Source organism: Scyliorhinus torazame, chromosome 6 (assembly GCF_047496885.1).
Source record: "Scyliorhinus torazame isolate Kashiwa2021f chromosome 6, sScyTor2.1, whole genome shotgun sequence".
NCBI classification, from domain to species: Eukaryota; Metazoa; Chordata; class Chondrichthyes; order Carcharhiniformes; family Scyliorhinidae; genus Scyliorhinus; species Scyliorhinus torazame.
This window is the reverse complement of record NC_092712.1, coordinates 176,249,055-176,321,143: the sequence shown is the minus strand read 5'-3', so window position 1 is coordinate 176,321,143 and position 72,089 is coordinate 176,249,055. Positions and strand designations below refer to the sequence as shown.

The following is a 72,089-nucleotide window of genomic DNA, read 5'->3' as shown; positions in this document are numbered from 1 at the left end:
AAAGCAAGAAGGAGCAATGGTTATTCCCCTGCAGAATCAAAGTCACTACTGACAACGGGGTCCATATAGTCGCCCCACAATGTCCAGATTAATTCAGTTGTGTCAACACCTTCCAGTTCTGGGAGCCCCTTTAGTTTTCAGCCTCTCTTCTCCTCGCTGCTTTCTTTGGCCTGCAATGAGGAGACATGGCTAAATAAACAAGAGCTGGGCAATTGACCGTTGTGCTTTCCTTAACTGGAGTGCAGGACCAGACAACCTACAAAATCATTTGCTCCATTCTATCCTCATCGATCTCCAGCTTCTTCTGCTTCAAATATTTGCCATTTTTTTCTTAAAAGATTCAATCCAAAATCAAATGGTTTTGCCAAGCTTTCTATATGTATGGCAATTTTCCTAAATTCTCTTTTCGCAGGGCAGGACGATGGTGCAGGGTTCGACTGCCGGCCCTGGGTCACTGTCCGTGTGAAGTTTGCACATTCTCCCCGTCTGCGTGGGTTTCATCCCCACAACCCAAAGTAGTGCTGGTTAGGTGGGTTGGCCACACTAAACTGCTCCTTAATTGGAAAAAAATAATAATAAACTCTCTTTTCACTGCGTTAGTTGTGATTTTAAATTAACGGTGGCACAGTTAGTACTGCTGCCTCACAGCTGAAGGGACCCAGGTTCAATTCTCGTCTTGGGTGACACTGTGAAGTTTGCACATTCTCCTGTGTCTACGTGGATTTCGTCCGGGTGCTCCTGTTTCCTCCCACTGTCCAAAGATGTGTAGGTTAGTTGGATTGGGCGTGCTAAATTGCCCCTTAGTATCCAGGGATGTGAAAGTTTGGTGAGGTTATCGGGATAGGACGGGGGAGTGCGCATAGGTGGTGCTCTTTCAGAGGGTCAGTGCAACTCGATAGGCCGGATGGTAGTTTAGGGATTCTATCGTTCTACTGTTCAATGAACCCACTAAAATTGTTGCCCTTGTTATATTGGCTCAGATCATGTGATCCCTGAGACAATATGTGTATTGTAAAAATAATGAAGGGTTAACAATTTACTGTAACTACATCCAAATACTCGATGGTGATCACGCACAAACACGTGGATCATGTGATACTCCTGATTTGCGGAGTAGGTTGTTTGGCGAGATAGTAAACAGTCGTGTTATCAGGGGCTCTGCAGTTAGAATTATAGTTTTTGTTAATCTGTAATCTTTTATATCTCAGAAAGCAAGGCAAATCTATTTAGTTGCAGTGTAAATAAATTAGCTTTGTTCAGAACATAGTTTGATGTTCTCTGTGAGACACTACACTTAGAAACCATCCTCATTCAGAAATCAAAGAGCATCACAGTCCCAATAGCAGTGAACAAGGAGAAATTCAACTCAAGGGAGGGCTGCACCGGCACCACAGTTTCTTAGGGAACCCTCTTCTCTCAAATTATGAAATTGCAGCTTGCCTAAATTGGCAGGAGCCCAGGCTGATGGCCCTACTGGGTCAGTGTGAAAACTTGGGCTGATTTCCCCGAAGTTACACAGGTATTTAGAACTGAATGAATGGCCTTAGCAAAATGATTTGGTGCAAAAATTGAATTGATCCACTGAATCATCCAGAGATACGATACGGAAAAAAACGGAAAAGAGATTTGCATTTGTGTAGCACCTTTCACCTCCAGACATCTCAGATTACTTTACAACCAACAAAGTATTTTTGAAGAGTTTTACTCTTATAATGCAGGAAATATGACAGTCAATTTGCACATAGCGAGCTTCCACAAATAGAAATGACCATCTGTTTTATGTGTTGTTTGAGAGATAATGTTGAGCAGGACATTGGGAGAACTCTTCAGCACCTCTTTGTATGGTTGGATTTTTTTGTCCAACTGAGAGAGCACTTCATCAAGGTGCATCGGAAGAATCGAGTAGCAATTTTCCAGCTCAGTTGTCTTGGAACTGGAAATATATTGCCGTTCCTTCACAGTTACTGGGAGGAAATCCTGGAATTCCCTCCCTAACAGCACCGTGGGTGTATCTACATCTCAGGGACGGCAGCGGTTCAAGAAGGAAGCTCACTACCGCCTTCTCAAGGGTAACTAGTGATGGGCAATAAATGCTGGCCCAGTGTCATGTGAGAGTACGTTTAAGAAATGGGTGTTTATAAATGGGTGTGTATATAAATATCTGTAGTGAGAGTACCTTTAAGAAATGGGTGTTTACTACTGCAGTGATGTCAGAGAGTGGGTGGAGCTGGGCTGTCTGTCAGCTTTTTACTTTTGTTTTAGGCTGTTTGCTGCAGGGTGTGTTTTAGTTTTGTTTTCAGTGTTGGAGCTGAAGTCAGACCAAGCAGGTGTACTGCTGTTCTCTCTGCCATCAGCAGACTATCTCTTGATCATTTAGTGAATTCAGAATTATAAATGTTTTCAGTAGTGACTTTAACCTGATGTGCTTCTGTTCAAGGTTTTGTTTTTAAGTCGTATGGATGTTAAAAGGAAAGCTTAAAGGTTTACTTAGTGTTGTATTCTTTGGGGGTTGTATTTGAATTAATGGTTGCTAAGATGTTCACTGTATGTTTTAAAAAGGTTAACTTGAATTCATAGAATAAACATTGTTTTGCTTAAAAAAATACTTTTCCATTTCTGCTGTACCACACCTGTACAGTGGGCCTTGTGCTCCCCATACCACAATCTAGTAAAAGTTGTGGGTCAGGTGAACTGTGGTTACAGGAATGGTTACAGGAGGGCTTTTTGGAACAGCTTGTGATGGAGCCCACGAGGGGACAGGCCATTCTGGACTTCGTGTTATGTAATGAGCAAGACTTGATTAAAGATCTTAAAGTAAGGGAACACTTAGGATGCAGTGATCATAATATGGTAGAATTCAATCTCCAATTTGAAAGAAAGAAGGTAGAATCAGATGTAAAGGTGTTACAGTTAAATAAAGGTAACTACAGGGGCATGAGGGAGGAACTGACGAAAATATACTGGGAGCAGAGCCTAGTGGGAAAGACAGTAGGACAGCAATGGCAGGAGTTTCTGGGAGTAATTGAGGACACGGTACAGAGGTTCATCCCAAAGAAAAGAAAGGTTATCAGAGGGGGGATTAGGAAGCCATGGCTGACAAAGGAAGTTAGGGAATGCATCAAAGCAAAAGAGAAAGCCTATAATGTGGCAAAGAGTAGTGGGAAGTCAGAAGATTGGGAAGGCTACAAAAACAAACAGAGGATAACAAAGAGAGAAATAAGGAAAGAGAGGATCAATTCTGAAGGTAGGCTAGCCAGTAACATTAGGAATGATAGTAAAAGTTTCTTTAAATACATTAGAAACAAACGGGAGGCAAAAGTAGACATTGGGCCGCTCCAAAATGACGCTGGTAATCTAGTGATGGGAGACAAGGAAATAGCTGAGGAACTAAATAAGTACTTTGCGTCAGTCTTCACAGTAGAAGACATGAGTAATATCCCAACAATTCAGGAGAGTCAGGAGGCAGAGTTGAATATGGTAGCCATCACAAAGGAGAAAGTGCTAGAGAAACTAAGAGGTCTAAAAATTGATAAATCTCCAGGCCCAGATGGGCTACATCCTAGAGTTCTAAAGGAGCTAGCTGACGAAATAGTGGAGACGTTAGTTATGATCTTTCAAAAGTCACTGGAGTCGGGGAAAGTCCTAGAGGATTGGAAAATCGCTGTTGTAACCCCCCTGTTCAAGAAGGGAACAAGGAAAAAGATGGAAAATTATAGGCCAATTAGCCTAACCTCGGTTGTTGGCAAGATTCTAGAATCCATTGTTAAGGATGAGATTTCTAAATTCTTGGAAGTGCAGGGTCGGATTAGGACAAATCAACGTGGATTTAGTAAGGGGAGGTCGTGCCTGACAAACCTGTTAGAGTTCTTTGAAGAGATAACAAATAAGTTAGACCAAGGAGAGCCAATGGATGTTATCTATCTTGACTTCCAAAAGGCCTTTGATAAGGTGCCTCACGGGAGACTGCTGAGTAAAATAAGGGCCCATGGTATTCGAGGCAAGGTACTAACATGGATTGACGATTGGCTGTCAGGCAGAAGGCAGAGAGTTGGGATAAAAGGTTCTTTTTCGGAATGGCAACCGGTGACGAGTGGTGACCCGCAGGGATCAGTGTTAGGACCACAGCTGTTCTCTTTATATATTAACGATCTAGATGACGGGACTGGGGGCATTCTGGCTAAGTTTGCCGATGATACAAAGATAGGTGGAGGGGCAGGTAGTATGGAGGAGGTGGGGAGGCTGCAGAAAGATTTAGACAGTTTAGGAGAGTGGTCCAAGAAATGGCTGATGAAATTCAACGTGGGCAAGTGCGAGGTGTTTCACTTTGGAAAAAAGAATAGAGGCATGGACTATTTTCTAAACGGTGACAAAATTCATAATGCTGAAGTGCAAAGGGACTTGGGGGTCCTAGTCCAGGATTCTCTAAAGGTAAACTTGCAGGTTGAGTCCGTAATTAAGAAAGCAAATGCAATGTTCTCATTTATCTCAAGAGGCTTGGAATATAAAATCAGGGATGTACTTCTGTAGCTTTATAAAGCATTAGCTAGGCCCCATTTAGAATACTGTGAGCAATTTTGGGCCCCACACCTCAGGAAGGACATACTGGCACTGGAGCGGGTCCAGCGGAGATTCACACGGATGATCCCAGGAATGGTAGGCCTAACATACGATGAACGTCTGAGAATCCTGGGATTATATTCATTGGAGTTTAGGAGGTTGAGGGGAGATCTAATAGAAACTTACAAGATAATGAATGGCTTAGATAGGGTGGACGTAGGGAAGTTGTTTCCATTAGCAGGGGAGACTAGGACCCGGGGGCACAGCCTTAGAATAAAAGGGAGTCACTTTAGAACAGAGATGAGGAGAAATTTCTTCAGCCAGAGACTGGTGGGTCTGTGGAATTCATTGCCACAGAGGGCGGTGGAGGCCGGGACGTTGAGCGTCTTTAAGACAGAAGTTGATAAATTCTTGATTTCTCGAGGAATTAAGGGCTATGGAGAGCGAGTGGGTAAATGGAGTTGAAATCAGCCATGATTGAATGGTGGAGTGGACTCGATGGGCCGAATGGCCTTACTTCCGCTCCTATGTCATATGGTCTAACTCCACGATACACTCAGGGTTCTCTAAACCCTGGCCCATAATACTAGCCAGTGATGTCCACACCTTATAAATAAATTTACAAGGTCAATTGGAGAGTTAGTATCCTATGCTTGTACAATATATGTACCAAAATTGTATAATAATCTAGTGATATTTTGCACAAAGACAACACTTCACCGATTTTTCTTAAACTCATTGCAATAATACCCATACTGCTGGAACCACTGTGGAACAGCATCAACAGCCTTAAAACAAGCCCTTATTATGCAATGCAAATTTTGTAGTCAGAGAAATAGTACAACAGCTCCGCCTGGTGGACATGTGAAAGAGCATTATCAACCCTGTATCTGACGAAAAACGCCAAACAAGCATTAATGTTTTAAAGTTTATTTTACTTTTAACATCTCATTTTAGCCTGATTTTCCTTCTACTAAATAGAAAATAATGTTGCAGAGCAATAATCTAATCAATTGGGGGGTATAGTAGCACTGTGTTTATGTTACTGAACTATGATCCAGATAAAAGCTCAAATCCCAACACAATATACAAGGGGCTGGATGGATTTTCCATCGGTGGGATCCTCCACTTCACCAGCAGTGCATTCACGCCCACAGATTTCCTGAAGGCATTGGGGTGCCCACAATAGGATACCCCATTGGTTGGCTGCCGGGATGGAGGATCCCGCTGCCAGCGGGGGCGCGTTGCACCAGAAAACGGGTGCGGCAGGACGGAGAATCCCGCAGAGGGCATTTAAATTAATTAATTCAAACAATAAAACCTACTATCAATAATGATGATAATGGAACTCATGGCTTGTTGTTAATAACCCATTTAGTTTGAAATTTTGCAGCAGTTTTATAGATGTGTATTCTGCTGGAGAAACATCAGAGGCGGAATTCTCCATTCCTAAGACTATGGCCATGATTCTCTGGCCGTGTTGCACTCGAGCGAGAGAATCCCAGAAGAGCCCTCTCGCAGGGTACCCGGCAGCCTCCATGAGAATGTGGACCAGGTGGAACAACACCTAAGGAGTCTTCCGGGCCGGCGGAGACCACTAGGTGACCAGGGTCAGTACAGGGTAGCCCCCTGGCCTCCCGCTGGAACATGGGCACATTGGCACTGCCCAGCTGGCACTTTGGCACTGCCAAGCTGGCTGGAGCACTACCTGCATGCAAGGGTGGCAGTACAAGGGTGCCCGAGTGACACTGCCAAGGGTCAGTGCCTGAGGGGGCCATGCCCATGAAAGGAGGTGGTGGGGGGGGGGGGGGGAGAGGTTTGAAGGGTGGGGGTGTGCAGGGCAGGTAAATAGGGGTCTCCAGGAGGTTGGATGGGTGGGGGTCCTAGAAGGGAGTGGGTCGTGGGGGGGGGCCTGAAGAGTGGGGTGTCCTCACTTGGGAGTGTCGGGAAGGGACCATGTATGTGGGGGGTGATATTACCCATGGGTAGGGGACCCACAAGCTCACTTAGAGATCGGGGCACTCTTTCAAAATGGCAGCCTTGGTCTGGATTCCCCATCAGTGGGATCGTCCGCTTTACCGGCAGCGCACTCATGTATGCGGATTTCCTGACAGCATGGGGGTGCCCACAATAGGAAACCCCAATGGCTGGTTGCTGGGACGGAGGATCCCGCTGCCGGTGGAGGTGCACCGCACTGGAAAACGGGTATGGCGGTACAGAGAATCACACCCCAGATCTCGGAGTTCAGCTCCCCAGTGCAAAAAAAAAAAATTATGGGCCTTTGGCACGGAGAATCGAAGTTTATGTGAGATTCGGGCCGGGCGTCACTTCCACGATTCTACAGTCCCCGGAGAATCGCTCGCGCACGAATTACACGGCGCGGCTGGGGGGCATTGCCAGAAGCCCTCCTAGCGATACTCCGGTCCCGACCGGCCAAATTCCTGACGCTGTGTTTCTAACCACTTCTGGCCGGTCGGGACTCAATCCGTGGCCGCCCTGGCGGGGGGGTGGGGGGGGCCTTATGGGCGGCGATCAGGCGGGTTAGATGGAGCGGCGCGGGGCAGATAGTGTTTGTTGGTCCAGGTCCGCGGCTGAGTCAGCCATCGCGTTTGGCGAGGCCGCCGCTGTGCGCATGCGCAGACTCGGAACCGGATGTGCGGGGGCCCGTATCCGAGCCAAAGCTGCGGGAATCACGACGGATCCCTGCCAGCCCCCTGCAGGTAGGGGAATTGGTCTGTATTTTGTTTCTGGTATTCTGGAGTGAAACGCCGGCGTTTTTACGCCGTGGGGACATAGCCCTGTAAGTGTGGGCTAAACCGGTGAGAAACTTCCTCGGGTCCAAAAAAATGATCAAGGGCTCGATTCTCCGGCTATGTCCGCAGAGCCGTCTCGTCTTACGACCAACAAGTCAGTGCCACCCCCGCACCGATGCTCCGTCCGGTGGGTAGGCCAGCAGCCACGCCACGTAAATCCCCCCCCCCCGGCTTTACCTGCTGATACGGACGCAGAATTACCGGCCGTGCGTTGACCTGGCCCGCCAAAAGCTGCCCCCCTGTAACCCCCGGACCACCCCTCACCAGTCCCCCCCAGCCCCCGTCGAAGCCCTCCCTGCCAGCGGAACAGCTCCCCCCCCCCCAACTGTCTCGGCACTGGACACAGTCTGCAGCTGTCACTCGTGGTCCCCGAAATGTGAGGGTACAAGCGACCGACGCAGTCGAGAAGTCGGCCCTTCAGGGGCGGAGTACCGGGGATGGGCTTCAGGTAACATTCTGAGGCCATCCCGACGGCGTGGGGCATACTCCTCGAGTACGCCGTTTTTGAGGGGGTAGAGCAATGGAAAAAGAGCATCACCACACCCCCCCCCCCCGATTCCGGCATAAAAATGAACTCTCCGGCTGATCGCTGAACAGGATTTCGGCTTCGGCAATCGGAGAATCCCGCCCGAAGTGGCATTGAAATAACGGTGGGGTAGTCGCCGGCAGAATCGGCGGGAAACCCGCCACAAATAAACGTTGAAATTCTTTGCATCGCGCCCTAAGTGTTGATGCCAGGGCAGGATTCGAGGACTTCCACGACAGCAAAACTGGTGGCGCACCTGGACTGATTCAGCAACTGTTATGGGTCTAGCACCGACACCACATGGAACACAATGAGAAATGATGCCGCATTTGCGATTAGCGCTTAGGAGGCTGACAAGTTGCAGCCGAAAATACATAGTCACTCCCCACACACGCCATCCCAGCCAACAAGATGGTACCAAGGAGAGTGGCCACATGATTCGTGAACGTCGAGCTTAAGACCCTCCTGAACGCCTTGGAAGAAAGGCGGGCTACACTGTAGCCCGGCCTGGGGAGGTGGCTGCCAGCCACTGCAGTTCGCTGTACCTGGCCACAGGAGGCAGAGGCGGTCAGCGCCAACAGCAACACCCTCCAGTCTGGCTGGCAGTGTCATAAAAAAACTGCACAACATCCTCAGGATGGCTCGGGTGAGTAAACAACAATGTGCCCCTGGCACCAACTCCCGTCACCCTAACCCACCCCCCTCTGCTCCCCCACTAGGAGGGCAGTAGAACCCCATCCTGCGCCACGTGCCAGCACCCATACCGGCCGCCAGCTACGCAACCCGTGGGCTGTATGCGTTCGACTGTCTAACATTATGCATTTTCTGTTTCCCCTCACCCTCGCCCCAGAAGAAGGCCATTCATAACCGCAGGGAACGGGAGAAAACTGGAGGGGCACCGCCAGGCCTGCGATGTGGTAAGCGTCCAAGGAAAGGGCAGCCACCTGGGTGGAGATCGGTCTTGGACGAGAAATTGAGTATCTGCTGAGTTGCGGTTCCCCATGCCATGTGTGTCAACTCCCCCCCCCCCCCCAAATCTCCTCACCCCCACGCCACCCTCCTAACACTGTGTATTTTCTGTTTCCCCTCACCCCCATCCCAGAAGGCCACTCATAACCACAGGGAACGGGAGAAAACTGGAGGGGGACCACCAGACCTGTGATGTGGTCAGCGGGCCCGAGGAAAGGGCAGCCACCCAGGTGGTCGGTCTTGGACGAGAAATTGAGTACCTGCTGAGTTGCAGTTCCCCATGTCATGTGTGTCAACACCCCCAAACACCTCCTCAGCCCCCCACCCCCAGAGCACTCACCGCCATAACCATAACACCCCCACCACCCCCCAGTCTAATCATGCATCTTTTCTCATGTTTCGCAGGATTCCATCCACTGGTGATGGGGCCAGCCACAGCCCAAACCCGGGGAGCCAAGCAGCCCTGATGAAACCGACACGGAGTTGATCCACATGCCTGAAACCCAGGACACCCCGGAGCTCGAGTCTGGGCTGGCCTGGGGGGGGGGGGGGGGGGGGGGGGGGGGGGGGGGGGGGTGGGAAGAGAGAGAATTGGCCAGATTTGGGAGTTCAGCCAGCTCTCTCCGCTCCAGTGTCCCACCCCCACCCTCACACCCCTCTTGCCGTGCAGCTGAAGGGCTATAGCTGATAGAAATTGGCAACATGGGCACTTCACACAACCCCAGCAGATTCCCGTGGGTGGCTGGGCTATGTACCATGTGGGAGGGCTATGTAGGCATGTGGGAGTCATTGCCTAGCATCCCAATCACACCTTGATGCATGGACACTTGCTTGGAACATTGCGGGAGGCAACATCCAAATACCCAGGGAATGGGACACAGCTCAGGGGACCCATGTCCACAGTCGGATGGTAGGGGGATGCCTTGAGAGATGGGCCAAGGGTTAGCGGAGGAAAGTGACAGAGGCGTCATACTGCTTATGGTCAAGGATTTATGTGTCACAGATGTCCAAGAATGCCACACTCTTCTGATGATGCCTCCCCAACACCCCTCATGTCTCCCTCCTCCGGTGCCCTTCGTGATCCACAACGTGCTTAACCTCCTTGCTCTACCGCTACGCCTATGGGTGGCATGGTAGTAGTGGTTAGTACTGTTGCATCACAGTGGCAGGGACCAGGGTTCAATTACCGGCTTCGTTCACTGTTGTGTGCGGGAGTTTGCACTTTCCTCTACATGTCTGCATAGGTTTCCTCCGGGCAACACAAGGCACACAATGTAAATACATAGACACTGGCATCAGGTGAAGCATACAGGAGTGTAGTGTTTCGGAGTCTGGTAACTGCAGGGAAGAAGCAGTTTTTGAATCTGTTCGTGTGTGTTCTCAGACCTTTGTATCTCCTGCCTGATGGAGGAAGTTGGAAGAGTGAATAAGCTGGGTGGGACGGGTCTTTGAATATGCTGCCCACTTTCCCAAGGCACCGGAGATGGTAAAAGAATCAATTGGATGGGAGGCAGGTTTGTGTGATGGACCTGGGCTGTGTTCACGATCTCTGAAGTTTCTTGCGGCCCTGGCCGAGCAGTTGCCGTACCAGGCTGCAATGCAGCCCGATAGGAAATGCTTTTCTATGATGCATCTATAAAAGTTGTGAAGAGTCAGTGTGGATGCTAAATTTCCTTCTGGGAGGAAGTATAGGCGCTGTACTTTCTTGGTGGCGTGGCAGCATTGGCATGGGTGGACCAGGACAGATCTTTGGTGGTGCACCTCGGAATTTGAAGCTGCCAACCATCTCCACCTCAGCCCCCACTGATGCTGCCTGAAATCAATACCCAGCTCACTATTTTGCTGGCGTTGCACCACTCCACTAGGTTCGCTCCTGTATTCTGACTCGTCGTTGTTCAAGATGCAACACACTACGGTCATGTAGTCAGTAACTTGTAGATGGAGTTGGAACCAAATTATGCCAGTCTATATATAGTAGGCGGGCTAAGTACGCCAATATTTGCTCTCAAATCAATGATTACTAAAGCAGATTTTAATCATTGCTCCATTACTGCCTGCTGCCTGTGGGAGCTTGCTGTGCACCCCTTTTTCAACTAAAGCCTGGGTGACTGCCCTTCCCTTTTTTCATTTCCCATGGCAATGCCTTAACCAGAGTAAACCTGCCTAGTTTGATTTTCAAAACAAAAGTTTGGCAGTTAACTGAGGCCTTTGTGAATTCTCCATGACAACCAGAATCCACTTGCCAAGCACTGTCTTCTCAGTGTTTATTGTTGTCAACAGCACGCCGCTTTTTTCAGCAATACTCTGTAGTACCAAATGACTATTTGATTTAAACTGCAGGGTTTACAAAGTCATTCAAGCTGCTGACGTCGCATAGAAGGCATTTCTAGAAAGCCAGATTTGAAGCCTGTGATTATATAACTTGCAGAGACTGATTTGTCAAATGTGTTTTTGAGTTGTTTTATTTGCCGAGAAGATATGGAATGCTACCCAAAGTAGAACACCCACCATTTTTACTCAGGAGGCTACTCCAAGCCACACTATTTCCAAGCCAATGTTCAATATGCATTGGCTCCCAACAGTGCCTACGACCATAAGGTTGCCAAACATAGGTGAAAATACAAAAATTGCATGTTCATAGCAAAAGGCACCTCACCTCATAAAGACAGGGCACCAGCGGGCTGGCTCCCCAACATGGGCACTGCCAGCCTGGCACCCCAGCAGTGCCACCTGGGAGCCCTGTCAGTGCTATGGTGGCACCATCAAGGTTGCATTGCCACTGCCCAGGTGGCACTAGAGTTCCAGGATTGCGCCCTGACCAAAGCTCAACCATCCAGGGCCCTCCGCTAGGAGACCTCATTTATTGTCCAGAGTCGGCGTGGCATGGCCAATAGATCACTATAGCAATAGAAAGACAGGAGTTGCCATGACAAAAGTGTGGGGCAATAGAAAAAATGTAAAATTTTTCAAAAATACTTGAAACTATTCTAAAACCTCGACAACTGAACTTCATTGAATTAAAGTGAATTACTGTCAAATTAACAAAAGGTGTTAACAGGTTAAAAGTCAGAAAACAGAAGCAGAGAGCCAAGAATGTAGATGTAGTGATGAAATATGTCCCAATGGTGGTGGGGTGGAAAAACGTTAATTGATCTTGTAAAATTAAGGATCTTTGTCACCTCAAGTGATCTTCATCTTTGGAGGGCGAGGGGGGGGGGGGGGGGGGGGGGGGGGAGGTTATTTATGGAGAAACTGAGCAAATTAAAATAGGTAGATGTTAACACAAGGATTTAGGGCTGAACAAGATTGTGCAATTGTTGACAACCTGAACAATGGGTTTGCCATCATGCGACAGAACGCATAAGTAGTAGAGAGGAAAAGATTTTTTTTGATACTACTTTAAAACTTTGTCTAGTTGCTAATATTAAAGTTTGATTTGCCACGTTCATTGGTTTGGGATCAAAATGCAAAAGAAAATACTTGCTAATGTAACGAGAAGTAGTCTTTTGAGCTGATAAAACAAGGTCTACCATTTAATCATTGTTTGTCTTTTCCCTTTTTTCAAGGGGAGGCTACAAAACAAGCCAATACTTATGAACAATGAACAACCGCACGCTGCATTCATTCAGTCCTTTGTTTTATTTAGTTATTTGCCACTCACAGCAGAAATTAATTAAGCGGCCACACTAAAATGGTTCAGTGGAATTAATGCTACAAATCAGAGGTTCATTAGTTTTTGGGTGTTGTGCAAATTAGCTTTTATATGGCATTTTATTGAAGGAATTTCATGAAGTTAGAATCAGTCTCCATCGAGAATAAGAGGAAACAAAAAAAAAAAAAAGGGAAAAAAGGACCCCCCCTCACTCCCCCCGGAACAGTCTCCTGCAAGCCATTGAAATTTCATGGATCCTGATCCTATAGGGCAGCATGAAAACAACATGGAATGATGGAGAAGGAAGCATTGCACATATTTGACAAGTGAGGATGAAGAGTACTACAAAGAGAAATGTATTAAAAATTCACATTAATATTGAGGTGTAAGCCATGGCTTTTCTGCTTCAAAGATGCCATTGATGCCCTGGAATTTAACACTTAACATTGAAGTTAATATGCTCATCCTTTAAAAGTTAGAATTACAACTGTATGGTGGAAAAAATGATTGCAATTCATAACTCTTCCAAGAAGGCACAAGAATTTGTACAACATTAGTTTCATTGATCTAAGTTTAGTAAAATGAAATTTTAATAATGCCATGTCATCAGCCTTAAAATCTTTATGCAGAGACTCCAAGTATCTAGTACAAAAACAATCAGAATACCATAAGCCTCAATATTGCACTTATTTTGTATTTACATCTAAAAGGATGGTCAGTAAAGTTATGAGTCAGCCTTTAAAAAGTTTATTTGGTGTTAGAAAGTAAAATTGCCCCTTTTCTAATTCCGAAAGGTTAAATAAGTCACGATTGTAAAAATTAACAAGTTTACATTAGCATAAATACTTTCAGAGCCAAAGTATTAGACTTGAGGTATTAACAGAAAATGTCAAAGGCTATCTGCAAACATTTGCAATATCAACACAAACCAGCACAAAAAAAACCTGTGCAAAGACTGAAGGTGTCATCAGCAGGGCAATATATATAAGCCAAGTGATTTAATCACAAATCAGACTATAATCAAATTGAATTACAAGAAACCTTCTCTGTAATGAGTTTGTTAATACAGATTGAACATTTTTCCTGCAAACAAGTTTAGACTTTAGTTATCAAAACCAAATATGCAACACTAATGGAGAAGACTGATGGATATCATAATTAACATACAAAGATCACACAAATCTCAATTACAAAGGTCTACTGCAAAACAACTACCAATGAAAAGATTTAGCATAATTAATACTGAAATCCAGCAAAATAAAAATGGGCAATTTTTTGATTTCAATGAAAGACTGGTTTTCATGCACACCTGATATTTTAGTTCCATCGAAATTAGTAGAAAGAAAAGAGGCAGTGTGTATAATAAGTACTTGATCCACTAAGGGCAGTTTGTCTCAAAACCCCCAAATTTGATTGGAGATAACAGTTGGGAGGTGGAAGGACATATTAAACAATGCAGAAAAAAAATGAATTTAACTGTACCTGGATTCATTGACATTTATTTGTCTGCAAGCAAACCAAATTCACCAAGCCACAAAGATGGTTGGTTTTATTTTTTATGTAGTTTAAAACATCAAATACTTGCAAGTTTCATCAGATGTACCACAGATGCTAACTAATCGCTATAATTTCTGCTATTCAGACTTACATTTCAGTTCGTCCCAGAATCTGACAAAGTTCTAAACATTAAAGTGCACAAAGGTGAAGTAATGTCAATGGACATCAGTTACTGTACTTAAGAAATAACAGCAAATGTCATTTAAATAATAAGAGTCAATGATAATTGTACTCAACTTCATGCCCAGTTGTTACAAGTCATGGGAATATGCTTTCATCACATTATTAAAATAGGGCAAGCAACGTCTGTTGACAATTGTTTGAACGGGTTTTATAGAAATTACAAATTTGTCGTCATTTAGTTATACAAGATGACTGCTCAATTAATTGACAGGTAGGTTCAAGCAAAGATGTTAATTATAATAATAGAATGCACTTTTCTGTTTGGTAAATAAATTTAATAGCTGGTTAATTATAAATTAAACTACTGATGCATGAATTTTCTCAATGAACCCTTGAATAACCATTCTAAAAACGATTCAAATTTTCACCTAATATTTAAGATATCAAATCACACTGTCTAATATGACTAGTTAGAAACCAGTGATCCAAAGAGAACAATCTAAAGATATTATGTTGCCTAGAAACCAGGTTTTACCTGTTTAGCGTGAAAATATTCCTCAATCATAACATGACCACATTCCTAAGAACAAGTGACAAATAGTGCTTCCACAATGAATTGTAGGATAATTTGGTTAGAATTAAGAATTAAATATGAAAATATCCATCACAGAAACCGCTCGGACTTCCATTAACCTTTAATGTGCCAATTTAAATAATAGGGAGAATGATCCGGCCATTTTGCCAGTGGGATCTTCCGGTGATGCCAAAGGCAAACCTTCATTGCGGGTTTCCTGCCAGTGGGATTTGGATGCAATAGAAAAACCCATTAACAGCGACAGGACCAAAAGATCCCGCTGCTGGCCAAGATCCAGCTATCTCCTGCCACTGACATACCGCAAGGGGGCATGGAAAATGCTTCCCAATATGTCAATATAGAGAGTTCATTCAACAAAATAAGCACCATACAGAAAAACATAGTTCACCTGTTAAAAACCTGTTTAAATATTTCCTTGAACAGACAACCAGATGATAAATAACTTTAAATGTTGAGAATATAATAATCAGTTTACTTTAACTTAGTTAATATATAGAGACATCGTGCAGCCATTTGTAGTTAGCCATTCGTTTTCGGTTATAAATCAAATTCACTTCACACGCATCATTTAGAACATCTAGTGCACCCGGCTTATTTTACTTGAAGTTTGTTGGTTACTGACAGCTTTTATATTCTAAGCACTCAGAAAAGGTGAATTATGTAGCTGTGCAAGGTTGAGATCTTCTGATCTTTTGTAATGATAGGTAGTGTTTCGTCCACAATCCACATACTGATATCTTTCAAGTGAAACCTGTTCTGTATGTCCAAAGTAGGACGTAGTAACAGTTGCTCTGGAAGGAAGTGAAATCATGGTGAAACAACGTAATCCATAATTTATATAAAACCTAATTTATACCAATTTTAAAGGTAGCAGATTCTAATAACTTAGGAAAACAACTTCTCTTCATTTCTTTGTTTCACTTTTAAAAAAATGCACTGCAAAAGAACACGATTCATTAAAGAACAGGGTGAGAGAGTGCAAATTCAGCCAGTGTTAAAAATAATCTTTCTGGGTTCAATCTTAAGTGGACAAGTTACATATATCTAATTGTTGCAAGTTAGATACTCTGGTTTAATTGAACCATGATGGGAAACAGTATGTTAATTGCCTAAAATGTGTAATGAATGAATATTTCAAGTTGCCAGCTTTGTAGGTCTTTTCATTTGTTTCACAATTACAATCATCTTTACAAATAAGCAGTTAATATGTATCTGCATAAATATGTATCTACAAATCTAGCTTTCAAGGTAGCTAATTAACACTTTACAAATAACAATACACAGGAACAGAACCATCGGCCCAAGCCTGTACCGGTCATGATACCACCCTTGGCCAAAACCCTCAGCACTTCCATTTATTAGCTTCAGATTATCACATCAGCTAGCCTTGGTTTTACCGTCACCATTTTAAACATTGTCCAGGATTGTCAATTTATTTCAGATTCCAGCATCTGCAGTAATTTGCTTTTATCAACTGAATAAAACCTACTTCCTGTAATCCTGGTAAGTTCAATTATTACATCCATTTTATACCTTTCTCCGTAGGAGGCTTGGCATGATGTTTTAATACGAGATTTATTTTGGGATTGTATCTTTAGAATAAATGAAAGTCATGTGGCTGGTTCTGCAGTCTGCTTGAAAAACCCCTGGGTGGTTTAATTGTTGAGATCAAAGGAAGGCTACGAACAGTGGTGCTGTAAATTGTCAATTTACACTCAGGTGAAAGAGGATTCTAGATCAAGGATAGCCAATTAGTCCTTCTACCTGGATACAAGGATTAATATATGTTTCACCTTGCCGTGAAGAAAAGGGCAGAGAAAGCCATTTATGAGATATGGTTACAGGCGTCCCTACAAATCAATGAATACCTCAGACACAAACCCCAAATTTTGTCATTGTTGAGTTAGATAAGATTTTTGAAAGGCAAGGGTGTCAAAGGTTCTTTTAGAGGGGGAAGGGGGGGTGGAGAAAGAGAAAGATAAGTGGAGCCAAGAGCACAACCAGATCTTACTGAATGGCAGAATGGGCTCAAAGAGTCACATGGCCTACTTTACTCTTGTATAACAATGATGGCAATTTGATCGCTGTATCACACAGTTGCGGACAAGTCCCAGTTCAAAACATAACCCAGGCAGTAGACAGTACAAGAAATACAAGACACAGGTAAGGATTTTTAGGCTGGCAGGTTGTCCCTTTCCACGACTTGGAGTCGGTAGCCAATGCATTTCTGCCAATACTGGCTCCCTGGAGCCATTTCACACTCCTTAGTCAGGAGGAAGTCCGACATGAGTGTCGCTGGGGCAATCGGATTGTCTGGCAGCTCGAGTCCCAGCTGTTCAGGGGTGTTGGGGACAGTGGAGGCCTCCACCTCATGCTCCCAAGCGCCCCCCCCCCCCCCCCCCCCCCCCCCCCCCCCCCCCCCCCCCACCCCCCCCCCCCCCCCCCCCCCCCCCCAGCGAGTCACTTTCTGGGTTTTCCCACTGCCACAAATTCCTCTTCCCAAGTGTGAAAATTGACACTGGGGGAGAAATGGCTCTTAAGTGGTCAATAATTAGCTGCTTAAGGGTCTCAATTGGAAAAGCCCCACCCATCCCACCATAAGTGTGCTTCCAATTCACAACTTTTCAATTCTGAATTTATACAGCATGGATTTTGTTTACACATTTGAAAAGGAGTGCAACCACATTCTACATCAAACTCATGCACTTAATATTTAATATGTTATCCAATGTACTTACTGCATCATAATCACAATGTTATGTACTTTGATTGATGTCAGTGTGCAGTAGTCACTGTAATTATCAAATAACAGTTTAAGATAGTAAACAATCTCCATGCAAAGACATTTTCAACTAAAACACAATTTGCATTCTGTTGGAAAATATTGCAATCAAATAATGTACATTTGGTCTGGTTGTTCTCCCTCTTTGGCATTTAAGAGTATTTACATCCATTTGCATCAGAGGGATTAGCTTCATTAGCTTTCAGTTAGAACTATTAATATAGTTTTGCACTTCATCAGTAGTTAGCACTGGAGCTCAAATTCTGTGCATTGATTTGGGGCTGTTGATATTTTATTCACTAGTAATTTGGATACAGTACTGGAGAGGCCAAGAATAATCTTGGAACTATAACCCATCATGAATCATTTCCTCATTAACACATCTCAAACTCCGAGCCCGATTGGGATTGCTGAACATTCTTCAAGATTACCATATGATAGTTATATTCTAACTGACAAACTCAGTACAACAGTAGAATGTAAACAGGTATTAGCTAAACTAGTTCTAAAAATGAAAATATATTGGTTATATATTTTGCCCTAATACAATTCACCTGATCAAGTTAAGATTGTATTCTGTAGCTCCATTTACTGAAAAACAATGGTGTAACACCAAGGCATCCATGTCATGTCTAAACAGACAACCAGATTAAATGAAATGGAGATAAAAGTTTTTGCTGAATTTAAAATTACCACCAAACAAGTTAAATGTTATGGTTATACTACACATAAGCAACATTACCACGTTTATTGCATTTGCCTGCAAGTTTCTAACCTGAATTTATGTGTCCTTTTACTAAGATTATTTGGCTACACACTCAGCAGTAATTAGCTGCTGTCCAGTCTACATGGAGTAGACTAGCTGTCGAAATGCAACCTATTCTTGCATGCAGCAAGATCTGGACAACATCCAGGCTTCGGCTGATTTAAGTACCAAGCATCAAGCAGTAGCAGTACGACGAAAAAGAGATCTTAGTAAAATTAAAGCAATTTGATTAAAGGGCAATGGCTTCAGGGATACAAAATTGGCTGACGGTCAGAATAAATGGTTGTTTTTCAAACTAGAGTCAAGTGTGCGCTGGTAACCCCCCCCCCCCCCCAAAAGAGGTCAGTGTTGTGAAAACAGATCTTTCAAAGACCTGACCTTAAGCATCCTGCACAGCTTGGTAGCACAGTGGTTAGCACAGTTGCTTCACATTCTAGGGTCCCAGGTTCGATTCCCGGCTTGGGTCACTGCCCGTGTGGAGTCTGCACGTTCTCTCCATGGCTGCGTGGGTTTCCTCCCACAATCCAAAGATGTGCAGGTTAGGTGGATTATCCATGATAAATTACCCTTGGTGTCCAAAAAGGTTAGGTGGGGTTACTGGGTTATGAGTGGAGGAACGGTCTTAACTGGGGTGCTCTTTCCAAGGGCCAGTGCAGACTCGATGGGCCAAATGGCCTCCTTCTGCACTGTAAATTCTATTCTATGATAATTTCCAGATGACATGAAACTCTGAAAATGCAGTAAACAGTGATTTGGATAGCAACAAACTTCAGGACAGGGCAGTCTGGTGAAATGAGCAGGCACACAGAATTGAACAAAGAAATCTGAAGTGATTGATTTTGGTAAGATAAATGAGCAGAGCAAACAAGGTAAACGTTACAATTTTAAAAGGGTGTTGGAACAGGGAATCTTGTGCACAGTGGTAATGCCACTGGACTAGTCGTCCATAGGTACAAATCCACCATGGCAATTGGTGGAATTGAAATTCAATTATTTTTTTTTAAATCAGAAATTAAAAGCTAGTCTCAGTAATGGTGACCATGGAACCATCGTCGATCACAGAAACTCAACAGGCTCACTGATACCATTTAGGGAAGGAAATTTGTTATTCTAACCTGGTCTGGTTTATATGCAACTTCAAACCGACAGCAATGTGGCTCCCAATAAACCTTTGAAGTGGCATAGCAAGCCATTCACTTCAAGGAAAGTTAGGATTGGCAAAGACAAATATTGGCCTTGCCAGCGGACACCCACATCTCACCAAAGTAAAAAAAAAGACCAAGGAATATTACATAATATACAGACTTTCGGTGGCGTACTTGGTCACGTATTTGGTAGCTCCCGCTCGTGAAGGACTTTTTCTCCTGAATTTTTCGAGATTTTATTGGAAAAGAATCGGTGAAGAGTGAGACAGTGAGGAGAAATCCCCCACCAGTATGTGGAGACGTGGACCAGAAGTGGTCGAATACGAAGAAATAGTAGAACAAAGAAGGAGAATGCAGACCCTGCAGCACAGGAAAGCATGGCAGAGGGGCATGATCCCAGTTTGGTGGCACAGTGGTCAACGGTACAGCTGGTGGAGTTCATTCAGGAGAGCTTCGGCAAGCAAAAGGAGGAAGGGTTAGACTCGACTAAGGCAACGATCGATCGGGTGGAACAGGTACTGCTGGTGAGGGCATTTAAAGAGGCAAGGGCACGGAGTGCCCTTCCCCCAACAATGTCACAGGCCTCGATCTCACTGATCCTAAAGTGGGAGAAGGAACCAGAGGTATGCAGGTCATACAGGCCAAACTCCCTATTGAATGTTAATGCCAAACTGTTGGTTAAAATCTTGGCCTCAAGGATAGAAGACTGTGTCCCGGAGGTGACAGGGGAAGACCAGACGGGTTTGTTAAGGGCAGGCAGCTAACGGGCAACGTTAGAAGGCTCTTAAATGTTATCATGACGCTCTCAGAGGGGAGTGAGATTGAGGTAGTGGTTACGATGGACACAAAAAAGGCCTTTGACCAGATGGAGTGGAATTATTTGTGGGAGGTGTTAGGACGGATTGGGTTTGGGCAGGTCGTCACTGATTGGGCTCAGCTGCTGTACCAGGCACAGTAGCAAGTGTATGAACGAATCGGCTGATGTCGGGCTATTTTAAGCTGCACCGAGGGACAAGGCAAGGGTGCCCCCTCTCCCCGCTGTTGTTTGCCCTGGCCATAGAGCCACTGGCGATGGCACTAACAGCATCTCGGGACTGGAAGGGGGCGGTCCGGGGAAGAGATGGATCACAGGGTCTCGCTGTACGCCAACGACCTGCTCCTGTATATATTTCTGACCCATTAGGGGGGATGGGGGAGATTATGTGGATCTTAGGGGAATTTGGCCGGTTTTCAGGGTATAAATTGAATATGGGTAAAAGTGAGATGTTCACGATCCAGACAAGGGGCAGGAGAGGAGACTGGGAGAGCTGCCGTTCAGAATGGTGGGAGGGAGCTCCCGCTATTTGGGAATCCAGGTGGCACGGGAATGGGAGACATTACATAAGCTAAATCTGATCTGGCTAGTAGAGCATATGAAGGAGGACTTCAGAAGGTGGGACATGCTCCCACTGTCACTGGCAGGGAGGGTACAGGCAGTGAAAATGATGGTCCTCCCCAGATTTGTTTGTTTTCCAGTGCCTCCCCATCTTTATCCCAAGGGCCTTTTTTAAACGGGTAAACAAGGTGATTTCGGGTTTAGTGTGGGCGGGTAAAACACCGCAAGTGAAGAAAGTGTTGCTGTAGCATAGTCAAGGGGAGGGTGGGCTGGCACTGCCCAACTTTAGCAACTATTACTGGGCGGCAAATATAGCCATGTTTAGGAAGTGGGTGGGTGATGGTGTGGGAGCACATGGAGGCGGCATCTTGTAAGGACACACGTCTGAGGGCATTGATAATGGCACCACTGCCGTTCTCGCTGGCCCGGTACTCCACAAGCCCGGTGGTAGTGGTGGCCCTGAGAATCTGGGGGCAGTGAGTGGAGGGAGCATCGGTTTGGGCTCCAATTTGTAACAATCATCGGTTTGTACTGGGAAGGCTGGATGGAGGGGTTCAGAGGTGGCAGAGAGCAGGGATCGAGAGGATGGTGGATTTATTCATAGATGGGAGCTTCCCCTGTTTGAAGGATTTAGAGGAGAAATTTGAATTCCCAGCAGGAAATGAATTCAGGTATGTGCAGGCATGGGATTTTTTGCGAAGGCAGGTTTCGACCTTTCCGCTCCTACCGCCATGGGGCATACAAGACAGGGTAGTTTCTAGAACGGGGGGGGGGGGTGGGAGAAGGGAAGGTATCGGATACTAGGGTGCGGGCCATCTCTGACCGGCTTGAAAGGATACTGGAGAGGGAGGCGGAGGATCCAGTTGCTGTCGTCCATGTTGGTACCAACAACATAGGCAAGTCTAGGAAAGAGGACCTGTTTAGAGATTATAAAGAGCAGGTAAAGGGAACCAGCACTCAGGAACTCAGGAGCCTCAGCCCTTGACCCTGTCCAACAGGTACGAGGCACTTGCTCCCTGTGTGGATGGCGAACAGGGCTGCAGGAAGGATGAGTCAGCTGACCAAGGCACCATGGTTCAGTAGGCCATTCAAGGGGAGGGAGTAAATAGGCAAGTTGTAGTTGTAGGGGATTCTATTCTAACAACATAGGCAAGTCTAGGAAAGGCAAGTCGAGGAAAGAGGACCTGTTTAGAGATTATAAAGAGCTAGGATTCAAATTAAAAAACAGGTCCTCAAGGGTCATAATCTCCGGGTTACTGCCCGAGCCACGTGCAAATTGGCATAGGGAGGCAAGAATAAGGGAAGTTAACACGTGGCTGAAAGAGTGGTGTTAGAAAGAGGTTCCTTTTCATGGGACAGTGGCATCAGTTTTGGGACAGGGGGGGGGATGGTCTCCACCTGAACCGAGCTGAGATCAGTGTTCTGGTGAAAAGAGTAAATAGGGTGGCCAATAGGACTTTAAACTAGTGATTGTTTGGTGGGGGGGGGGGGGGGGGGGGGGGGGGGGGAGTCAGGGAACCAAGAGGTGAAGTAATCAGTGGGAAGCGTAGCTGCTTAGGAATACAAAAAAAGCACGAAAAGACAGAACTCAGGAGAGGTTACGATAGTCCCCATCTCACAAAATATGACACAGTGTATGGAAAGGCTCAGTGAACCAAGGTCCACCACACTAGGAAAACAAAAAGGGATGGTCAATAGAGAATTAAAGGTGCTATATTTAAATGCGTGCAGTGTACGGAACAAGGTAGATGAGCTTGTGGCCCAGATTATGATTAGCAGGTATGATGTGGTAGGCATCACAGATGTGGTTGCAGGGGGTTCAGGACTGGCATGTAAACATCCAGGGATTCATAACCTATCGAAAAGACAGAGAGGTGGGCAGAGGGGGCGGGGTTGCCTTGTTAATTAGGAATGAAATTAAATCAATAGCACTAAACGACATAGGGTCAGATGATGTGGAGTCTGGGTGGGTAGAGTTGAGGAACCACAAAGGCAAAAAAAACATAAGTGGGAGTTATGTACAGGCCTCCTAACAGTGGTCAGGACCAGGGGCACACAATGCACCACGAAATAGAAAGTGCATGTCAGAAAGGCAAGGTCACAGTGATCATGGGGGACTTCAATATGCAGGTGGACTGGGTAAATAATGTTGCCAGTGGACCCAAAGAAAGGGAATTCATTGAATGTTTACAGGAGGGCTTTTTGGAACAGCTTGTGATGGAGCCCACGAGGGAACAGGCCATTCTGGACTTCGTGTTATGTAATGAGCCTGACTTGATAAAAGATCTTAAAGTAAGGGAGCACTTGGGAGGCAGTGATCATAATATGGTAGAATTCAGTCTGAAATTTGAAAGAAGGTAGAATCAGATGTAAAAGGTGCTACAGTTAAATAAAGGTAACTACAGGGGCATGAGGGAGGAACTGACGAAAATCGACTGGGAGCAGCGCTTAGTGGGAAAGACAGTAGAACAGCAATGGCAGGAGTTTCTGGGAGTAATTGAGGACACGGTACAGAGGTTCATCCCAAAGAAAAGAAAGGTTATCAGAGGGGGGATTAGGAAGCCATGGCTGACAAAGGAAGTTAGGGAATGCATCAAAGCAAAAGAGATAGCCTATAATGTGGCAAAGAGTAGTGGGAAGTCAGAAGATGGGGAAGGCTACAAAAACAAACAGAGGATAACAAAGAGCGAAATATGGAAAGAGAGGATCAAATATGAAGGTAGGCTAGCCTGTAGCATTAGGAATGATAGTAAACGTTTCTTTAAATACATTAAAAACAAATGGGAGGCAAAAGTAGACATTGGGCTGCTCCAAAGTGACGCTGGTAATCTAGTGATGGGAGACAAGGAAATAGCTGAGGAACTAAATAAATACATTGCGTCAGTCTTCACAGTAGAAGACATGAGTAATATCCCAACAATTCAGGAAAGTCAGGGGGCAGAGTTGAATATGGTAGCCATCACAAAGGAGAAAGTGCTAGAGAAACTAAGAGGTCTAAAAATTGATAAATCTCCGGGCCCAGATGGGCTACATCCTAGGAGTTCTAAAGGAGATAGCTAAAGAAATAGTGGAGGCGTTAGTTATGATCTTTCAAAAGTCACTGGAGTCAGGAAAAGTCCCAGAGGATTGGAAAATCGCTGTTGTAACCCCCCTGTTCAAGAAGGGAACAAGAAAAAAGTTGGAAAATTATAGGCCAATTAGCCTAATCTCGGTTGTTGGCAAGATTCTAGAATCCATCGTTAAGGATGAGATTTCTAAATTCTTGGAAGTGCAGGGTCGGATTAGGACAAGTCAGCATGGATTTAGTAAGGGGCGGTCGTGCCTGACAAACCTGTTAGAGTTCTTTGAAGAGATAACAAATAGGTTAGACCAAGGAGAGCCAATGGATGTTATCTATCTTGGCTTCCAAAGGGCCTTTCATAAGGTGCCGCACAGGAGATTGCTGAGTAAAACAAGGACCCATGGTATTCGAGGCAAGGTACTAACAAGGATTGACGATTGGCTGTCAGGCAGAAGGCAGAGAGTTGGGATAAAAGGTTCTTTTTCGGAATGGCAACCGGTGACGAGTGGTGTCCCGCAGGGATCAGTGTTGGAGCCACAGCTGTTCTCTTTATATATTAACGATCTAGATGACGGGACTGGGGGCATTCTGGCTTAGTTTGCCGATGATACAAAGATAGGTGGAGGGGCAGGTAGTATTGAGGAGGTGGGGAGGCTGCAGAAAGATTTAGACGGTTTAGGAGAGTGGTCCAAGAAATGGCTGATGAAATTCAATGTGGGCAAGTGCGAGGTCTTGCACTTTGGAAAAAAGAATAGAGGCATGGACTATTTTCTAAACGGTGACAAAATTCATAATGCTGAAGTGCAAAGGGACTTGGGAGTCCTAGTCCAGGATTCTCTAAAGGTAAACTTGCAGGTTGAGTCCGTAATTAAGAAAGCAAATGCAATGTTCTCATTTATCTCAAGAGGCTTGGAATATAAAAGCAGGGATGTACTTCTGAAGCTTTATAAAGCACTAGTTAGGCCCCATTTAGAATACGGTGAGCAATTTTGGGCCCCACACCTCAGGAAGGGCATACTGGCACTGGAGCGGGTCCAGCGGAATTCACACAGATGATCCCAGGAATGGTCGGCCTAACATACGATGAACGTCTGAGGACCCTGGAATTATATTCATTGGAGTTTAGGAGGTGGAGGGGAGATCTAATAGAAATTTACAAGATAATGAATGGCTTAGATAGGGTGGACGTAGGGAAGTTGTTTCCATTAGCAGGGGAGACTAGGACCCGGGGGCACAGCCTTAGAATAAAAGGGAGTCACTTTAGAACAGAGATGAGGAGAAATTTCTTCAGCCAGAGAGTGGTGGGTCTGTGGAATTCATTGCCACAGAGGGCGGTGGAGGCCGGGACGTTGAGTGTCTTTAAGACAGAAGTTGATAAATTCTTGATTTCTCGAGGAATTAAGTCTATGGAGAGAGAGCGGGTAAATAGAGTTGAAATCAGCCATGATTGAATGGTGGAGTGGACTCGATGGGCTGAATGGCCTTACTTCCGCTTCTATGTCTTATATCTACAAAGAACTCACGGAGTTGGAGGTAACTCAGATAGAGGAGCTAAAGGGTAAATGGGAAGGTGAGCTAGGGTGCGAGATAGAGGCAGGTCTGTGGGCGGATGCCTCGAGTAGAGTCAATGCTTCCTCCTAGTGTGCCAGGCTCAGCCTGATACAATTTAAGGTAGTCCACCAGGGACACATGACGGCAGCCCGGATGAGCAAGTTTTTTTGGGTAGAGGACAGGTGTGCAAGGGGGTCAGCAAATCATGTCCATGTTTTGGGCATGCCCGAAGTTTAAGGGATTCTGGCAGTGTTTTGCAGTCCATTGTGCTAAAACCACAGGTGGTGCCGAGACCAGAGGTGGCGATTTTTGGGGGTGTCGGAAGATCCGGGAGTCCAGGGGGCGAGAGAGGCCGACGTCTTGGCCATGGCCTCCCTGGTAGTCTGGAGGGACTCAAAGCTCGCGAAATTGGAGATCTGGGTTAGCAACATGGCTGGGTCCTCAGTCTTCAGAAAATCAAGTTCGCCCCAAGAGGGTCAATGCTAGGGTTCGCCCTGAGGTGGCAGCCGCTTGTCAACTTCTTCGGGGAAAATTAACCGTCAGCAGAGGCAAAAAATTTAAAGGAGGGGGGTTAGGCTATTTTCGGTTTCGGGTTGGAGAGACCCGTTAGGGATGGAGATGATTTATGCAACATTTTAAATTATGGATATGCATGGTTTACTGTTACTATTATAAAATTACAAATACCTTAATAAAATGTAAAAAAATAATCAAAAAATTACATGATATACTGCACAGGAATAGACTATTTAGAATAATAATCTTTAGTGTCACAAGTAGGCTTCCATTAACACTGCAAAAGAAGTTACTGTGAAAGTTTGGCCCAACTAGTCCATTTCCGCTCCAATCAAGCACGTCTTTCCGGTTAGACCCTGGCTGGAGCATTGCGGAGAATTTTGGATATCACACTTTGGGAAGGATGTCAAGACCTTAGTGTGGGTGCAAAGAAGTTATACTAGAATGATATGAAGACTTCAGTTATGTGGAGGAATTGGGGCTGGTTTAGCACACTGGGCTAAATCGCTGGCTTTTAAAGCAGACCAAGGCAGGCCAGCAGCACTGTTCAATTCCCGTACCAGCCTCCCCGAACAAGCGCTGGAATGTGGCGACTAGGGGCTTTTCACAGTAACTTCATTGAAGCCTACTTGTGACAACAAGCGATTTTCATTTAATTTCAAATGAAAGGTCGGAGAACTGGGTTGCTTCTCCCAAGAGCAGGAAAAAGGTTAGGGGGAGATTTGACAAGTATTCAAAAGCTTGAATTTGTCAATGAAAGAGAAAATTTCCAGTGACAGAAGGGTCAGCAGCCTGAAGAAATAGTTTTAAGGCAATTAGCAAAAACAGTGACAATATAAGTAAAATTTATATGATATGATGATCGAGAGTGCATTGCCAGAAAGGGTGGTGGAAGCAGATTAAACAATAACTTTAAAAAGAGAATTGAATAAATACTTCTAAGAGGAAAAAATGTCAAGAGCTAGGGAGAGACTTCAATAAAGAATGGGGGGGGGGGGGGGGGGCGGCAAGTGTGATAAAGATAGGAAATTGTTATATTTACACTTTATATTTGTTGCAGTAATGTTATTAAAAACCCTGGTATAAGATGCATACAGGCAGTATGTCTGACAAAGCTGACACAAGGGGCCATAAAAGTGGGAAAATCATTTGATGTTAACCATTTACTGGTCTTCAGATAGATGGCCAATTGTTTTGATTTTGGAGGACTGTAGGGTGTAGATAATTTATGAGGGATGATGCTCAGGCCTAGATTAAAAGGTTAAGGGGCATTTTAATGAGAGGAGACAGAAGTTTGCCTTTTATGTAACCAAGGGTGGAGCCAGCCCTGTCTGCAGTTTGCCGTTTGCCAGTAGGATTTTAAGTCTGACAAGACAAGTCTTCAGCCTGCTCGCGAAAAGTTCTCTCCATGGTCTTTGCACAGAGGAAAACAAGTAAACCGGATTGTTAACCTTTCAAGTGGTCTTTTAACTATATTGGTTTGCTAAATTGGAATATATAGTTGCAGCAGTTGGAGGGAGTAAGTTAAAGTTTTTCCTGTTATTTAGTAAGTGTTTTAACTATTAACAGAGCTATGTTGCTAGCATGATGACTTTTAAAAATTAATTTTAAAAAAAATATATAATCACTCCTGCGGCAAAGCATCCTTTCCTCAGTTTTACAAATTGCAAATTGTTGGGTTTTCATCTGGGATCCTAACAAGAGAAAGGTGGGACTTCAATAAAGAACGCAGAGGCATAGCAGCACCTAGAGGAGAGTACTGGGATATACAGTCAGCAGCACCAAAAGCTGGAGTAGATGATACAAGGGAGAGAGCAGATTATAAGTAGTGAGTAAGTTGTTTTCCTCCAATTTAAAGGTTCATTAAAGAAACGTAAGAAGTCTGGTTTAAAAAAAAACTTCTGCAAGAGTCTTTTAAAAGTATGACTGCAGAGGTCAGTCAGTCCTGTGTTTTATACGGTCTGTAGCATGTGGGAATTCCGAGGCACTCATTGCAGTCTGGATGACCATATCTGCAGAAGTGCCACTGGTTTGACCAGCGTGAGAGACAGGTTTCGGAGTTTGCACGTCGACTCGAGGCTCAGTGGTGCATTCACAAGCTGAGAGGTGCGTGGATCGAATGTTTTTAGATGTGGTCACCCTGTCAGAGAGGGAATGGGTGACCACCAGTCAGAAGGCGTGCACGGTGGCACAAAGTTAGCACTGCTGCCTTTTAGCACCAGGGACACAGGTTCGGTTCCGACCTTGGGTGACTGGCTGTGTGGAGTTTGCACATTCTCTCCTCGTCAGTGTGGATTAAAGAAAGAGGTGATATCACAACATTGATCATGGAGCCAATTACTGCAGTGAGAAGGGATGGCATCTTAGCAGACTCAATTGAGGCCATATGGGTGGCCCTTAAAAACAAAAAAGCGGCGATTGCATTACCCTATTGGCCCCTGCCCAGTCAGGGAGAGATAGAAGAGCAGATATGTCAGCAAATCTCAGAAATATAAGAACAATAGGTTAATAGTGGGAATTTCAACTTCCCCAATATTAAATGGGATAGACATAATGTGAAAGGCTTAAGAGGGGGTGGAATTCTTAAAGTGCATCCAGGAGAACTTGTTGAGCCAGCATGTAGAAATTCCTACAAGAATGGGGGCAGTATTTGACCTAATTTTCAGGAATGAAGCCAGGCAGGTGATAGAAATGTCGGTGGGGGAGCATTTTGGTGATAGCGACCATAACTTGGTAAGATTTAAGGGGGTTACAGAAAGGGTCAAAGGTGAACCAGAAATAAAGGTTCCGAATTGGGGCCCACTTTAATAGGATAAGACAGGATCTGGCAAAAGTGGATTCCTACTTGTCGGAAAATCCACATCAGAGCAGTGGGATCATTCAAAAGGAAATAGCCAACATGTTCCTGTAAATGTAAAAGGATGAGACCAAAAAGTCTACAGAACCCTGGAAATCATGGCAAATAACAAGATTAGCTAAGGGAAAAAGAAAGGATTATGGCAAATACAGGGGGCTGAAAACAGTAGAGGCCCTAGAGGAATATAGCAAGTGCACAGGGGATACTTAAAGAAATCAGGAGAGCAAGGAAGGAGCAAGAAAAATCACTGGCAGGCAAAATAAAAGAAAAATCACAAGGTGTTTCCTTAGTATATCAAGGGCAACAGGGTTACCAGGGAAAGACCAGGGCCTATTAGGGACTAAAGTGGCAACCTGTGCGTGGAACCAAAAGACGTATGCGAGGTATTAAATGAGTATTTTCTACCGGAGAAGGACGATGTAGGTATAGAAACAGGGAAGGGAACAGTGATATAATTGAACAGATTAGCAATGAGGGAGAAGTTATTAGCACCTTTAGCAGGCATAGTATTTAAAACTCTAGATACGAGTGTCCTAGGCTGCAGTGTGTGAGACGAGAAAATATTTCAGGGGCTTTGATGCTAAATTTTCAAATACTCTCAGGCCCCAAGTGAGGTGCCAGAGAACTGGAGGACAGGTAATGTGGTACCATTATTCAAGGAGGGAAGGAATTACAGGCCAGTGAGACTATCAGTGGTAGGGACATTATTGGAAAAAAATTCTCGAGCGACAGAATTAATCTCTACTTGGAGAGACATGGATTAATCAATGATAGCCAGCATGCTTTGTCCAAGGGGAGATCATGTCTTACAAATTTTATTGAATTTTTTTTAAAGAGGTGAATAGGTGTGTAGATGAGCACAGTGTGGTTGATGTAGTCTACATGGACTTCAGTAAGGCGTTTGACAAGGTCCCACATGGCAGACAGAAATGTGGAGGGCATAGAAACATAGGAACTGAGAAAATAGGAGTAGGCAATTTGGTCCGCTCCACCATTCATTAATCATGGCTCATCAACCAACTCAGTAACTTGTTCTTGCTTTCCCCCATATCCTTTGATTCCTTTAGTCACAATAACTATATCCAACTATTTCTTGAAAACATACAATATTTTGGCCTCAACTGTGTGGTAGCAAATTCCACATGCTCAACATTCTGGGTAAATTTCTCCATCTCAGTCCTAAATGATTTACCCCAGATCCTGAGACTATGAACCCTGGTTCTGGACTCCTCTGCTGTCAGAACCACCCTTCCTGCATCTACCCTGTCTAATGCTGTTAGAATTTTATAGGTTATGAGATCCTCCCTCTTTCTGCTAAACTCTAGTGAATATAATCCTAACCGAGTGAAACGTTCCTCATAAATCAGTCTCGCCATACCAGGAACCAGCCTGGTAAACCTTATCTGCGCTCCCTCCATACCAAGAACATATTCCTCAGATCAGGAGACCAAAACTGCACACAATATTTCAGGTGTAGCCTCACCAAGGCCCTATTGATGACTAGGTTGGAGGATTTCAGATATGCAAAGAGGTTGGTTAAGCTGGGGCTGTTTTCCTTCGGGCAGAGAAGGGACCCGAATGTGAAGTACAAAATTATGAGGGACATAGATATGGTGGATAGGAAGGAACCTTTTCCCCTTAGCAGAGGGGTCAATAACCAAGGGGAATAGATTTAAAGGTCAGGGCGAGGGATTTGAGGAAAAGCTTTTTCACCCAGATGATGGTGGGAATCTGGAATTCACTGCCGAAAGGAATTCACTGCCTGAAAGAGGGGTAGAGACGAGAACCATCACTTGAGCACTTGAAAAACACCATAGTGTCCAAAGCTACAGGCAAGAACTTTAAAATGGGATTAGGACATAGGTGCTTGATGGCTGGCGTGGACAGGTTGGGACAAAGGGCCCCTTTCTGTGCTGTAAAATCTTATGATGAATGTGCAAATTTTCTTTTAAAAAAAAAATCAGCCAGTGCAATTGGCCAAATAGCCATCTACTGTCCTGTATTATTTGAAAAGGCTGTAAATAAAAAGCAAATTAAGTTCTCGCATTATCCCAAGAGATTTAGAATATAAAACCCAAAATATAACAGCAAGCCTTCAGAAAATCTTCCCAAGCTGGAATACTATATTCAATCTTGTGCTCCACACTACACCACCAAGATACATTAAGATTTTACAATGGGTACAATGCAGATGGAAGAGAATGCTCCCTGGGTTATGAGAAAATACAAGTATGACGGAAGACAAGAAAATCTGCAGCTTTGTTCTGTAAATTAAATCGGGCAAATTCTGGGTATATTTCTGAACTGAAAGACAAGAACGATTGGGAAATATTACTTAAAAAGGATGACAGTGGATAGGCAATGGCAAACATGGGGAACTGCAATTGTCTGGCACAAAAGTAAAACGAGAACATTGGCCAATCCATGGCTTACAAAGGAAATTAGATATAGTATGTTTGATCCAAAAGCATACAAATGGGCCAAACAGGTCTGAGGATTGGGAGCAGTTTAGAATTCAGCAAAGAAGGACTAAGGGATTGATAAGAAGGGAAAATAGAGTACAACACTAAGCTTGTTGGGAACATAAAAACTGACTATAAAAGTTTCTACAGGTAGGTGAAGAGAAAAAAGATTGGTGAAGACAAATGTAAGTCCCTTACAGTTAGAAACAGGTATATTTATAATGGGGGACAAAGAAATAACTGAGAAACTAAATACATAACTTTGGTTCTATCTTCACAAATGAGATACCAGTAATGTTGGGGGATGCAGGGTTTGGAGGGAGGAACTGAAGGAGATCAATATTAGTAGAGAAATGACATTGGGGAAATTGATGGGATTGAAGGCTGATAAATCCCCAGGGCCTGATAATCTACATCTCAGAGTACTTAAGGAAGTGGCTCAAGAAATAGCTGATGCATTGATGGTCATCTTCCAGGATTTTATAGACTCTGGAACAATTCCTACAGATTGAAGGGTGGCTAATGCAACTCCACTACATAAAAAGGGAGGTAGAGAGAAAGCAGATCAGCAAGCTTCATGTCGGTAATGGAGAAATTCTAGAATCCATTACCAAAGATTTTATAGCAGAGAAAGACTCAGCATGGATTTAGGAAGGGAAAATCATGCTCAACAAATCTACTGGAATTCTTCGAGTATGTCACTAGTAGAGTTGATGAGGAGGAGCCAGTGGATGTGATATATTTGGACTGAAGTCCCACGTGAGATTACAATGTAAAATTAAAATGCAGGGGGTTAAGGGTAGTGTATTGCGATGGATAGAAAACTGGTCGGCAGACAAAAAGAGTAGGAATTAAATGTTTTTTTTCAAATTGGTAGACAGTGACTAGTGGGGTACCACATGGATTGGTGCTGGAACCCCAGCTATTCACAACATATATTAAGGATTTCGATGAGGGAACAAAATGTACTATCTCCTATTTGCAGATAACACAAGGCTGGGTGAGAGGATGAGCTTTGAGGCAGATGCTGTGAGATCAGTGTGATTTGGACAAGTTGAGTGAGCAAATTAATGGCAGATGCAGTATATAATTTGGATAAATGAGAGGTTATCCACTTTGGCAACAAAAACAGAAAGACAAACCATTATCTCAATGGCCATAAATTAGGAAAAGGGAATGTGCAATGAGACCTGGGAATCTTTGTACACCTGTTGCTGAAGGCAAGCATGCAGGTATAGCAGGCGGTAAAGACATCAAATGGTATGCTGACCTATTGCTAGAGGATTGGAGTATTGGAGCAGGAAAGTATTGCTGAAATTACACACGGCCTTGTTGAGGCCCCACCTGCAACAGTGTGCTGTTTTGCTCTTCCTCTCAAACAAGAACATTCTTCCTCAGAGTATGAGCCCAATGGTTCACCAGAGATGGCGGGACTAATGTACGGGAGAATAAGTTGGTTAGGACCATGTTCACTGGAGTTCAAAAGAATGGGGGGTGGAAATCTCAGAAACTTATAAAATCCGACAAGACTAGACAGGGTAGATGTAAGAAGTATGGTCCCAATTGTAGGATGTCACAGTCGGAGGATTATGGGGTAGGTGAGCCTGTGGAATTCATTATCACAGGAAGTAATTGGAGGTCAAAACATTGCATGTTTTCAAGAAGCAGTTATATATAGCACTTGAGGCGAAGGGGATCAAAGGATATGGGGAGGAAGGCAGAATTAGGTTACTATGTTGGATGGTCAGCCATGATCATAATGAATGACAGAGCAGGCGCGAAGGGCCAAATGGTAGCCTCCTGCTCCTATTGAGATAGAAATAGACTTATGGTTGGCATGCTACAGTTAACATGCTGAGAACAAGTGGCCACTGATACACAAGACCATAAGACATAGGAGCAGAATTAGGCCCATCGAGTCTGCTCCGCCATTCAATCATGGCTGATATTTTCTCATCCCATTCTCCTGCATGATCAATGCAAGAGATTTAGAACAGGGGGCAAAATAAACTTTGAGATTTGTGCAACTCACTTGGAAGGTATTAGAGATTGGAAGGAGCAAAAAAAAAAAAAAAAAACTTGGAAAGGGGATAGGGCGAAGAGAACTGGGCAATTCAATTCGACTGAACAACAGCTTGGAGGATGGACATTCTAGGTTTATTCCCCAAGACAATGCCTTGGTTGGTCAACCTCGCTGGTTTTAATTTTAACGATAGCTTGGCAATTAACTTTTCCCTCCTGCATTCCTCATAGCAACGGCTTGACCAGAGTCCACTTGCCAACTAATCAGCATGCTCTTTTCATGTAGTGTAAATTGTTGTTCCCTTTACTGTTGGCAACCTTATGATCTGTCCTGATGCATGCAAGACAAAAAGCTTCTACAGCAAGTCTTAAGGGCAGCATGGTAGCATTGTGGATAGCACAATTGCTTCACAGCTCCAGGGTCCCAGGTTCAATTCCGGCTTGGGTCACTGTCTGTGCGGAGTCTGCACATCCTCCCAGTGTCTGCGTGGGTTTCCTCCGGGTGCTCCGGTTTCCTCCCACAGTCCAAAGATGTGCAGGTTAGGTGGATTGGCCATGATAAATTGCCCTTAGTGTCCAAAATTGCCCTTAGTATTGGGTGGGGTTGCTGGGTTATGGGGATAGGGTGGAGGTGTTGACCTTGGGTAGGGTGCTCTTTCAAAGAGCTGGTGCAGACTCGATGGGCCGAATGGCCTCCTTCGGCACTGTAAATTCTATGTAATCTATGAAAGCAATATTTGTACAAGTTGCAAGTTGAAAGAGACCTTGGAGATTTTGAAGGCTCAATGTGTCTGTTGACAGAAACCAAAGCCAATAGATTATCAATGGAAATCAAAATTAAATACTGATCACACATCTAGGGATCTAGTCAGACAATACTTTGAATATCATATTTAATTCTGGTCACTTGGGGAAAAAAAGGAGACATTCAAATGCAAAGAGTAATGAGGCTGATCTTTAGGTGTCAGGGTCTTAGCCATGAGGAAAGATCAAAGAGACTTTTGCTCTTCAACCTAAAAAGGAGGCATCCAGGAGATGATCTTAAGAGTAAATTTGAGAGACATTAACCCAGATGACTACACCGCGAGTAAGATAAAGGGTTACAGCTTTAAAATCATTACATGGTATATCAGGAATTTCATGAAGACATGGTTCAACACTTGCAATGAATTCCAAGTGTAATGCTGGAGACAGAAACTTTAACCATTAGCTTTCAAGCCAAATCAAGAAAGAAAAGGTACTCGAGGAAACCACATCACTAACCGTACTCCAAATTCCTTTAACTAAATTAGCATTTTGCAGATCATCAATTGTCTGGCAAGTCATTTTCACTTGGATGGTACAGAACTTGTTGAAATAGAGGGACATGGTGTTGAAGCTTTCCATCTTACACATTAGGATAGATCCAAGAATGCCAAATTTAAAAAAAAAAAGGGGAACAAAGTTATACTGCATGAGAAAAGGGGTGCTGATTGGTCAGCACATCGGCTGAGTGGTCGAGACATGGTTACGGTGGAAATTTGACATTCTTGCATCCGTCCAAACGAATGAGAGATGAAAAGCTTCGACAGCAGGTTTCTTTTTCAGCAGTACAAAGCAACTTTCTTCATGATGCACTTTGCTTTATATGAATTTTACCTACATCAATGCTTCAGGTGTACAACATTCAGAACTTATTCATCAGGCTTTAGTCCAAGGGTCCAATGTCTTTTTACCAAATTATGAACAGTTCCACTAAGTTGATTTAAACAGACAAGTCATCATTAATATGTAATGCACTTACTACATGTAGTTCATTTGATCTCCAATTACGGTATGAACAGAATAGTCAATCTGTAAAGAAAAATAATTACTGAAAATACAGGTTGGATACAGCATAAAGCTCTTGAACACCACACTTGACACAGAACAAAAAATATTCTACTCTGGCATAACGCAAGAACGGATCTTTAAATTGGAGGATTGCTTTAAACAATGGATTCACACAATATAGCAACCGATCCCACCTAACTAATGTAATTAATTCATTATTCTTAGATAAGAAAGCAGTATATACAGAAATGTTTCAGCAGAGTAAGGATTGTCACCATCTTTATTGGCATGCAAGCAAATGCCATTCAGAACATACACAAATAGATTATTGGAAATACACTTCAGTAAAGTCACATCTCATTTAAGGAAATGGTAACACAAATCAATCTCATTCCCTTCATCTTTGGTTCCAGAAGGAAAGGATGAAGCAAATTTCAATAGGAGAAATAGTCCATTATTCGTAAAGATTACCTGCTTCATGTCGAGAGGCCCAATCTTTGTAATATTGCTTATCCGTGATTTCCCAATCACCGTTTTCGAAAACTGCACTTGAGCACTAATGTTTGCCACATTCACCGAATAGAAGTTGTTATTAGTAATGTTTAAAATGCTCTGCAAACATAGAACAATCATTAGAATGAGAAGCAATTTTGCTGCAACTTTTCCTCAATAGACAGAACTGTTACAACATACAACTGGAGTTTCCAATGCAGAAATTGACCATTAGAATTTTGACTTCACAATTTCAACTTTCCATAGAATTAAATTTTGGATTGCACAGCTTTATCATGGTACTTGAAACGTAGTGCACTGCCTGGCTGGGAGCGACAGAGGGAAGAACTGAGACACAAGGATTCCCAATGGCTTGCTGGGTAAATATGACATGTAACGAAATATGCCATGTAACAATTCACATTATCAACAAGATCCAGAGCTAAATTACACATGTAACCACTGACATATACAACAGGCTGCATATAGAAAACATAAACTTTATACTGTTCGTACCTTTTAATACGTTTTCTTATACTTAGATGCATTTTACAAGTTCCTGGTAGATGAAAGGTTAATTTTAGATGTATGAAGAAATCTTGTCTGTGAGATGAGTTAAATTGGAATCACACTAACAGGAATTGATTTGATTTGTGTGAACTGATAACATGGGTAGAAATGGGGAAGTAGAGGACATATGTCTGAATTATGCTATCAGTGGTGATAAAAGGAATGTTTTGAAATGTAAAAAATCAACTTGGGGCTAGAATTTAAAAAATGAGGGGTCAAGTCAGCAAATGGTCATGCAGGAAAAGTTAACGATGGACTGTTTCAAGTGTTTTAGGATATTCTGTTCAGGTTGTGGCCATGGATTCGGACCACAAATGGCAAGTTCAAACTACTGACAGATGAAATAACAAGATTAAAGCATGATGGCTATCAGAACATGAAGTCATTACAGCAGGGGATAAAAAAAAACACTTGGGAGAGGCTCTTTGCACAGATTTTGGAGATAAAAGGAAGCCACGAGCCTCTTGTAGCCACTAGTCTGTAGGAAGCAAGATCCATTTGAACTAGAATACTGACTGCCTTCTTGTGTTATGCTTAATAAATTCTGATACCACTGCATCAGGTGACCCCTTGAATGAAATTTATTGTATGGTCTCTGAACCTCTTACAAGACTGTATTCCTAGGCTCAGGAAAAGATTAGGAAAAACTACTGACTCAGCACTACTGATTTGAGGCATGTATAAAGCAAGTTTAATCCCAGTAGTAGGCTTTAGCGGGTGCAAAAATTTCAACATTTAGGTAAAGTAATTCCAGGGATAACATGATAAAAAATATAATTGACGATATGAAGGTAGGATTAAGCCACAAATCCCAGAAAATCCTTTTCCTCCTGAAGATTTTACAGACCACCAAAAACATTGAACAATAGCAGAACTAACAGAGTGTTTAAGACCAATGAAATTTCCCAGAACCATTAACAAAGATTAAGATAGTACACAATCCAAAGTTATTAGCCATGACAATCAAGAAGTTGCTTATTTCAAAGTAAACATTCAAACTATTAGCAAAACATATGGCCTAGATCAAGAATATTTTCCCTCACTTCCTATTTTCTTTCTTGGAAGTGGAAGGACAGAAGAGAGGGGGGAGATCAGGGCAAAAATGTCTGTAAAAATACTAGTTTACTTCACACAGGTATGATGAACGTAGGATTTTAGATATATTGGATTATAAACATTTGGCAATTTTAAGGGTTAAAAGCCTGGGTTAGAATGTGTTTGACTACAGTAGTCATGTTTTAAAAATAATTTTGTTTTGCAAGACCAGAAAGCTTTTAGGAGCCAGAGGTAAAATTGATCAGAATACAAAGCATGGGCTAATGAACAGTTGTTCCAACTATGGGGAAGTTAATGTGCTTTCAGCTTGGGGAGATGATGTCATTGCTGGGTGGAGCTCAGGCATTCAGATATTTTGATTAATAATGAGTGGAGTTATGACCTTGCAGCCCTTTAGATCACAAATATTTTGCTCTCACAGTAGAATAGTTGAAAAAAAAATAGAGTATTAGTATTTGCAGACTTGTCCAAGGATAAAGGGGAAGCTGAAACAAACCAGTTGAAACAGCATTTTGGAAAACATCCAGCCAGAGCCTGCAGGGGTTATAACAGGAGCCAAATCTGCTCTGGAAAACAAGCATCACTGTGTCATTGGAATGTAAGATGGATTAAGCCCTATATTTTTCTTTCTTTCTGGTTGTTCAAGCGGGAATGGAGATAGTAATTAACGGTATTGAATTTTCTGTATAGAGTTGTATTGTTTAAGGGGTAATCGTAAGCTATTTTTAGGTGCAAGGTTAAAGGGTTTAATATTGTGTTACTAACATTTTGTTTAAAATGCCAAATCCCTATTTCTTCTTGTAATCACTCCTGGAACAAACTATCCTTTCTGCACAGTCTTACAAAATAAAATATTGGGGTTTCGGTCCAGTATCCTAGCCACTGTCGGGGTTTGGTCTGGGACTGTAATTCAGGGAAGTTTACAACTATGCAGACAAATTCTAATGATGCTGGCCACCCATTTTCTTTATCACAATAGCAAGAATGCTGACAAATTAAGGTCAGGATTTGGAACAATTATCAGCCAAGGCAACGGCAGCAAAATCGGGTTTGTCAGTTGGCAAATTCTTGACCAACATAACAGGTTATATGGATTTTAGGATAGAACTTCTGACACTTTTCCCCTTGAACATAAAAGATAATGCTCTAGAAATTCACAGCTTAAGAGACTTCCCAACCCAAGTCAAAGGGCAAGATCTGAAGAAAAAGCACGTCAGTGATGAGCTCATTCTGCCAAATAGTACTGAAAGATCGAGATTGAACAGTGATATTATCCTGCACCAAGGAAATAAAGGAGAATTGCAGAAATAATTAAAAGATGTAGACTGAGGCAATCCTGTTCTCAACTAAAGGATTAAGTGCGAGTAGGAGCAAAAGCTTTTAGCAAATATTCAGAATATTAAGCTTCCATTATCTAACAAGGAATCACACAGAAATTAAAGTTCAAGCATAACAGCTCAATCAAGAGGAGCTTTTCTTAAAAAGGTGTGGATGAGTCAACAGACTCTTATTTAAAGAAGCTTGTATTATTAGTATAACAAAAATTGCAAAGTATTCATATACTGTAACTCTTTTTAAAAATAGTTCATCAACTTTCACCAATTTAACAGTTGAGGGCTTACCGTGATGTTGAGGTAAACCACCCGGTTGACTTGGTCATAACTGACATAAATGGACTTTACACCAACGTAACTCACATCAATAGATCGTGGGAAGAGGAAAAATACGGCTAAACCAGAAAGCAGCAAACAAAGAACGACTGATGATGTCACATACAGTTTCCTGCAAAATACAAGAATTTAAATATTTTTTAAAAACAGCATATATGGTGTGATGTTCATTGCTTCTGCTAAATTAAGTGAAAGTTCAGCGTTCTCTGATACATGGATCAGTAATCAACTTTTTGCTATCACTGTCAGTGTTCAATTGTTGATTTGTTGTCGGATTCTTTGTTCCATGCATTTATCTATAAACCTAATACATTAAACTTGGTTTCAATGAAATATCCAAAGAACCTGCAGCAACTGTTACCCGGTGATCCCAGAATCTGGTCACTGAATTCCCACAAACTGCTTAATATTTCTTCGAAAGATTTTTTGTTCATCATTTATCTTTCGTCAGCAAGTGAAACGTCTAATGCCCAAAATAATGATTTAAATCTTTAGGACAAGGGACATAAATTAACTTATGTAAAATGTTTTTCCTGTATTTAAACACCTGTTATTTGAGGGATTCAGCTCTCCCAACAGCACAAGCTTGGACATTTTGCTCAGCTGATTATGCATTTTTGTTGTAGCAGGTGCCATGTGCCCGCCCATGTTCCCTGAATATATCAATACTTTTCAGTTAACTGTACTAATGAAAGATTTTTCTCCAGCTTCCAGCATTGAGTTTTCTGTAAATAATTGTAACTTTTCTTCAAATAATTGTGAAACTACCAGAAAATGTAAAGAATATTACAGCTAAAAGATGGAAATAGTGGAAAGAAATGGTAGTGGATGTAATGAGAATGAGGAAGTTGGGAGAAAAGGGAGTCGCTGGAGATATTTGCCTTACAACCTCAAATGCAGCCTGCAATCAATGGTGGCTCCTTTCATTATTACACCATGCAAGACAACTCATAACTAGAGCAGGATAAAGAGTAGCAAGAAGGGACTTAGAGAGGAACAGAACAGGTGAAAATGCGACAAAAGCAGAAAACAAACAAAGAAATAAGAGTGACTACTTTTTCCAGTTTAACATGGGCAACACAATGAGTAGTGATGATACCCTCAGTTATTTGCAACTTCTTAATTGGATCTGATCCAATCTAATGATAATCACACTTTCAACCAAATAGACCTCAAGATATCAACCAAATTGACCTCAAGATATAGGAGCAGAATTAGGCCTTCAGCCCATCAAGTCTGCTCTGCCATTTGATCATGGCTGATATGTTTCTCATCCCCATTCTCCTGCCTTCTCCCCATAACCCCAGATCCCCTTATTATTCCAGAAATCTCTTATTAAATCAAAAACACTAGACTTGTGCTTGAGGTGCTGTTACCCACAGGGCTACAGACCTGTTCTTTCTTAGAACATAACTAGGAGCAGGAGTAGGCAATTTAGACTCTTGAGCCTACTGCACCGTTCAATATGATCATGGTTAATGTCATCATGGTTCAATTCCACCAACCTGCCCGTTCTCCATAAAGCTTCAACCCATTAATTAAAAATCCTCCTTAAAATTTACTCACTGTCCCAGCATCCACCCCAGCCTCGGCTAGCGAATTCCACATTTTTACGACCCTTTGGGAGAAAGTTTCAAGTTAAGGTGTAGCAAATTTAAAACCGAGATGAGGAGAAACTATGACGTCGCGTTCTAGAATGCTCCACAAGAGGAAGCAGTTGCTCCACATCTACTTTATCCATACCTTTTAGCATCTGAGATACCTCAATTTGATCTCCCCTCATTCTTCTAAACTCGAGAGTTTAGGCCTAAGCCGCTTAATCTCTCTTGATAAACCCCTTGTAGCCACGTAAAATGGCTGATTCCCGATTAGAATGGTCAAACCCCGATTTAAAATGGCGAACGAAAGAGGCTAATGGGAAAATCAGCTAACAGGACTCAAACGGACAGCTTCGGGTAAAACAGTGTATTCGCCTCTGGGGAAGTCAGTCCAGACCGATACCTGCAGCCATCAACATCACAACAACCCAGCCATCTGCATTTTAATCAGCCATCCCCGGGAACAATTGCTACAAATTAGCAATTGAAAGCCGACCCAGACCGTTCAGCGCCAGCAGGGGCTAACACAAAGGTAAACTACCACCCCCCGATCAAGGAATCGCCCCATTATTGGAGCATATCGAACCAAGTGATTGGGGCCAAGTCCAATCACTTGGAACCAGGTACGAGGTCCGCCTGAGAGGCGGGAAGCCCCTGGGGACTATAAGAATAGGGGACAAGTTCAACTCGGCCCTTCTTTTCCTGCTCGCAACCTTCGAGACCCTTCTACAAGAAAACTGTAAGTCATACTCCAGCGATCGCTACCAGATAGGCGCTCCTGACTATCGACTGGTACCAGCTTTTGAATCCCGCAGGCTCAGAACCAATTTGAAAGACCATTCGTTTCCGTGACCTGGTGGGCCATTTCCAAAGTTAAGTATTGGCCTTTAGTGGTAGGTAGTAGTCTAGAAGTAGGATTATTGTATAAGTATTAATTGCTGTATATAATAAATGAGCGTTGATTTAACTCTTACTAAGTGGTGTGTTGCATTATTAATCATTACTTGGACTTGAACCACGTGGCGGTATCAGAAAGATACCTGGCGACTCACGAGAAAAGGTGACAGAATAAGAATAAAGTAAACGAAGGCTAAAACGAGCAACACCCTCACCTCTGGAATCAATCTAGTGACTCTCCTCTGAACTGTCTCCAATGCCAACACATCTTTCCTCAAATAAGGTGTCATGAGAGTACCTTTAAGAAATAGGTGTTTATAAATGGGTGTGTATATAAGTACCTGTAGTGAGAGTACCTTTAAGAAATGGGTGTTTATTACTGCAGTGATGTCAGAGTGGGTGGAGCTGGACTGTCAGCTTTTTACTTTCGTTTTAGGCTGTTTGCTGCAGGGTGGGTTTGGTTTCATTTTAATTTTGCAGAAGCTGAAATCACAGCAGGATGTGTATGAATCTCTGCAAGCTTATGAATGTTCATTTGCTGATTTCAACTTGGTAACTGTTCTCAATAGTGAATTTAAACCTGATCTTTGTGTTAAAAGGATCTTTTGTCTTCTGAATGTTGTTTGGGAATTTATTAAAGATTATTCAGTGTTGTATTCTTTGGGGGTTGTATTGGAATTGATGGTTGCTAAGATGTTCACTGTATGTTTTAAAAAGGTCAACTTGAGTTCATAGAATAAACATTTGTTTTGCTTTAAAAAATACTTTTCCATTTCTGCTGTACCACACCTGTAGAGTGGGTCGTGTGTTCCCCATACCACAATCTAGTAAAAGTTGTGGGTAAGGTGAACTCCATGATACACTTTGGGGTTCTCCAAACCCTGGCCCATACCAAAGGGCACCAAAACGGTGCACAATTCCCCAGGTGAGGTCTCACCAATGCTTTGTACAGTTGCAACAACACTTCCTTGCCTCTATACATTAGTCCTTCAGCTATAAATGCTAACATTCCATTCGCTTGATTACCTGATGTACCTACGTGCTAGTTTTCTGCGACTCATGCACCCAGATCTCACTGCACTGGAGCACCCTGAAGTCTCGAGTTCGATTCCCGGCTTGGGTCACTGTGCGGAGTCTGTATGTTCTCCCCGTGTCTGCGTGGGTTTCCTCCGGGTGCTCCAATTTCCTCCCACAGGTTCCAAAGACATGCTTGTTAGGTGAATTGGACATTCTGAATTTTCCCTCAGTGTACCCGAACAAGCGCCAGAGTGTGGCGACTAGGGGATTTTCACAGTAACTTCATTGCAGTGTTAATGTAAGCCTACCTGTGACACTAATAAAGATTAACTTCATCTGCCACATTTTGGCCCACTCAACCAACCTATCTATATCATTTTGTAAGGTTCTTATTTCCTCATTGCAACTTACTGCCCCACCTATTTTAGTGCCATCTGCAAATTTGGCTATAGAATTTTTTTCCCCCCTGTATCCAAGTTGTCAATAAAGATTGTAAACAGTTGGGGCCCCAAGGACCAAACCCTGTTGCACCCCCAGTTACATCTTGCCAACCACATAAAGACCCATTTATCCCGCCTCTGACTTCTGTCCGTCAGTCAGTCTTTTATCCAAGCTAGTAAATTACCCCCAACCTCATGTGATCTAACCTTGTGTATTAATCTTTCGAATGGCACCTTATCAAACTCTTTCTGGAAGTCCAGATATACTACATCTACAGGATTCCCATTATCTACTTGGCTTGTTACATCTTTGAAGAACTCTGGCCAACTCTAGCCAAACATGATTTACCCTTCATAAAACAATGCTGACGCTAATGGATTGCATTTTGACTTCCCAAATGTCCTGATATTACTTCATTAATGACTGATTCTAACAATTTCCCAGATGTTAAACTAACTGGTCTGTAATTTCCTACATTCTGCTTCCCTCCCTTTTTGAATAAGGACGTTATAGTAGCATTTTTCCAATTCACTGGAACATTTCCTGCGTCAAGGGAATTTTGGAATATTAACCAATGGGTCCATGATCTCTACTGCCACTACCTTTAGCACTCTAAGATGTAGGCTATCGGGCCCCGAATACTTAAATTACATTTGTCCATTTCTTCAACTCCAAACGAGAGATTGAGACAACATCCAGTAGTAACAGCTTCGGACAGACACCAGTTGATACTTTAATTCACATAAAACCGACTTTAATTCACATAAAACCGAGCATACCAATGCTCCTCAATACTATATCCAAGGCCTAGAATTGAATCTGATCACAAGATTCTAGTCAAATACCAAAAAACCCTCCTATCCTATGTATCTTTGGACTGTGGGAGGAAACCGGAGCACACAGAGGAAACCCAAACATACACAGGGAGAACATACAAACTCCACACAGTCACCCAAGGCTGGAATTGATCCCAGGTCCCTGGTGCTCTAAGGCAGCAGTGCAAACCACTGTGCCGCCATGCTGCCCTCGATTCATTGAAAATATACCCCATTGACCATGCCTGCAATCAACTCCCATTTCCTACCGTCACTCGGCATCCAATTTTACTTTTGTGAATCATTTTGTAGTTATACACTTAAAAATGGTGGCAGAAAAAAATAAAAGTATAAAATACAGAAAATCCATCAGTATCTGGAAAAAGACAGGTGAGCAGTAGGTCAGCAGACATTTGATTTAGGACACTTAGAATTGATAATAAAGTTCGATAATAAAGTTCATAATAGAAAACAGTTATTTGATGATTATAAGCTCTTATGGCTATATTTATTATTTAGTCCTGGCTAGACTAGAGAGAGATCTGTTTAATATCAATTCATGGATACTCCATGGAAATTCTGTTGGTATTATTTATCTTGTTAAATTGACTGCATGTTTTAATCTGTGATAAGACAAGGCAAATCTGTATCTACTTACAAATTTGTTTAAATGAATATCTAATTTGTTGAAATAAAAGTTAAAATACGCCATAATTACTACGCCCCACATGACAAAGTCTGAAAAGCAGCAGCTTTCTATTACATGTCTAGCTGATCAGACCAATTCAATGAACTCTTTATTAAATATAATCTAGATCCCTTCCATTGAAAATTATATGAATTTCAAAAAATGTTTTGCTTTACTAGGTTTCAAGTTGAAATCAGTCTGCTAAGTTTGCTGATCTTGACCAAATCTGCAGTAAAGTTAATTGGCTTTAATTTACTTATGCTTCAAGATTACTGTAGGGTTAAATCATGCTGAAGTGTCAGCAATGATTCCCACATGCAGGAATAGCCTACCAACACTCACTTTAATGCAAGAATGATCCAACTTTGTAAAGATCATGCAACTGACACCCATATTTGGGTGCCTGGAATTCTCTGCCTGAAAGGGCAGCAGAGGCAGAAACCCTCAACTCATTGAAAAGGTATCTGGATATGCACCTCAAGTACTGGAAAGTGGGATTAGGCTGGGTGCCTTAATCTCGGCTGGCACAGACACAACGGGCCAAGTGGCCTCTTGTTGTGCTGTAAACTTTCTACAATTCTGTGTAACAGTACCCCAGTCAACAAAATTCCAAGTGTGAGGGAGGCAAGCAAAGGAAATTAGCTGATTGATTTCAAGTCACCGAGATTTCAAGAGACCAGAATGCATCAGCCAGGCTCATGTGATTGTACTCAGATAAGTACTGGAAGATAGGTCATTGTTGATTTCAAGTGACCGGAATGCATGAGCCAGGCTCATGTGATTCTATTCATAGTTACTGGAAGATAGGTCATTGTGTTTTGCTGACAAATCTATACAAATTCTAAAGACCAATCAACCTTTAAATTCCTATTTGGTACCTTACAATTCAAAACAAAAAACTTTACACAAATATCCACACAAATTCATGATAGTCATGCATAACACAGATTCTACTATTTCTTAAATAATTTAAGTGAACCTACGTTCGTCTTGGTCTCAGTCTCTGATCACTATAAGGAATCAAGGCCACAAGTTGGTTTTCTTGATCTAAAATGAAGATAGATTTTTTGATTTAATTCAGGTCAGAATTAGAACATGGTCATTTTCTTTCCAAACTAAATAAAACTTGGAGGGAAAGGCTAAAGTGCTTCCACAATAATTCTAATTTATATTTTAAAGATAATATTTTTAATTAGCAGCAGCTCTTAAAAAAAGAAAAGTGCCCAAACTGGGAACAGTTAACACAAAATTGGTTGGTAATATTTCTTAGATCAGCACTTCAGGTTCAGTACTCATCCAATTTATCAAGTAAATCTATGGGCTTACACCAGTAAATTATTGCTTGGCAGAACGGTCATAAAAACCCAAGTGATTCACCAGGGTTCTTTAGGAATACATGTCCCATGCCCATTCAGGTCTAAGTGCTACTCCACTAGCATTAGGATGACCTCAATGCTCTTGGGGAAACCCAGGATGGACAACAATATATACCTTGCCAGTATGTCACATAGACCAAGAGTTGAAGTTTGAGACATTACAAAACAGTCCAAAAACCAAAGGATTACCTCTGAAGTGAAGTGACTATTGGCACAAACAGTAATTGGTTACTATTGGCCAGTACATTCCACAAATCTTGAGTGAAAATACATACATACCACCAATAGCCAAAAATGGATTGACGGCTGTACAGGTAGGCTGGCCAGGACTGTTACACCCAAAGATTCAGGTTTCATTTGGGGTGGATCTGAGTTCCCATGGCAAGTTTAACATGGAAATTTAAAATGTTAATAGCAGCTTCGCAAAATAACTCAAATCTCTTATCTTGTAAAGGTAATGGTTTATTCATTACATCGGTCTGCTGTTTGTAAGTTGTCAAAAATACATCTCAAGCTTCAGTAGGAAATTGTATTCAATCGAGTTATCTTTGCTTTAGCTATGAGGAGAGGTTGAATAAACTTGGTTTGTTCTCACTGGAACGACGGAGGTTGAAGGGCAACCTGATAGAGGTCTACAAAATGATGAGGGGCATAGACAGAGTGGGTAGTCAGAGGCGTTTTCCCCAGGGTAGAGGGTCAAATACTAGGGGGCATTTAAGGTGCAAGGTTTAGAGGAGATGTACGAGGCAAGTTTTTTTTTTTTATAAACAGAGGGTAGTGGGTGCCTGGAACTTGCTGCCGGAGGCGGAAGCAGGTGGTGGTGGAAGCAGGGATGGTAGTGACGTTTAAGGGGCATCTTGACAAATACATGAATAGGATGGGAATAGAGAGATACGGACTCTGGAAGTACAGAAGATTTTAGTTTAGACGGGCAGCATGGTCGGCACTGGCCTGGAGGGCCAAAGGGCCTGTTCCTGTGCTGTACTTTTCTTTGTTCTTTGGGTTTGAAATGAAAATTGTTAAACATGTTTAATTATGTGGCTGGGTGTAGTATTATTGACTTCAAAAATAACATTCCTGGATATTATTATGCACCAAGGTTAATTGAGTTAGACTAAAAGGTATGGAGGTAAAGGAGCAGTGGGAAACATTTAATTAAACAATTCAAAAATGTTCAACTAAAATACATTCCATTGAAGAACAAAAATTCAGCAAGAAAGACCTATCTGTGAATCATTCAGGAAGGATAGTATTAGATTGAAAGAAGCAGACAGTATTGCAAAAACAGTAGCAAGTTTCAGGGGAGTGTTTTAGAAACCAAAAAGGCCATCAAAAGTTCATTAAAAAAGGAATTTTCCAAAATTCCTTACATTCAGGAATGGCTCCAATAGATTGAGTTGGCAAATATTACACCCATTTTCAAGAAAGAAGAGAAAGCAGTGAACTACAGGGCAGTTAGCCTGACATCACTTGTTGGGAACATGCCGGAATTGGGAACATGCTAGAATGTGTTACTTAGGAAGTCCTGACAATGTGCTCAGCCATGGTATGATTGGAATAAATCAGCATGGTTTTATGAAAGAAATCCTGGAATAGAGGATTGGCTAATGTATAGAAAACTGTGGGCACAAATGGGGCTTTATCAAGTTAGTAGGCAGTGAAATTAAAATTAATTGACCAAAGTGGGCATCGCTAGCTGGACCAGCATTTATTGCCCATCCCTAGTTGCCCTTGAGAAGATGATGAGCTGCTTTCTTGAACCACTGCAGTACCTGATGTGTAGGTACATCCACAGTGCTGTTAGGGAGGAAGTTCCAGGATTTTGGCCCAGCAGTGAAGGAGCGATATATTGGCAAGTCAGGATGGCAAGTGGCTTGGAGGGGAACTTCCAGATGGTGGCATTCCCAGGTACCTGCTGATCTTGTCCTTCTAGATAGCAGCGATCATGGTCTTGGAAGGTGCTGCATAGGAACCTTGGTGAGTTCCTGCTTTGCATCTTGTACATGATACACAGCTGCCACTGCTCATTAGTGGTGGAAGGATTGAATGTTGAATTGCCACAAGGATCAGTGTTGGGGTCTCAGCTACTTTCAATCTAAATTAATGACTTGGATGCAGAGACAAGAATAATGTATCGAAGTTTACTGACGATACAAACCTAGGTGGAAAGGTAAGATGGGGGAGGATGCGAGAGACTGAAGAGATATAGACAGGTCAGGTGAGTGGTCAATGGCACAACATCAGAGTTCAATATAAGTGTGAAGTTATTCACTTCTGTCATAAGAATAAAAAAAGCAGAACATTTTTGAAGGTGAGAAACTTGTTAAGTGTTGATGTTTAAAAAGACTTGGGTGTGTTGGTACAAAGAACACAGCAAGTTAGCATGCAGATGCAGAAAGCAATTAGAAAACAAATGGCATGTTAACCCATATTGCAGGAGATTGGAACACATGAATAAAGAGGTCTTGCTACAGGTCTGGGCAGTACGGTAGCACAAGTGGATAGCACTGTGGCTTCATAGCGCCAGGGTCCCAGGTTAGATTCCCCACTGGGTCTGTGCAGAGTCTGCTCGTTCTCCCAGTGTGAGTTCTATATACAGTTGTACAAGGTTTTGATGAGACTGCACCTGGAGCAGTGTGTGCAGTTTTGGTCTCCACAATGAAGAAAGGATGTACTTGCATTAGAGGCAGCTCAGTGAAGGTTCACTATATTGGTCATAGGGATGAGGCGCTGAGTAAATTTGGCGACTATTCTCTTTGAGTTAAGAAGTAGGAGAGGCAATCTCATTGGTTCACTTCACAGCACCTTGCCACTAAATCAGAATGATGTGGGCTCAAGTCCTACTCCAGAGGCTTCAGCAAATAACCTCGGCTGGTTTACATTTTCAATTTGGTAGTGCTAAAATCAAGTGTTATTTTTGAAGATGATAAACACAGGCCACGCTGCTTGGTTAGGTAGGCATAAAGGATTTAATTGCACAATTTAAAGATAAGCAGGATCGTATTGCATAATTCAAAGATGAGCAGGGGGCTCTCAGCATCCAGGCCAAGACGCTTCCTTCAAAATCAGCACCACCAAAGATTAACTGGCCATCTCTTATCATTCACTCGTGTGGAATATTGCTGTGTGCAAAATGCTGGTGCAATCACTACAACTTGAAAGTAATTTGTTGGCTGTCAAACCATTTCGGAAGCAAAAGGTGCTGTATAAATGACAGTTATTTGCAAAGAAAATTTAAAATAGTTTTTTGAAGCTTGAAATGGATTTCTTACCTGGGTGACTTTAAAGCAAATCCTGCAATGACTGCTAAATCACAGGATAGATTTAACTTTACGATACAGATTTTTGAACTATAGGGAAATCTAATGTTATGGGAAACAGGCAGGAAAATGAAGCAGAGGTCAAGGTCAGCTCAAACCATATTATTCAATAGCAAAGCAGGCTCAACGGGCTTTATGGCCAATTCGTGCTCCTACTTCACATCTTGGCTATGATATTCTCCAAAGTCTGATTAATGTCTCCACATGCCAGTGAAAGTCAAAGCACATTAGGCCTCATCTGCTAATATAGGTTTATTTAGTAACAAATAATTTCAGATGTATTTGATCCACTGATGTTAATTTCCCAGCAATAAACTGGAAAACATTTCAGCAAAATAAATCTCAAATTATATGCAAATTTAAAATGCAGTGAACCTGTACAAACCAACAGTTTAGGAACATATCCAAATATAAAATCTGTGAGGTATACCTTAAATACAGTGCAATAGAGATTTAATGTAAAATAATGTTTTTCAGGGCAGACAGCTATGTATCAGTGATCACCAAGCAGAACTAAAGCTACTGCTAATATGAACTGTTTCACTTTATAAAATGCTTGCCCAGTACGAGTCAATCCCCAAATTCCGCAGCCGTGAAAAGAAAAAGAAAAAGTGTTGAAAATATCAGAGAGAACATTCAGAAATACCCACCTCTTGGAATTCTTCCTGTTCCTTGACAAGTTGGACAGGTAACACTGTCTCTGCCTGTGAACTCTACATACGGAAACTGAGACACATCCCCATTTCTGCAAGAGTCTTCATCCTGATTGGTTGAAATATCCAGTTTATCCCTGTCAGTTATTGATGTGCTGGACTTGCTGCTTTCACTCATGGGTTTGTACACTAATAAACGAGATAGATTTTTCCCCATGGTTCAATAATCACTTGAGAAAAAAGAATGAAAGTAAGAAAAGTTTCCTTGAGCCAGAGCACTTTACACAAGCATTATCATAATAATACCAACTACATAAGGATATTCGAGATCAGAGGGCCAAAAACTTGATCAAATAGAGGTTTGACGGGCTGAGTTAAAGGAGGAAAGCAAGGTAGAGAGGTGGAGAGATGTCAAAGGGATTTCCAGAGCTCCATGCAGCCAAAGGCACTGCCCTCAGTGGTGAAGCAATTTAAATTGGGCATGTTAGTGAGGTCAAAATGAGAAAAGCACATGTAGCTTGAAGGGTTGAGGGCTGGAGAGATACAGAAGTGCAAGACTCTGGGGCGATTTAAAACAAGGATGAGAATTTCAAATCAGGACATTGCTTGTTCAGGAGCTGATCTAGGTCAAACACAGCAGTGATGGGTGAATTGGACGTAATTCAGCAGGATAATTACCAGAGCAAAATATTCTAAAGGGGGAAAATAGTGGCTGTTTAAATCTTTTATTTTCAGATAAAGAGTCAAAAATGGCTAAATTTAAGTAATTGAACAAAGTCACCAACATAAATAAGCATAGGGGGAGGTGGGCAGAAGCGGGTACAAATTGTACAGAAATCCATGAATTTTCTATGAGCAGCGAAAGCCAATTCTCAACTTGTAAAGCAGTGATACTAAACGCTATGAAAACAGAAAATACTGGAAACACCCCAAGCAGACAGCATGCAGCTGTGGGAAGGAAACACAGTTAATGTTTCAGGTTGATGACTTTTATCAGCCCGATGAAAAGCCATTAATCTCATTTGAATTTTCCTATTAATTTTTTCTTTTCATAGACACCACCTGACCTGACCTGCTGTTTATTTCCAGCATTTTCTATTTTCATTTCAAATTTTAAGCATTGTGTTTGGATTCTGTAACACAAAATGCAATATACCTTATTGTAAAAAATAAGTATTTGCTTGAAGAGTAAATATTCCTCGAGAGATTAAAATCATCTGACAGCAAAATCCCCATTTGTACTACCTCTAAACATTTCTGAAGGTAGCAATCACACTGAGTACTTTGCAAGCAAGACTTCACTATTTGGTAATGGCAGCAGTACAATCATCATAAACATCAACAACTGTACCTTGGATATTGACCCTTGGATATTGACCAACAAGGAAAAGGGCATTTGGACATAGGTGTTAAATATTCGTTTTGATGTAGATTGGCAATTGCAATCTCACTACTGTGCTTCAACTAAGCCAATAACGAAAATCAGTTTTTTTGTTAGGAACATACTAATACACACATGTGCTTAATCTCTTTCTCTCTCTTATAAACTGCAATCTGTTCATCAATACAGAAACTCAAAAACTGGTCTGTTGCCTCTCTCCTCCCCTTTCCCCATCAAAATAACTTTTAGGTCTGCAAAAAACAAAAAAGACAAATAAAGCTAAAAACAAACTTGATAAAAACAGTAAATGCTGGAAATACTCAGCAGATTATGACAGCATTCGTGGAGTGAGAAACAGTTACCGTTTCAGGTCTGTGACTTATCAGATCAAAAACTTGTAATCCTTGTAAAATGGTCATCACAACAGAGTATAAATAAATATATTTCAAATTTGTTTTGACAGGAGATAGCGGAGTTGAATTTTAAAGTGAAGTCCACTCACATTAGATTTAAAAACAGTTGCCGTTTTCTATAATGATTGCTCTTGTAACAAAGTCAATCACGATATTGTGGAAGACCTATTTGAAACAAACTCAGGAGAATGCATGTACGCAATTTGTTCCATATGCAGATGCCTTATAGTCTGGGAGCCCAAAACTAAACGAAACAAATAAATGAAATGTAATGTTTAAAATTACCACGGTTTTATTGTAAGAGAAAACTAAATCATCGTCTGTTGAAGAAATTTACAAACAGGTAGTCAGTAGTAGTTCCCAAACTTCAAGCAATCTAGGCATTAATCTGCCTAATACTGCAAGAGGATCCTTGGAGATAAAGGTCACAGACCAATTTGATCCTTCAGGATAAGGCAACTCTCATCCAATGGACCGGTACGTTAGTTAGGGGAACAGTCATTCAACTAGAAGACAGCTGAGCAAGTCAATAGTATACCTCTTTATAGAAACGCAGCAAACTATCATTCTGCAATATTGAATTCAATTACAAGTTAGGAGTGGTCTTTGCAGTTTGTAATTAAAAATTTACTTTCAAGCTCAATTTAGGGTTGAGTATTAACCTCTGGATTGGATTTATTGTCACGTGTACCAATGGACCGTGGAAAGTATGGTTCTGCATCAATAAAGTATTTCTTGTTTGTGGGGGTAATTTGCTGGTAGATTGCACATGTTTAGCAGTTTTAAAAGGGACAAACTTGCATGCAGCAGTAACACAACTGCAACTGACAAAAATACACAATAGTTCCTGTTGCATCCGTAAATAAGTTACTGCATCCAACCGAGCGCACCCATCAGGTTAAGGACACTCATTTTACGATGTGGAGATGCCGGCGTTGGACTGGGGTGAGCACAGTAAGAAGTCTTACAACACCAGGTTAAAGTCCAACAGGTTTGTTTCAAACGCTAGCTTTCGGAGCACTGCTCCTTTAACCTGGTGTTGTAAGACTTCTTACTGTACTCATTTTACAAAAATTGTTTAACTTTAAAAAGAGGCAGCCACGCAACGTCACTGATTCGGAAAGTCTCTACTTTTCTGTACTAAATACGTCCCCAATAAAACTGGGAAATAGCGATTTTAAGTATCTACCCCAGAATTTTCAAGTTTATTGGGGGAAACGTACATCGCAAATCTCCCGTAAATTAACTTCCTAACGTGCCCGGTGGAATAGTTCTGAACCACACAAGTCGGAAAATGACCATCAATAATGCATTAACAGAAATGTCCCCTCCCAATAACATCGCATGGTCTTCCCGGGTGCAGTCGTGCGCATCAACTGGAGAGGACGCGGAAAGTGGGTTGCCCTGGGGCGATGCACTTGCTCGGAGCTGAGCAGCGCGGGCCAGACTCGCGGACATTGCTCGGGGAAAGCTCATGCGGCGTCGCGGAGGGCGAGTAACCACCGGGTGCGGATAATCGCCGGGTGCGGGGCCCGAGGGCGACAGCCGCCGTTCCTTTAACCGGCGTCAAATTGCCTCCCCACAGACCGCGAGCGCCCCCCGCACTTGACCTTCCCCTTGGCTCCGACACCCAGCGCCTTGCCTTCTCGATTCGGTGTCCGGAAACAGGTGGGTTCTGCCGTTGTGGACGTCCGTTAATGTTTAAAAACAACAAGCTCATCGCGCGCCCGCCTTGTTTACCTTTCTCTCCACGTCGCCAATCAACAGCAGCACGGGCTGATGGGATTACGTCACCGCGTTCCTCACACCAGCACAAGGACATCCCCTCCTGAGTGTCCGCTCCTGCCATAGGTGGGTGTTTGCCTATCGCTGCTTCTCATAGGCGGCTTCTTAACTTCACACATGTAAATTGGTTTGACATTGGAAACTTGCAAAGCGAGATGATCTGTAGCCCTCCCCCGAAGATTTTTTACAATGGCGTTTCTTAAATTGAGTACTGCAGGTGGAACCGACAAGGAATGTTTGCAAAAGGAGGCTGTTATTTGTGGTTTTGGCCAAGGGTGGTATCATGACCAGTGCAGGCTTGGACGGCCGAAGGAGCTGTTCCTGTGCTGTATTGTTCTTCGAGGGCATTCGGACCCATGAGTCTGCACAAAACCTCTGAAAAAGCACCCCACCCAGGCCCACTTTCTTGACCTATTCCTGCAACCTCACCTGACCTTTGAACACAAAGAGGCAATTTAGCAAGGCCAATTCACCTAACCTACACATCTTTGGACTCTGGGAGGAAACCCACAGACACTCATTTGATTGCAGGCTTGGGTCACTGCGGAGGATGGGTTTCCTTCTGGTGCTCCGGTTTCCTCCCACAACTCCCAAACGACGTGCTGTTAGGTGATTTAGACAATCCAAATTCGCCCTCTGTGTACCCGAACAGGTGCCATAGTGTGGTGGCTAGGGATTTTCACAGTACTTCATTTCAGAGTTAATGTAAGCCTACTTGTGACACCAATAAAGATTATTGGATTATTATTATTAGATCATAAGACATAGGAGCAGAATTAGGCCACTTGGCCCATCGAGTCTGCTCTGCCATTCAATCATGGCTGATATTTTTCTAATCCCCATCCTCCTGCCTTCTCCACATAACCCCGGATCCCCTTATTAATCAAGAACCTATCTATCCCTGTCTTAAAGACACTGTGATTTGACCTCCACAGCCTTCTGTGGCAAAGAGTTCCACAGATTCACCACCTTCTGGCTGCAGAAATTCCTCTTCATCTCTGTTTTAAAGTATCGTCCTTTTAGTCTGAGATTGTGTCCTCTGCTTCTAGTTTTTCCTACAAGTGGAAACATCCTCTTCACATCCACTCTAACCAGGCCTCGCAGTATCCTGTACATTTCAATAAGGTCCCCCCTCATCTTTCTAAACTCCTAACGAGTACAGACCCAGAGTCCTCAACCGTTCCTCATGCGACAAACTCTTCATTCCAGGGATCATTCTTGTGAACCTCCACTGGAACCTTTCCAAGGCCAGCACATTCTTCCTTAGATATGGGGCCCAAAGTTGCTCACAATACTCCAAATGGGGTCTGACCAGAGCCTTATATGGCCTCATAAGTACATCCCTGGTCTTGTATTCTAGCCCTCTCGTCATGAATGCCAACATTGCATTTGCCTTCCTAACTGCCGACTGAACCTGCACATTAATCTTAAGAGAAGCGTGAACAAGCACTCCCAAGTCCCTTTGAGCTTCTGATTTCCTAAGCATCTCCCCATTTACAAAATAGTCTATGCTTCCATTTCTCCTTCCAAAGTACATAACCTCAGACTTTTCCACATTGTATTCCATCTGCCACTTCATTGATTATTCTCCTAGCCTGTCCAGGTCCGTCTGCAGCCCGCCTGCTTCCTCAATACTACCTGTCCCTCTACAGATCTTTGTATCATCTGCAAACTTAGCAACAGTGCCTTCAGTTCCTTATTCCAGGTCATTAATGTATATTGTGAAAAGTTGTGGTCCCAGCACCGACCCCTGAGGCACACCACTAGTCACCGGTTGCTATCCTGAAAAAGACCCCTTTATCCCTACTCTCTGCCTTCTGCAAGTCAGCCAATCCTCAATCCATATCAGGATCTTACCCTTAACACCATGGGCTTTTAACTTATTTAACAGTCTCCTATGCAGCACCTTGTCAAAGGCCTTCTGGAAATCTAAATAAATCACGTCCACTGGTTCTCCTTTGTCTAACTTCCTTGTTACTTCTTCAAACAACTCTAACAGATTTGTCAGACACGACCTCCTCTTGACGAAGTCATGCTGACTCAATCCTATTTTATCATGCATTTCAAAGGACTCCGCGATTTCATCTTTAATAATGGACTCTAAAATCTTACCAATAACCGAAGTCAGGCTAACCGGCCTGTAATTACCCATCTTCTGCCTCCCTCCCCTCTTAAATAGCGGTGTTACAATTGCCACTTTCCAGTCCTCTGGGACCCTTCCTGCCTCCAGTGATTCCTGAAAGATCACCACCAATGCCTCCACAATCTCCTCAGCTATCTCTTTTAGAACTCTGTGGTGTAGTCCATCTGGTGCAGGTGATTTATCCACCTTCAGACCTTACAGTTTCCCCAGTACCTTCTCCTTAGCGATGGTCACTGCACTCACTCTGCCCCCTGATTCTCCTAGAGCTCTGGCATCCCACTGGTGTCTTCCACCGTGAAGACTGATGTAAAGTAACTATTCAGTTCCTCTGCCATTTCTTTGTTTCCTATTATTACTTCTCCAGCCACATTTTCCAGTGGTCCAATGTCTCTTGTACCTTTTATGTATTGAAAAAACTCTTCCTATCTTCCTTTATATTACTAGCTGGCTTGCACTCATTTAATCTTCTCCCCCCTTACTGCTTTTTTAGTTGTCCTCTGTTCACTTTTAAAGGCTTCCCAATCCTCTGGCTTCCCACTAATCCGTGCCACTTTCTTTTGCTTTTATGCCGTCTTTGACTTCCCTCGTCAGCCTTGGATGCCTTGTCCTCCCCTTAGCATGTTTCCCCTCCTTGGGCTGAAATTCTGTTGTGCCTCACGAACAACCCCCCTAAACCCCTGCCATTGCTGTTCCTCTGTCTTCCCTGCTAGGCTCCTTTTCCAATCAACTCTGGCCTCATGTCTTTGTAGTTAACTTTATTTAATTGTAATACCGTTCCATCTGATTGCAGCTTCTCCCTCTCAAACTGCAGGGTAAATTCTATCATATTGTGGTCACTGCTCCCTCAGGGTTCCTTCACCTTTAGTTCCCTAATCAAGTTTGCTTCATTACACATTAGGCTCTGTCACCACTACTAGGGAACAAGCAATTCTGGATTTGGTGATGTGTAATGAGGCAGACTTGCAAACTCCAACAGACAATCACTCAAGGCAAGAATCAAATTGGGTCGTTGGCATTGTGAGACAGCAGTGCTGATGACTGCAACCATTGGATTTTCACAGTAACTTCATTGCAGTGTTAATGTAAGCCTACTTGTGACACTAATAAAGATTATTATTATCCTTAAAGCAGACCCAAAGTCAGGAATACACACTCCCCAAATTTGGCCTCACTTATAAGAATTATACAAGATATAGGTGAACATGATGTAGGTGAAGAAAGTAAAAATACACCACTATCACATGAAATAATCCACAGTAGGTTTGCTAATTCTGGTTTGGTGCATTTCTGGTAACTTTACCATATATGACCTGAAGGAGGGTTCAGCGAAATGTGAATTATTATTCTAAAAACAAAAGTAAAGACTATAGAGAAGAATAGAAATTTAGATACAATCGAACAGGTTGTGTCAGGGCAGAACAGGGGGTTTAACAACAGTAGTAGGGAATTGTCGACAAAGGCTACATCAGGGAAAATAGTAACACGTTCATAGTAACACTGTGTGCCAAAGAAGCAAATCCGTGTGTTCCCCAACCGGAAACCCTGGATGAACAGGGATATCCACTGCTTGCTGAAGTCTAGGTCTGAGGCGTTTAAATCAGGCGACCCTGACCTATCCAAGATAGCCAGATATGATCTAAGGAAATCCATCAAAGATGCCAAAAGATAGTACCAGACCAAGCTCGAGTCCCAGGCTAGCCAGGACCGCTGCTGACTATGGCAAGGTCTGCAAGACATAACGGGCTACAAGATGAAGGCATGTAAAATCACCAGCTCCAACGCACCCCTCCCCGATGAATGCAATGCATTCTATGCCCGCTTTGAGCAAGAGGTCAGCGAGAGCGTGCCCTCCACCCTGGAAACCTCGATGAACTTTTATCCAAGGTCACCATTGCAGATATCCGAGCAGCCTTCTCGAAGGTCAACCCACGGAAAGCCACTGGCCCGGATGGAGTACCTGGATGGGCACTCAGGTCTTGTGCGGATCAGCTGGCAGGGGTATTCGCAGACATCTTCGACCTCTCTTTACAACAATCTGAGGTCCCTATCTGCTTCAAGAAGACGAACATCATCCTTGTACCAAAGAAAAGCCAAACAGCGTGCCTTAATGCCTAAATATCGTCCAGTGGCTCTTACATCCATCATTATGAAGTGCTTCGAAAGGTTAGTCATGGCACAAATCAATTCCAGCCTCCCGGATTGCATTGATCCACTATAGTTCGCCTACCGCTGCAACAGGTCCACGGCAGACGCCATCTCCCTGGCCCTGCACTCACCACTGGAACACCTAAATAATAAAGACACCTATGTCAGACTCCTATTTATTGACTACAGCTCAGCCTTCAACACTATTATTCCGACGAAACTCATCTCCAAACTCCGTGGCCTGGGCCTCGGCTCCTCCCTCTATGATTGGATCCTGAACTTCCTAACCCACAGTCCACAATCAATAAGGATAGGCAACAACACTTCCTCCATGATCATCTTCAACACTGGTGCCCCACAAGGCTGTGTTCTCAGCCCTCTACTATACTCCTTGTACACCTATGACTGTGTGGCTAAATTCCCCTCCAACTGGTTTCTCAAATTTGCTGATGACACCACCATAGTGGGCTGGATTTCAAACAATGACGAGACTGAGTCCAGAACTGAGCTAAAGAATCTGGTGAACTGGTGCGATGACAATAATCTCTCCCTCAATGTCAACAAAACAAAGGAGATTGTCATCAACTTCAGGAAGCGTAGAGGAGAACATGCCCCTGTCTACAACAATGGGACCAAAGTGGATAAGGGTCGAGAGCTTCAAGTTTTTTGGTGTCCAGATTACCAATAACCTGTCCTGGTCTCCCCATGCCGACAATATAATTAAGAAAGCTCACCAACGACTTTATTTTCTCAGAAGACTAATGAAATTTGGCATGTCAGCTACAACTCTTCACCAACTTTTACATAGGCACCATTGAAAGCATTCTTTCTGGTTGTATCACAGCTTGGTATGGTTCCTGCTCTGCCCAAGACCGCAGGAAACTACAAAAGGTTGTGAATGTAGCCCAGTCCATCACGCAAACCAGCCTCCCATCCATTGACTCGGCCTATAATTCCTGCTGCCTCGGAAAGGCAACCAGCATAATTAAGGATCGCACGCACCCTGGACATACTCTCTTCCACCTTCTCCCGTCAGGAAAAAGGTACAAAAGTTTGAGGTCACATTCCAACCGACGCAGGAACAGCTTCTTCCCTACTGCCATCAGACTTTTGAATGGACCTACCTCGTATTAAGTTGATCTTTTCTCTCCATCCCAGTTATGACTGTAACATTACATTCTGTAGTCTCTCCTTCCTTCCCTATGTGTGGTATGCTTTGTCTGTATAGCATGCAAGGAACAACACATTTCACTGGATACTAATACATGTGACAATAATAAATCAAATCAAATCAAATGAAAAGTGATATATCTGAATGCTCCGGTCCCCCGCTGACATTGGGATCGAGGCTCATGCCCCACACCAGTGATAGTCTTAATGACCCATTTGCATCCTATTAACGGGCTGGGCACCATATTTTCCAGGCTTATGTGATTCTCCTGTCCTCTGGGCCGGGATTCACATGGGCAAGAATTGGTGCAGGTCTTCATAAACATGGCCGTGCCACAGTGCGTTTCTGGCCTTCTGACCTGAGATACCCTTGGCAGCTGTCCTCTGCAGCACCTGAACCTGGATGGACCCAGCCAACATTTGCGTGTCAGAGGTGATGAGGTGCCACCCTGTTCTGCCCGCTGCCCATCAGTTGTGCCAGTGTCAAGGGGGTGGGGGGGGGGATTCAGAAACACTGAGGTGTTATAGCTTCTCCCCAATGGGAAGCACCGGCATGGGCCCCTTCACTTCCTCCTCCCTCGGGATGTTCAATGGCTCATGGGCTGCTCCATGGGATGGAGGTGAGGCCAGAGTGATCTCCCAAGACTTCACTATCACCTGGTGCTACCAGCCCTGCAGGCCTGCTCTCATCTGAACAAGTGTCCCGATGCCCTCAACCATAGAACACTGAGACTCGGCCAATCCCTCAGCAAGTGAGCCATGTCACTCACTGCCTCGGTCATGCCTCTCCAGGAGTGTGCCATGTCCCTCTGTGAATGGCCCAGGTCATTCAGCACCCAGCCAATGCTCTTGATGCCCTCAGCCATGACCCTTTGTGAATGTGCCAAGTTCGGAGCACCACAGCATCGTCCATGTGGGCCCGGTTCCTGGGCTCCTCTGACCTGAGCCTCAGCCATTGACTGCACAGTGTGCCCCAAGTCTTGGAGATCTAGACCATGGCTCTGATGTCTTGTCCCAGGTCTTGCACCATGGAAATCACCCATTCAGTGTTGGCCTCAGTACCAAGTATTGTCGGCACGATCTCCAGCACCTGAATGCAGATGGACTCCTCTAGCTGCACCTGTAGGCATTGGAAAGTTGCTGACACCCCCTCCTGTAAATCCTGGCTCTGTTTCTGTATCTCCACCAGTGATGGATCATATGTTCCAGAATGCGATACATGTCCGGACTGCAGCTGCTTCCTGGCATCCTCTCTACTGAGTAGTATTACACTCCTGTATTCTTCACCCGATGCCTGTGTCTATGTATTTACATTGTGTATTTTATATTTGCCTTATGTATTTTTTTTCCATGTATGGAATGATCTGTCTGAACTGTATACAAAACAATATTGTTCACTGTACCTCGGTACACGTGGCAATAAACAAATCCATTAGGCAGCCTTCCGACTGTCTGCTCCCTGCGATGTCCCTACCTCCCCCAATGGGCTGCAGAACATGTGACGTGTGCACCAGAAGGTGACCCAGGAGCCTCATCACTAAAATGCCCCACCAAAGTGATAGCCTCTGCAATGGTGGAGGGTAACAGCAGTGATGAAAAGTTGGTGTCTTCCTGGAGTGGTGCTCTGGGGTGTGCTGGGGATCTGGCTGGGGGTGAGGTACCCCAGATGGGCCAGCCTGGTCTGATGGTGATCCTGCAAGACAAAAAACAAGGAGACTGGAGTGATCTGTACATACATCTGCACATACACCAGGGACTACAGACAGATGTAACAGCCACAGCATCACTACAGGGCAGCATCAGAGACAGGTATAAAGGGTCCAGCCCAAGGGAGGATCCGCCTCTTTCAGAAGCACAGGGCTAGTGAGCAGCAGCAGACAGAGACAGCTCAGCATAGGCAGTTTACCTTAGCTTCACTGGTCATACCTTACTTGTTCTCGTAAACAGAACAAACCCACTGAATAAAGTATTTGTGTTAACTGGAAGTCTACAATCTTTATTCAGACTCAGAGAATAACATAGAGATATTGTGAGATATTGGGAAGGGGTGATCTGTGGGAGAGGGGTGACTCACTTGCTCTCAGGCATCACTTTGCATTAAGAGCTCACTTGGTTGACGCAGGCCGACCTCCACATCTGAGATTGCCCTCTCTTGCCGGCTAACTCAAGGTGCCCTCTGCTCCATGGGTGTGAGATCCCTGAGGTCCAGGATGGCCTCTCTGGTCTTCTCCCACTCTTGGCGATTGTGGGCTACCATTTTGTAAAGGATATGGTAAGACGCATGGAGCTGAGTTACACAGGGGGTCTGTAGCTGGTGGCATGTGTGTGCAAGGCACCTGTCAAAGAGGACAATAGAGGTGCCTGAGTTTGGTGCAGGGTGGGATGTAAGGGAGATGCAATAAGGTGGGGTTTAATTGACCTCTAGGGGGGTGGGGGATGATGTGAAGATTGGGGGTCAGCAGTGATGTCAGGGGACAGAGGTGGTGACTCACCTGAGCTGCCCTTAGGATGTCATTCATCTTCTTCCTGTACTGCGTGCCAGTCTGCCTGATGAGGCTAGCAGCATTCACCACCTCGGCCACCTCCTCTCAGACCCGGTTCACAACGACGGGCTCGAGCCTTCTGCCTACCCTAAGAGAACGTGTGTCCTTCCTCTCCACTGCACCAAGCATCCTGTGAAGGTCTATCTCCAGGAACCAGGGGGCCGATCTTCATCCTGCAATCTTCTTCGCTGGAATGAGAGTGTGTGTGGAGTGGAGTGTTTATAAGCAACTCCAGCTTGTTAAGCTCTCCAGCACCATTTAAGGGCAGCACGGTAGCATAGTGGATAGCACAATTGCTTCACAGCTCCAGGGTCCCAGGTTCGATTCCGGCTTGGGTCACTGTCTGTGCGGAGTCTGCACGTCCTCCCCGTGTGTGCGTGGGTTTCCTCCGGATGGTCCGGTTTCCTCCCACAGTCCAAAGATGTGCAGGTTAGGTGGATTGGCCATGATAAATTGCCCTTAGTGTCCAAAATTGCCCTTAGTGTTGGATGGGGTTACTGGGTTATGGGGATAGGGTGGAGGTGTGGGCTTGGGTAGGGTGCTCTTTCCAAGAGTCGGTGCAGACTCGATGGGCCGAATGGCCTCCTTCTGCCCTGTAAATTCTATGATTTCCGGCACCAGTGAATCAGACGCCGGCGGGAATGGGAACTGATGTACATTCTTGTGGGCAGAGTGCTGGCCCATTAACCTGAGTTACTTCCCAAATAGCACCCACAATGGGAATGTGAACCGCATGCAATTCAGTCCCGGTGTCAACATTTGGGGCGCGATTCTCCCAAATGGGAACAAAGCCTGCTAGCTCTAATTAAATGTGTAGTACAAGTATAGCAAAGGGTTAACAAGAGAGACTACATGTAACTCAACACTAGATGGCGTTACTAAGTGATCATATATAAGGCTGTGTCTCTAGGCATGCTGGGGAGAAGCTGATGAGAAAGAGAGAGAAAATATAGAAATATGAGAGAGAAGAAATATAGCATGAGGTTGAGTTATAATGTAGTTTAATAGTTAGAGAGAATATTGATTACTGTACTACAGAGTCAATATTATTATTTTATTATCTGTTATTTAGTAAAGTGTGCGAACCTAATCAAGTTTAGTAGTGTAAAATAAATTTGTTTTGATTTAAACTTCTTAGTTTTATATTCTTTGTCAACACTACATATCTGGCTATCTTGGAGAACAAGAAAAGGAATATAACAAGTGAGCATGTTTAGACACATGTTTCCTGGCACTCGCAGTGCCAACACATCGCTATTCAACACAAATCACATTGAATAAGGCCTGAATGGGGAACACACGGCCAAGGCCACACATAGCCCTGTGCTTGCCAGAGATCGGAAAGCCATTTTTAAATGGCACCCAATCCCCGACCTCCCTCCCCCCCCAGCCCGAACACAATATGGAGGGTCCCCACACCCACCACAACACCCACAACCCCAGCCTGATCACGCAAGTGCACAAAATGCCAACCTGGCAGTGCCAGCTACATGGGTGGCATCAGTACACAGGTGGCATCAGCAGTGCCAGGGTACCACCCTGCATAAAGGGCATGCAGCTGGGGGCCTTCAATCCCCTTGGAGACCGCTACGCGTGTCATTCCATCTGTGGGAAGGTCTCTGAGGCAAAGGGGTTGAATCCTAAAAACTCAGGTACCTCGGGAATCTGCACATTAGAGTGAGGCTTACTGCCTCGTTCTAATATGCAGATTTGCTAAAAAGTGATCCCGCCCATTGTGACCGGGATTCACATCGCAACGTCTCACGAGATTGCGTTGAATCTCGATAGACATTGCGAGCTGGGTAGATCCCGGGAGCATGGTCTACCACCTTCAACGGCCACGCTGCGCCTCAGCAAGCTGATGTATCAGTGTAGCTTGGCCGTAGGATCGCTCCCTTTAACTCCCAAACAGTGAATCCTGCCCCGTGTTGATTAGTAATCTTGAAGTAAATGATTGTCTAGAGAAGAGGGATCATAATGTCAAAAACTCTGCTGTGTCCTTACTCTCACATGTTTGTCCATCACACCTGTGCTCACCTACATTGGCTCCAAGTTAAGCAACTTCTCAATTTTAAAATTTTCATCCTATTTTCAAACCTCTCCATGATCTTATTCCCTCATTTTGTCTGTAATATGCAGCCTCTAAGATAGTTTTGCTCCATTAATTCTGGCCTCTACAGACTCCCAGATTTCAGTTGCTCCAGCATGGTGGCTGTGCCTTCAGCTGTGAAGGCCCTAAACTCTGATGTTCTCTTCTTAAAACTCTCATTCTCTTCACCTCTCTTTCCTGCTTAAATATGCTTCTTAAAACCTACCTCTTTGACCAAGCTTTTGATAACCTGCCTGAATATCCCCTTGTGTAGCTCAGTGCCAAATTTTGCTTTATAATGCTTTCATGAAGGGCCTTGAAATGTTTTCTAACATCAAAGGCACTGTATAAACACAAGTTGTTATTATTTTTGAATATTTGAGAGTGATCTGGCTAAATCCAATTTTTTTTTAGCATAGTCAATTACAAAATTAGTTAAAGTAATTTGGAAAATTAGATCAAACAACATAATAGGAAATGAACTAAATAAAACAACTATAGTTATGTAGAGACAGTTAGGGTTAATATTAGTGTTATTGACAGGAGAGAAAGAAACTGAAAGAGAAACTGAACATCGTATCCTCCCCATCTGCCTGTAAGCAAAGATGTTTTGAATTATTTTTAAAGTAGGCTGTGCCATGGTTCCCTCAGTTTGTGTGATCCAATTTAAAAATAACTCACAGAAAAGTCACATTATGATTAACTCAGAACATTAATTAGAAGGATAAGGCGAAAGGGCAAATGAAAAACTCCTGCTCCTATTTCTTAAGACATTTGATCACAGAGCATTCAGTAGTGTGCTCATGAAATGCTTAATCATGTGTCATTTGACCACAAGTTTGCAAATATCATTGCATTTACCCTTTTTGGGTGTTTCAGTATCACCAAGGTCTGAAAAGAATATTTAACATTTTATTTTATAGCGAGATGAATAACATATAAATTTAAAAAAGAACATGAATGAAAAGAAAGTTTTAAGGATAGGTAATGTTTAAATAAAGATCGTTCATTTAATTTTCTGAAGGACCAACTACAATGTGAAACACAGTCGCGAACTAGCGACCCCATTAGCCACGGGGACAAATCCTGCTAAATTCCGCAAGTGGCAAAAACGGGATTTGCGACGGCGATATCTCACTTTGAAATTCTCCCGACCTTCACCTGTGGGTGTTGTAATCAGCTTTACGACCTTTTGAAATATATTTACATATACTTACCAGCTTTAACGTAGCTGTAACGTAGGCTCGCGCCTAATCTTCCCGCCCATCAAGCATGATGTCATGCCAATGTGAATCACTACTAGTTTTCAAGTAAGGTACAGCGGGATATGGCCAGACACGGTCCTGGCACTAGGGTCAGTGCCAGGGGTGGGCACTCTCGGGAGCCCCACTGGGGTGTTCCCCTTATGTGAGGGGGAAGTGGTGCCAGATATTAGCATTGTGATGGGTGGGAGGGAGGTTCCCCTGATCTTGGCGTTGTGGGTGGGACGGAGGTGTCCCGATGCTTGTGGGGGGGTGAGGGGCGTAGATTTTACTTTGAAATCGGGACACCCTTAAAAAAGGATGCCCTGATCTCAGAATTCTGGCTTTGCCAGTGTGTTTAAGACTCCCCCCAGATGTTTAATATCAGGTGAGAAAAGGCGGCTGTGAAGCCGGCAAGTTTCACACAGCTTTCCTCACCTGATCCAGCGCTCTGTGCAATTTTGGAAAAATTGCCCCCCCCCCCACACATGTAAATTCCACTGATTCATCACCATAGAGGTAGCAGCCAACAATCAACACTAAAGAGCTGGGCTTCAGCACTGGGGATATCCTTGTGACCAAAGGGTAAGTGTGTGAATCAGGGGAGGGCACGGTCTCCCTAATGTTCCTGGCAAGGGCCTGGGGTCTAGGGGCTCCTGCTGTGTCCAGGGGTGAGTGTGCAGAGTGAGGTTTTGCAGCAGAACTGGCTCGGTGGATGGCACTCTGAGAGAAGGCAGGACCTGGAAGGGTGGGTAGGCTTGTAAATTTGAGGGTCCAGGGGTGAAAACTCTAATTGATTGCCGGTCTCTTTTCTTCTCCAATTTCTTATAGATATACAAAATGTGAATGGTTATGTCGGTCCTGCAGAGGCTGCCCTCGCAGATGGCAATGAAGTTGGCAGCAGCGTCAACGTAGGCTGGAGGCCCATGTGTAGGGGGCCGCTGCATTCCCTGAAAACTCGGCCGCCTATCAGGCAGAGGAGGAACACAAGAGGATGCCAGCGATGGCCAAAGGTGTACAAGTGCCATTCTTCTTTCGAGGAGATGACGGACAGCATGTTCCACAGGATACTGCATCTCAGCAAAGAGACAGTACAGCACCTCTGCCATATCGTTCTAGACTTGGCGCCCCGTGGAGGAGGAGGCCACTAGCTCTCGGTGCCCATTAAGGACACCGCAGCCCTGAACCTCTATGCAACCAGTTCATTCTAGGGCTCTTGTGCAACATTTCCCAAGCTACAGCCCACAAGTGCATCTGTGAAGGAACAAATGCCCTGTATGCTTGGGCATCAGGCTTTATCAATTTTGAGCTGGACCAGGCCCACCAAGATGCCCAGGCTACAGGGTCCTCTGCCATCACCGGGATGCCCCAGGTCCAGACGATGTTACACCATAAGACCATAAGACATAGGAGCGGAAGTAAGGCCATTCGGCCCATTGAGTCCACTCCACCATTCAATCATGGCTGATTTCAACTGCATTTACCCGGTCTCTCTCCATAGCCCTTAATTCCTCGAGAAATCAAGAATGTATCAACTTCTGTCTTAAAGACACTCAACGCCCTGGCCTCCACCGCCCTCTGTGGCAATGAATTCCACAGACCCACCACTCTCTGGCTGAAGAAACTTCTCCTCATCTCTGTTCTAAAGTGACTCCCTTTTATTCTAAGGCTGTGCCCCCGGGTCCTAGTCTCCCCTGCTAATGGAAACAACTTCCCTACATCCACCCTATCTAAGCCATTCATTATCTTGTAAGTTTCTATTAGATCTCCCCTCAACCTCCTAAACTCCAATGAATATAATCCCAGGATCCTCAGACGTTCATCGTATGTTAGGCCTACCATTCCTGGGATCATCCGTGTGAATCTCCGCTGGACCCGCTCCCGTGCCAGTATGTCCTTCCTGAGGTGGGGGGCCCAAAATTGCTCACAGTATTCTAAATGGGGCCTAACGAATGCTTTATAAAGCTTCAGAAGTACATCCCTGCTTTTATATTCCAAGCCTCTTGAGATGAATGACAACATTGCATTTGCTTTCTTAATTACAGACTCAACCTGCAAGTTTACCTTTAGAGAATCCTGGACTAGGACTCCCAAGTCCTTTTGCACTTCAGCATTATGAATTTTGTCACCATTTAGAAAATAGTCCATGCCTCTATTCTTTTTTCCAAAGTGCAAGACCTCGCACTTGCCCACGTTGAATTTCATCAGCCATTTCTTGGACCACTCTCCTAAACTGTCTAAATCTTTCTGCAGCCTCCCCACCTCCTCCATACTACCCGCCCCTCCACCTATCTTTGTATCATCGGCAAACTTAGCCAGAATGCCCCCAGTCCCGTCATCTAGATTGTTAATATATAAAGAGAACAGCTGTGGCCCCAACACTGAACCCTGCGGGACACCACTCGTCACCGGTTGCCATTCCGAAAAAGAACCTTTTATCCCAACTCTCTGCCTTCTGCCTGACAGCCAATCGTCAATCCATGTTAGTACCTTGCCTCGAATACCATGGGCCCTTATTTTACTCAGCAGTCTCCCGTGAGGCACCTTATCAAAGGCCTTTTGGTAGTCAAGATAGATAACATCCATTAGCTCTCCTTGGTCTAACCTATTTGTTATCTCTTCAAAGAACTCTAACAGGTTTGTCAGGCACGACCTCCCCTTACTAAATCCATGCTGACTTGTCCTAATCCGACCCTGCACTTCCAAGAATTTAGAAATCTCATCCTTAACAATGGATTCTAGAATCTTGCCAACAACCGAGGTTAGGCTAATTGGCCTATAATTTTCCATCTTTTTCCTTGTTCCCTTCTTGAACAGGGGTGTTACAACAGCGATTTTCCAATCCTCTGGGATTTTTCCTGTCTGCAGTGACTTTTGAAAGTTCATAACTAACGCCTCCACTATTTCTTCAGCTATCTCCTTTAGAACTCTAGGATGTAGCCCATCTGGGCCCGGAGATTTATCAAATTTTAGACCTCTTAGTTTCTCTAGCACTTTCTCCTTTGTGATGGCTACCATATTCAACTCCGGAATTGTTGGGATATTATTCATGTCTTCTACTGTGAAGACTGACGCAAAGTACTTATTTAGTTCCTCAGCTATTTCCTTGTCTCCCATCACTAGATTACCAGCGTCATTTTGGAGCGGCCCAATGTCAACTTTTGCCTCCCGTTTGTTTTTAATGTATTTAAAGAAACTTTTACTAGCATTCCTAATGTTACTGGCTAGCCTACCTTCATATTTGATTTTCTCTTTCCTTATTTCTCTCTTTGTTATCCTCTGTTTGTTTTTGTAGCCTTCCCAATCTTCTGACTTCCCACTACTCTTTGCCACATTATAGGCTTTCTCTTTTGCTTTGATGCATTCCCTAACTTCCTTTGCCAGCCATGGCTGCATAATCCCCCCTCTGATAACCTTTCTTTTCTTTGGGATGAACCTCTGTACTGTGTCCTCAATTACTCCCAGAAACTCCTGCCATTGCTGTTCTAACTGTCTTTCCCACTAGGCTCTGCTCCCAGTCGATTTTCGTCAGTTCCTCCCTCATACCCCTGTAGTTACCTTTATTTAACTGTAACACCTTTACATCTGATTCTACCTTCTTTCTTTCAAATTGGAGATTGAATTCTACCATATTATGATCACTGCCTCCTAAGTGCTCCCTTACTTTAAGATCTTTAATCAAGTCTGGCTCATTACATAACACTAAGTCCAGAATGGCCTGTTCCCTCGTGGGCTCCATCACAAGCTGTTCCAAAAAGCCCTTCTGTAAACATTCAATGAATTCCCTTTCCTTGGGTCCACTGGCAGCATTATTTACCCAGTCCACCTGCATATTGAAGCCCCCCATGATCACTGTGACCTTGCCTTTCTGACATGCACTTTCTATTTCGTGGTGCATTTTGTGCCCCCGGTCCTGACCATTGTAAGGAGGCCTGTACATAACTCCCATTATGTTTTTTTTGCCTTTGTGGTTCCTCAACTCTACCCACACAGACTCCACATCATCTGACCCTATGTCGTTTAGTGCTATTGATTTAATTTCATTCCTAATTAACAAGGCAACCCCGCCCCCTCTGCCCACCTCTCTGTCTTTTCGATAGGTTGTGAATCCCTGGATGTTTAAATGCCAGTCCTGAACCCCCTGCAACCATGTCTCTGTGATGCCTACCACATCATACATGCCAGTCACAATCTGGGCCCCAAGCTCATCTACCTTGTTCCGTACACTGCGCGCATTTAAATATAGCACCTTTAATTCTCTATTGACCGTCCCTTTTTGTTTTCTTAGTGTGGCGGACCTTGGTTGACTGAGCCTTTCCATACACTGTGTCATATTTTGTGGGATGGGGACTATCGTAACCTCTCCTGAGTTCTGTCTTTTTGTGCTATTTTGTATTCCTAAGCAGCTACGCTTCCCACTGATTACTTCACCTCTTGGTTCCCTGACTTTCCCTTCCCCCCCAATCTTTAGTTTAAAGTCCTATTGACCACCCTATTTACTCTTTTCGCCAGAACACTGGTCCCAGCTCGGTTCAGGTGGAGACCATCCCAACGGTATATAGAACATAGAACAATACAGCGCAGTACAGGCCCTTCGGCCCACGATGTTGCACCGAAACAAAAGCCATCTAACCTACACTATGCCATTATCATCCATATGTTTATCCAATAAACTTTTAAATGCCCTCAATGTTGGCGAGTTCACTACTGTAGCAGGTAGGGCATTCCACGGCCTCACTACTCTTTGCGTAAAGAACCTACCTCTGAACTCTGTCCTATATCTATTACCCCTCAGTTTAAAGTTATGTCCCCTCGTGCCAGCCATTTCCATCCGCGGGAGAAGGCTCTCACTGTCCACCCTATCTAACCCCCTGATCATTTTGTATGCCTCTATTAAGTCTCCTCTTAACCTTCTTCTCTCCAACGAAAACAACCTCAAGTCCATCAGCCTTTCCTCATAAGATTTTCCCTCCATACCAGGCAACATCCTGGTAAATCTCCTCTGCACCCACTCCAAAGCCTCCATGTCCTTCCTATAATGCGGTGACCAGAACTGTATGCAATACTCCAAATGCGGCCGTACCAGAGTTCTGTACAGCTGCAACATGACCTCCTGACTCCGGAACTCAATCCCTCTACCAATAAAGGCCAACACTCCATAGGCCTTCTTCACAACCCTATCAACCTGGGTGGCAACTTTCAGGGATCTATGTACATGGACACCTAGATCCCTCTGCTCATCCACACTTTCAAGAACTTTACCATTAGCCAAATATTCCGCATTCCTGTTATTCCTTCCAAAGTGAATCACCTCACACTTCTCTACATTAAACTCCATTTGCCACCTCTCAGCCCAGCTCTGCAGCTTATCTATATCCCTCTGTAACCTGCTACATCCTTCCACACTATCGACAACACCACCGACTTTAGTATCATCTGCAAATTTACTCACCCACCCTTCTGCGCCTTCCTCTAGGTCATTGATAAAAATGACAAACAGCAACGGCCCCAGAACAGATCCTTGTGGTACTCCACTTGTGACTGTACTCCATTCTGAACATTTCCCATCAACCACCACCCTCTGTCTTTCAGCTAGCCAATTTCTGATCCACATCTCTAAATCACCCTCAATCCCCAGCCTCCGTATTTTCTGCAATAGCCTACCGTGGGGAACCTTATCAAATGCTTTGCTGAAATCCATATGCACCACATCAACTGCTCTACCCTCATCTACCTGTTCAGTCACCTTCTCAAAGAACTCAATAAGGTTTGTGAGGCATGACCTACCCTTCACAAAGCCATGCTGACTATCCCTGATCATATTATTCCTATCTAGATGATTATAAATCTTGTCTCTTATAATCCCCTCCAAGGCTTTACCCACTACAGACGTGAGGCTCACCGGTCTATAGTTGCCGGGGTTGCCTCTGCTCCCCTTTTTGAACAAAGGGACCACATTTGCTGTCCTCCAGTCCTCTGGCACTATTCCTGTAGCCAATGGTGACATAAAAATCAAAGCCAAAGGTCCAGCAATCTCTTCCCTGGCCTCCCAGAGAATCCTAGGATAAATCCCATCAGGTCCCGGGGACTTATCTATTTTCAGCCTGTCCAGAATTGCCAACACCTCTTCCCTACGTACCTCAATGCCATCTATTCTATTAGCCTGGGGCTCAGCATTCTCCTCCACAACATTATCTTTTTCCTGAGTGAATACTGACGAAAAATATTCATTTAGTATCTCGCCTATTTCTTCAGACTCCACACACAATTTCCCATCCCTGTCCTTGACTGGTCCTACTCTTTCCCTAGTCATTCGCTTATTCCTGACATACCTATAGAAAGCTTTTGGGTTTTCCTTGATCCTTCCTGCCAAATACTTCTCATGTACCCTCCTTGCTCGTCTTAGCTCTCTCTTTAGATCCTTCCTCGCTACCTTGTAACTATCCATCGCCCCAACTGAAACTTCACACCTCATCTTCACATAGGCCTCCTTCTTCCTCTTAACAAGAGATTCCACTTCCTTGGTAAACCACGGTTCCCTCGCTCGACGCCTTCCTCCCTGCCTGACCGGTACATACTTATCAAGAACACGCAGTAGCTGATCCTTGAACAAGCCCCACTTATCCAGTGTGCCCAACACTTGCAGCCTACTTCTCCACCCTATCCGCCCCAAGTCACGTCTAATGGCATCATAATTGCCCTTCCCCCAGCTATAACTCTTGCCCTGCGGTGTATACGTATCCCTTTCCATCATTAACGTAAACGTCACCGAATTGTGGTCACTGTCCCCAAAGTGCTCTCCTACCTCCAAATCCAACACCTGGCCTGGTTCATTACCCAAAACCAAATCCAACGTGGCCTCGCCTCTTGTTGGCCTGTCAACATATTGTTTCAGGAAACCCTCCTGCACACACTGTACAAAAAACGACCCATCTATTGTACTCGAACTATGTCTTTTCCAGTCAATATTTGGAAAGTTAAAGTCTCCCATAATAACTACCCTGTTACTTTCGCTCTTATCCAGAATCACCTTCGCCATCCTTTCCTCTACATCCCTAGAACTATTAGGAGGCCTATAAAAAACTCCCAACAGGGTGACCTCTCCTTTCCTGTTTCTAACTTCAGCCCATACTACCTCGGAAGAAGAGTCCCCATCTCGCATCCTCTCCGCCACCGTAATACTGCTCTTGACTAGCAGCGCCACACCTCCCCCTCTTTTGCCTCCTTCTCTGAGCTTACTAAAACACCTAAACCCCAGAACCTGCAACATCCATTCCTGTCCCTGCTCTATCCATGTCTCCGAAATGGCCACAACATCGAAGTCCCAGGTACCAACCCATGCTGCCAATTCCCCTACCTTGTTTCGTATACTCCTGGCATTGAAGTAGACACACTTCAAACCACCTACCTAAACACTGGCCCCCTCCTGCGACGTCAAATCTGTG

General features: G+C 43.7%; 1 protein-coding gene across 4 annotated transcripts; it reads right to left on the bottom strand.

Annotated features, from left to right (window-relative positions):
• Nucleotides 1-13,248: 13,248 nt before the first annotated feature.
• LOC140425157 (transmembrane protein 106B-like) lies at nucleotides 13,249-53,355 on the bottom strand. Of its 4 annotated transcripts, XM_072509119.1 has the most exons (9): nucleotides 53,171-53,250; nucleotides 51,618-51,772; nucleotides 49,732-49,964; nucleotides 45,369-45,432; nucleotides 38,882-39,041; nucleotides 35,613-35,753; nucleotides 35,113-35,162; nucleotides 17,531-17,584; nucleotides 13,249-15,583 (listed from the first exon to the last, which is right to left on the bottom strand). In XM_072509119.1, exons 3-9 carry the CDS (start codon nucleotides 49,949-49,951, stop codon nucleotides 15,427-15,429), a joined length of 846 nt encoding a protein of 281 aa, XP_072365220.1. In that variant the 5' UTR covers nucleotides 49,952-49,964; nucleotides 51,618-51,772; nucleotides 53,171-53,250; the 3' UTR covers nucleotides 13,249-15,426. The 4 variants fall into 4 exon arrangements, with proteins under 4 accessions (XP_072365220.1, XP_072365223.1, XP_072365222.1 ...); XM_072509122.1 differs by lacking the exons at nucleotides 51,618-51,772; nucleotides 53,171-53,250 and adding an exon at nucleotides 53,269-53,355; XM_072509121.1 differs by lacking the exon at nucleotides 51,618-51,772 and having other exon boundaries at nucleotides 53,171-53,275.
• Nucleotides 53,356-72,089: the final 18,734 nt, after the last annotated feature.

Excerpts from the sequence above, each read along its gene's own strand:
- LOC140425157 (XM_072509122.1), bottom strand. The coding sequence starts at position 49,951 with ATGGGGAAAAATCTATCTCGTTTATTAGTGTACAAACCCATGAGTGAA. Across the intron at positions 39,042-45,368 it reads AGACTGAGACCAAGACGAAC|GAAACTGTATGTGACATCAT; the intron begins GTAGGTTCACTT and ends TGTATTTTGCAG. Across the intron at positions 35,163-35,612 it reads GGCCTCTCGACATGAAGCAG|ATTGACTATTCTGTTCATAC; the intron begins GTAATCTTTACG and ends TTTTCTTTACAG.